Source organism: Sminthopsis crassicaudata, chromosome 3 (assembly GCF_048593235.1).
Source record: "Sminthopsis crassicaudata isolate SCR6 chromosome 3, ASM4859323v1, whole genome shotgun sequence".
In the NCBI taxonomy this organism is placed as follows: Eukaryota; Metazoa; Chordata; class Mammalia; order Dasyuromorphia; family Dasyuridae; genus Sminthopsis; species Sminthopsis crassicaudata.
The window spans coordinates 296,074,686-296,146,774 of NC_133619.1; positions in this window are offsets into that span (position 1 = coordinate 296,074,686).

A 72,089-nucleotide genomic window follows, 5' to 3' on the forward strand; every position below is an offset into this window, starting at 1 on the left:
CTCTGTTTTGTAAGCCAGGGAAGGCAAAATGTCCATTAAAGCAAGATTACATTTAGAGCCCACAGCATAATGACTGTGATTTTTTCCTTTTTTCTCAACTTAGAAAAGAAAATCAAAAATTACAATTATTTTTTCTTACTCTTATCTCTTAAAGAAACAAAAGATGCAGCTGCAGGTTGGCTTATCCACCCTGTCTTAAAGAAAACCAAGGTTTTTCAGATGCTATGTTTCTTTATGTATCATCTTACCTTGAGATGATGTTTAATACAGAACAGCTGCCTTTCTGTCCCTAGGCTGGAGAGATGCCCATGGGAGATTTGGCAAAATTACAGGACACCATATAATTCTCCTGGCTCAGTGATGCCACAAAGAGTGATTCACTAAAGCCCTGAAAAATTAGAAACTGTCAAACCAGATACATTAAGGAGTGACTCATTTAACTGAAGGATGTCAGGCTTTCATTGGATTCACTTACTTCTTCCAAAAGAATAGGGCTTGGGGAAATGTCTGAAACAGTATTAGGCTCTTTAAATTAGCCAATCAAGAAACAAAGATTTATCAATAGACAAGTATGTGCTAAAGCCCATGTGAGACACTAGAAATACATGGAGAAAATTATAAGATTTTGCCTCAAATACTTCCCATTCTATTGAACAGGTATGTTTTTTATGTAAAGTGCTTTTTTGTCAATCTGGGAAATTCTCAGCATAAATGAAGAAAATAAAGAATTATTCAAGGAATTATTCAGGAAACCCACTACACTTAAATACAATTTTAAAAGAAAAAAAATGTAAAGGTCATGGAATGCAGGTTAAGAATCCCTGTGTAGTAGGGCAGAGACAAGATGGCAGAGAGTAGACATGTTTTGTCTGAACTATTCTTGACTTAATTCAGATCAAGATCAGCCACTGAAGTGGCTTTGGAGTGCTATAACCCACAAATATTTGATGTGTAATAAATTTCTAGCAAAAGATATTTTTGGAGAAGTTCAGGAAAGGTCTGTTCTAATTTGGTGGGGGGGAGAGAAAGGAAAAGGAAAAGAAGGAGGCAATCTAGTGAAGGTGACACACAGGAACCCTGGGTAATATACTAGGAGGTTCTTAGCCAAAATACAGCGGTATTGGCTACTCTGTTCTGGTTCAGAACCCAGTGGATCAGTAGGCCAGCTGTGAGATATCCGACATGACTACAGAAGTAAATAGTGAGCCCCTGAACTCCAGAATAACTTGGGACATGACATATTCACATAGCATAGGAAAGACTTCAGCAAAACCTGCCCCAGAGTAGAATAAAGCTGCTATGGCCTGTAGAAGAAGCTTAGGACAATCTTACCTTTGCCCTATAAGAAGATTTTAACCTCTTAAAATGAACAAAAAAGCACAAAGAGCTCTCACCATAGATAGCTTTTATGGAGACACAATAGACCTCAAATCCTAAGAACACTAAAAGCAAATTGTCTCCAGATGAAGCCACAAATTATGATAAGATTGGTTTTCATATTTTGGAAGAATTACAAATTAGAATTAATTCCAAAATTTAAAAAGAGTTAGAAGAAAAGAAGGGCAAGGAAATGAGAACTTTCCAGAGAGAGTTTGGAAAAGGAAACCCTGAAATTATCTGAAGAAAACTCCTTACAAAATAGATTTAGTGAAATGGGAAAGAAAACCAACTCATTGAAAAAAAATAATTTGTGAAATGGAAAAATATCCAATGAACAAATAATTAATTTTAAAGTTCCATTGGCCTAATGCAAAAGTATATAAAAAAGCTAACAAAAGGAAAAGAGGAATAAGGGAAGGGTACAAGAAAGGGGAAGGGACTTAAAAGGAGGGGAGAGGGATACTAAAAAGAAAAGGCTGTGTGACACAAGTGGAGCCCATAAGTTTATTACTGGGAAAAGGGTTAAGGGGGGACAAGGGGAAAAATGCATAATCTGGGGATAATATGATGGCAGGAAATACAGAATTAGTAACTTTAACTGTAAATGTGAATGGGATGAGCTCTCCCATTAAGTGGAGGCAGATAGCAGATTGGATCAAAAGTCAGAACCCTACAATATGTTGCTTACAGGAAACACATTTAAAGCAGGGAGATACTTAAAGAGTAAAGGTAAAAGGCTGCAGCAGAATCTATTATGCTTCAAGTGAATTCAAAAAAGCAGGAGTAGTCATCCTTATCTCAGGTCAAGCAAGAGCAAAAATTGATCTAATTAAAAAAGATAAGGAAGGAAAATATATCTTGCTAAAGGGTAGCATAGACAATGAAACCATATCAGTACCAAACATATATGCACCAAGTGGTATAGCATCTAACTTCCTAAAGGAGAAGTTAAGAGAGTTGCAAGAAGATATAGACAGCAAAACTATAATAGTGGGAGATCTCAACCTTGCACTCTCAGAATTAGACAAATCAAACCACAAAACAAATAAGAAAGAAATTAAAGAGGTAAATAGAACATCAGAAAAATTAGGTATGATAGATCTTTGGAGAAAACTGAATGGTGATAGAAAGGAATATACTTTCTCCTCAGCAGTTCATGGAACCTATACAAAAATTGAACATATATTAGGACATAAAGATCTCAAAATTAAATGCAGGAAGGCAGAAATAGTAAATGCTATCTTCTCAGATCACAATGCAATAAAAACTACATTCAACAAGAACATAGGGATAAATAGACCAAAAAGTAATTGTAAATTAAATAATCTCATTTCAAAGAAAGATTGGGTGAAACACAAATTAAAGAAACAATTAATAATTTCATTCAAGATAATGACAACAATGAGACATCATACCAAAATTTGTGGGATGCAGCTAAAGTGGTAATAAAGGGAAATTTTATATCTTTAGAGGCTTACTCGAATAAAATAGAAAAAGAGAAAATCAATGAATTGAGAAAGAGAAAATCAATGAATTGGGCCTGCGATTTAAAAAGCTAGAAAAAGACCAAATTAAAAACCCCCAACCAAATACTAAACTTTAAATTCTAAAATTAAAAGGAGAAATCAATATGGAAAGTTAAAAAAAAACTACTGAATTAATAAATAAAACTAAGAGTTGGTTTTATGAAAAAGCCAATTACATTTGGTAAATCTGATCAGAAAAAGGAAAGAGGAAAATCAAAAAATGAAAAGGGGGATCTTTCTACCAATGAAGAAGAAATTAGAACAATAATAAGGAGTTACTTTGCCTAACTTTATGCCAATAAATTTGACAACTTAAGTGAAATGGATGACTACTTCCAGAAATATAGGGTTCCTGGATTAACAGAGGAGGAAAAAAATTGCTTAAATAGTCCCATTTCAGAAAAAGAAATAGAACAAGCTATTAATCAACTTCCCAAGAAAAAATCCCCAGGACCAGATGGATTTACATGTGAATTCTACCAAACATTTAAAAAACAATTAGCCCCAATGTTATACAAACTATTTTTTAAAATAAGGGATGAAGGAGTCATACCAAGCTCCTTTTATGACACAGACATGGTACTGATACCTAAACCAGGTAGGTTGAAAGCAGAGAAAGAAAACTATAGACCAATCTCTATAATGAATATTGATGCTAAAATCTTAAATAAGATATGAGCAAAAAGCCTTCAGAAAATTATCTCTAGGATAATACACTATGACCAAATAGGATTTATATCAGGAATACAGGGCTGGTTTAATATTTGGAAAACTATTAGTGTAATTGACAATATTAATAATCAAATTAACAAAAACATATGATCATCTCAATAGATGCAGAAAAAGCATTTGATAAAATACAGCATCCATTTCTACTAAAAACACTTGAGAGTATAGGAATAAATGGACTATTCTTTAAAATAGTCAGGAGTATATATTTATTTATTTATTTTTTTGTTTTTCATTTTTTTTTTATTTTATTTTATAATTATAACATTTTTTGACAGTCATATGCATGGGTAATTTTTTACAACATTATCCCTTGCACTTACTTCTATTCAGATTTTTTCCCGTCCTCCCCCAACCCCCTCCCCCAGATGGCAAGCAGTCTTATATATGTTAAATATATTGCAGTATATTCTAGATACAATATATGTGTGTAGAACCGAATTTTTTGTTGCACAGGAAGAATTGGATTCAGAAGGTAAAAATAACAGTTTACATTCATTTCCCAGTGTTCCTTTTCTGGATGTAGCTGGTTCTGTCCATCATTAATCAATTGGAATTGGATCAGCTCTTCTCTATGTTGAAGAAATCCACTTCCATCAGCATACATCCTCGTACAGTATCATTGTTGAAGTATATAATGATCTTCTGGTTCTGCTCGTTTCACTCAGCATCAGTTGATGTAAGTCTCTCCAAGCCTCTCTGTATTTCTCCTGTTGGTCATTTCTTATAGAACAATAATATTCCATAACTTTCATATACCATAGTTTACCCAAACATTCTCCAATTGATGGACATCCATTCATCTTCCAGCTTCTAGCCACTATGAAAAGGGCTGCCACAAACATTTTGGCACATACAGGACCCTTTCCCTTCTTTAGTAGTTCCTTGGGGTATAAGCCCAGTAGTAGTATGGCTGGGTCAAAGGGTATGCACATTTTGATAACTTTTGGGGCATAATTCCAGATTGCTCTCCAGAATGGTTGGATTCTTTCACAACTCCACAAACAATGCATCAGTGTCCCAGTTTTCCCACAGCCCCTCCAACATTCATCGTTATTTGTTCCTGTCATCTTAGCCAATCTGACAGGTGTGTAATGATACCTCAGAGTTGTCTTAATTTGCATTTCTCTGATCAACAGTGATTTGGAACACTCTTTCATATGAGTGGAAATAGTTTTAATTTCATCATCTGAAAATTGTCTGTTTATATCCTTTGACCATTTATCAATTGGAGAATGGTTTGATTTCTTATAAATTAAAGTCAATTCTCTGTATATTTTGGAGATGAGGCCTTTATCAGAACCTTTAACTGTAAAAATTTTTTCCCAATTTGTTACTTCCCTTCTAATCTTGTTTGCATTAGTTTTGTTTGTGCAGAAACTTTTTAATTTGGTGTAATCAAAATGTTCTATTTTGTGATCAATAATGGTCTCTAGTTCTCCCTTGGACACAAACTCCTTCCTCCTCCACAAGTCTGAGAGGTAAACCATCCCATGTTCCTCCAATTTATTTATGATTTCGTTCTTTATGCCTAAATCTTGGACCCATTTTGATCTAATCTTAGTATGTGGTGTTAAATGTGGGTCCATGCCTAGTTTCTGCCATACTAATTTCCAGTTTTCCCAGCAGTTTTTGTCAAATAATGAATTCTTATCCCAAAATTTGGGATCTTTGGGTTTGTCAAAGATTAGATTGCTATTTTTATTCACTATCTTGCTCTGTAAACCTAACCTATGCCACTGATCAACTAGTCTATTTCTTAGCCAATACCAAATGGTTTTGGTGACTGTTGCTTTATAATATAGCTTTAAATCAGGTACACTTAGACCACCTTCCTCTGACTTTTTTTTCATTAGTTCCCTTGCAATTCTCGACCTTTTATTCTTCCATATGAATTTTGTTGTTATTTTTTCTAGGTCATTAAAATAGTTTCTTGGGAATCTGATTGGTATAGCACTAAATAAATAGATTAGTTTGGGGAGTATTGTCATCTTTATTATATTCGCTCGGCCTATCCAAGAACATTGAATGTCTTTCCAATTATTTAAATCTGACTTTATTTTTGTGGCAAGTGTTTTGTAATTTTGCTCATATAATTCCTGACTCTCCTTTGGTAGATATATTCCCAAATATTTGATACTATCAACTGTTATTTTGAATGGAATTTCTCTTTGTATCTCTTGCTGTTGGATTGTGTTGGTAATGTATAAAAATCCTGAGGATTTATGTGGATTTATTTTGTATCCTGCGACTTTGCTAAAATTCTGAATTATTTCTAATAGCTTTTTAGCAGAGTCTTTGGGGTTCTCTAAGTATACCATCATGTCATCTGCGAAAAGTGACAATTTGATTTCTTCATTTCCTACTCTAATTCCTTGGATCTCTTTCTCGGCTCTTATTGCCAAGGCTAGAGTTTCTAGTACTATATTGAATAGTAATGGTGATAGTGGGCAACCTTGTTTCACTCCTGATCTTACAGGGAAAGGTTCTAGTTTATCACCATTACATATGATGTTTACTGAAGGTTTTAAATATATGCTCCTTATTAGTTTAAGGAATAGTCCATTTATTCCTATACTCTCAAGTGTTTTTAGTAGGAATGGATGTTGGATTTTATCAAATGCCTTTTCTGCATCTATTGAGATGATCATATGGTTTTTATTAATTTGATTATTAATATGGTCAATTATACTAATAGTTTTCCTAATATTAAACCAGCCCTGCATTCCTGGTATAAATCCCACTTGGTCATAGTGTATTATCCTGGGGATGATTTTCTGAAGTCTATTTGCTAATATCTTATTTAAGATTTTAGCATCAATATTCATTAAGGAAATTGGTCTGTAGTTTTCTTTCTCAGTTTTCGATCTACCTGGTTTAGGTATCAGTACCATGCCTGTGTCATAGAAGGAATTTGGTAGGACTCCTTCAATCCCTATTTTTTCAAATAGCTTACATAGCATTGGAGTTAGTTGTTCTTTAAATGTTTGGTAGAATTCACCTGTAAATCCATCTGGTCCTGGGGACTTTTTCTTAGGAAGTTGGTTAATAGCTTGGTCTATTTCTTTTTCTGAGATGGGACTATTTAGACTACTTACTTCTTCCTCTGTTAATCTGGGCAAGCTATATTTTTGAAGGTATTCTTCCATTTCATTTAAGTTATCGAATTTATCAGCATAAAGTTGAGCAAAGTAGCTCCTAACTATTGTTCTAATTTCCTCTTCATTAGTGGTGAGTTCACCCTTTTCATTTTCAAGACTATCAATTTGCTTTTTCTCTTTCCTTTTTTTAATCAGGTTTACTAAGGGTTTGTCTATTTTGTTGGTTTTTTCATAAAACCAACTCTTAGTTTTATTAATTAATTCAATAGTTTTTTTACTTTCAATTTTATTAATCTCACCTTTTATTTTTTGAATTTCAAGTTTTGTGTTTGTCTGGGGGATTTTAATTTGTTCCTTTTCTAGCAATTTTAGTTGTAAACCCAATTCGTTGGCCCTCTCTTTATCTATTTTATGCAAGTAGGCCTGTAGAGATATAAAACTTCCCCTTATTACTGCTTTGCCTGTATCCCACACATTTTGGTATGATGTCTCATTATTGTCATTTTCTTGGGTGAAGTTATTAATTATGTCTATGATTTGCTGTTTTACCCAATCATTCTTTAGTATAAGATTATTTAGTTTCCAATTATTTTTTGGTCTATTTTCCCCTGGCTTTTTATTAAATGTTATTTTGATTGCATTATGGTCTGAAAAGGATGCATTTACTATTTCTGCCTTACTGCATTTGATTTTGAGGTTTTTATGCCCTAGTATATGATCAATTTTTGTATAGGTTCCATGAACTGCTGAGAAGAAAGTATATTCCTTTCTGTCTCCATTTAGCTTTCGCCAAAGATCTATCATATCAAACTTTTCTAGTATTCTATTTACCTCTTTGACTTCTTTCTTATTTATTTTGTGGTTTGATTTATCTAATTCTGAGAGTGCAAGGTTGAGATCTCCCGCTATTATAGTTTTGCTATCTATTTCCTCTTGCAGCTCTCTTAATTTCTCTTTTAAGAATTTAGATGCTGCACCACTTGGTGCATACATGTTTAATATTGATACTGCTTCACTATTGATGCTTCCCTTTAGCAGGATATAATGCCCTTCCTTATCTCTTTTAATTAGATCAATTTTTGTTTTTGCTTGATCTGAGATGAGGATGGCTACTCCTGCTTTTTTGTTTTTGCCTGAAGCATAATAGATTCTGCTCCACCCTTTTACTTTTAGTTTGAATGTCTCACCCTGTTTCAGGTGTGTTACCTGTAAACAACATATAGTAGGATTCTGACTTTTAATCCAGTCTGCTAACTGCTTCCTCTTTATGAGGCAGTTTGCCCCATTCACATTTATGGTTAGAAGGACTAATTCTATATTGCTTGCCATCCTATTAATCCCTGCTTATGCTTTTCCCCTTTCCTTCCCTTTTGCCCTCCTATCCAGTATTAAACTGGTGAACACCACTTGCTTTTCACAGCCCTCCCTTTTTAGGATCCCTCCCCCACCTTAAAGATCCTCCCCTTATTTTACCCCTTTTCCTCGAAATTACTGTATTCCCTTCCCCTTAGCTTACTCCTTCCCTTTCACTTTTCAATGAAGTGGAAGAAGTTTCACCATAAATCGAATATGTCTATTGATACACGCTATGTTTATCTCCCTCCTTTCTTTCTCTCAGATATAATAGGTTACCTTTGCCTCTTCATGAGATGTAGTACCACCACTTTACACTTTTTTATAATATAATCTCCTTTCCACCTCTAGTTTCTAAGACAAATTGTACATATGTTCTTTACATATTTTTTTGACAGAAGTATAGTTCTCAAGATTTCTATTTACATTTTTAGAAATCTCTTGAGTTCTGTATTTGAAGATCAAACCTTTTATGTAGGTCTGGTTTTTTCATCAAAAATAGATGGAATTCATTTATTTCATTAAATGTCCATCTTCTTCCCTGGAAAACGATGCTCATTCTTGCTGGGTAAGTTATTCTTGGCTGCATAAAAAGTTCCTTAGCCTTTCGGAATATCATGTTCAAGGCCCTGCGTTCTTTTAATGTGGACGCTGCTAGATCTTGGGTTATCCTTATTGTGGATCCTCCATATCTGAATTGTTTTTTTTCTAGCAGCTTCTAATATCTTTTCCTTTGTCTGATGGTTCTTAAACTTGGCCACTATATTTCTTCGCGTTTTGATTTTAGGGTCCCTTTCAGTAGGTGATCGATGAATTTTTTCAATGTCTATTTTACCCTCTGTTTCCAAAACGTCTGGGCAGTTCTCTTTGATAATTTCCTCGAAAATGGTGTCCAAGCTCTTTTTTTCCTCCCATTTTTCAGGGAGTCCGATTATTCTCAAATTGTCTCTCCTGGATCTGTTTTCCAGGTCTGTTGTCTTTCTGGTAAGGTACTTGACAGTCTTTTCAATTGTTTCATTTCTCTGGTTTTGCTTGACTCCCTCTTGGTTTCTCCTTGAGTCATTCATTTCTACTTGTTCCAGTCTAATTTTCAATGATGTATTTTCTTCACTCACTTTTTTTATACCTCTTTGTAATTGTCCAATTGAGTTTTTATCTTCTATGGAATTTTTTTCCATTTTATCCATTTTATTTTTTAGAGAGCTGATTTCTTTTTCCAGCTCACTAATCCTGTTTTCCTTGGAGTTGTTTACCTTTTCCAGCTCACTAATCCTGTTTTCCTTGGAGTTGTTTACCTTTTCCAGCTCACTAATCTTGTTTCTCAATGATTTGATTTCTTTATCCACTCTGTCTTTGAATGCATGGGATGACTTCTCCAGGCTCTCTTGCCAAGCTTCCCTTTCCTTTTCCCATTTCTCTTCCAGCTCTCTTTTGAGAGCCTTTTTGATTTCCTCTATGAGGTTCTTTTGTATTGAGGAGCAGCTTATATCCCTCCCAGGGGATACATCTGGGGACAATCTGTTCCTAGTCTCCTCAGCATTTGAAGTCTGCTCCCTCTCCACACAGAAGCTGTCAATGGTTAGAGCCCTTTTGAATTTTTTGTTCATTTTGTCAAAGTAGGAATCAAAGAAAACAAACTGACAAGAGAAACAATTGGTCTGTTTTGCGGGCAATAGGGCTGGATGGTATTGATGGGCTTCCTCTACAGACTGGGGGTAGGGCAGCAGAGAGCCACTAACAGAACAGCAATGACTGTACTGAGTCTGCGCTCTGAGGCTCTGAGAACGCACCGAGTCAGTCCAGGTGGGGTTGGGGGTGGCCGGGCTCTGAGAGATGCTGGCTTTTTGGGCTTTTAATCTTCACCTCCGGTGTTTACACCCTCTCCACCGCTCCTGGCTTGCTGCCCACATGGAGCATCCACACTGGGGCAAAAGCCCCTTCACAGAAACGGCAGAGATCACACCCCTCCCCCTCCGGTCTGAGCTGTGTGAGCTGCCTGTCTTGCTCTGGCTGTCTGCCCTCAGTCTGCGCCCAGTCTGATTGACCCTCCCCCCGAGCAAACACACACCTTTTCTGGTGACTTTCAAGGATGTCTTCTCTTGGTGATAATTTGTGGATTTCTTTCTGGGTCAAGCATTAAGTCAGAGGCTTGTCATGAAGTAAGTTCTGAGAGAAAACAAGGAGCTCAAGCAGCTGTCTGCCTCCACGCCGCCATCTTGGCCGGAAGTCCAGGAGTATATATTTAAAACCATCAGTAAGCATCATATGTAATGGGGATAAACTGGAACCTTTCCAGGTAAGATCAGGAGTAAAACCAGGTTGCCCACTATCACCATTACTATTCAATATTGTATTAAAATGTTAGCCTCAGCAATAAGAGTGAGAAAAAGATTAAAGGAATAAGAGTAGGTAATGAGGAAATCAAATTATCACTCTTTGCAGATGATATGATGGTATACTTAGAGAACCCCAGAGACTCTGCTAAAAAGCTATTAGAAATAATTCAGAACTTTAGCAAAGTTGCTGGATACAAAATAAATCCACATAAATCCTCAGCATTTTTATACATCACCAACAAAATACAACAGTAAGAGATACGACGAGAAATTCCATTCAAAACAACTGTCAAGAATATGACCAAAGGAGAACTAGAGATCATTATTAATCACAAAATAGAAGATTTTGATTACATCGAATTAAAAGGCTTTTGTACAAATAAAACTAATGCAAACAAGATTAGAAGGGAAGTAACAAATTGGGAAAATATTTTTAGAGTTAAAGGTCCTGATAAAGGCCTCATTTCCAAAATATATAGAGAACACTCTAATTTATAAAAAATCAAACCATTCTCCAATTGATAAATGGTCAAAATATATGAACAGACAATTTTCAGATGATGAAAATTTAAAAAATCAAATTGTTACTATTAGAAGTGACAAGAGAGAACTTTCCACCAAGAAAGAGGAAATTAGAGGAATAATTAGGAGGTATTTTATTCAACTCTATGCCAATAAATCTGATAATCTAAGTGAAATAGATAAATACTTTACAAATAGATTGCTCAAATTAACAAAGGAGGAAATAAATTATTTAAATATTCCCATTTTAGCAAAAGAAAAACAAGTTATTAATTAACTCCTTAATAAAAAAATTTCCAAGGTCAGATGGATATGCCTGTGACTTCTACTAAACATTTAAAGAACAATTAATTCCAATACTATACAAATTATTTGGAAAAATTGTGGGGAAAAAAGGAGTTCTACCAAATTCCTTTTATGATACATACATAGTGCTGATAGCTATACCAGATGGGGTCATAACAGAGAAAGAAATTATAGGCCAATTTCCCTAATAAATATTGATGCAGAAATCTTAAATAAAATATTAGCAAAGAGATTACAGCAAATTATCCCCATCATAATACACCATGACCAAGTAGAATTTATACCAGGAATGTAGAGCTGGTTCTATATTAGTAAAACTATTAGCATATTTGACTATATCAATAACCAAACTAACAGAAGTCAGATGATTATCTCAATAGAAGCAGAAAGAGCATTTAACAAAATCCAAATTGCATTACTATTAAAAATACTAGAGAGTACAGGAATAGATGGAGTTTTCCTTTAAATATTCAGTAGCATCTATTTAAAACTATTAGCAAGCATCATGTGGAATGAGAAAAATTAGAACCATTCCCAATAAGATTGGGGTGATTGCCCACTGTTACCATTACTATTAAAAATTGTATTAGAAATGTTAGCTTTAGGAATGAAAGAAGAAAAATATTTAAAGGAATTAGAGTAGGTAATGAAGAAACCAAATTATCACTGTTTGCAGATGATATGGTATACTTAGAGAATCCTAGGGAATCAACTAAAAAAAAACTACTAGAAATAATTCACAACTTTAGCAAAGTTGCAGGATACAAAATAGATCTGCATAAATTATCACCATACCAACAAATTCCAACAGCAAGAAATATAAAGAGAAATTCCATCTAAAATAACTGTCAATAATATATAGTATTTGGGAGTCTTCTACCAAAGAAAAGTCAGGAACTATATGAACAAAAATTACAAAACATTTTCCACAGAAATAGTCAAATATAATCAATTGGGAAAATATCAAGTACTCTTAGGTTTGCTAAGCTAACAATAAAAATGACAATAATATCTAAATCAATCTACTTATTCAGTGCCATACCAAACTTACAAGAAATTATTTTATAGAGCTACAAAAATAATATCAAAGTTCATCTGAAAGAAAAAAAAAGTTTAAGAAATCCAAGGGAAAGAATGAAAAAAATGCAAATGAAGGTAGCCTAGCTATACCAGACCTAAAACTATATTATAAAGCAGTAGTCATCAAAACCATTTAGTACTGGCTAAGAAATAGAGGAGATAATCAATGGAATTGTTTAGGTTCACAAAAAACAATAGTCAATGACTATAGTAAACCACTGTTTGATAAAACTCCAGCTTCTGGGATAAAAACTCAGTATTTGACTAAAATTGCTGGGAAAAATAAAAATTAGTATGGAAGAAACTAGATATTGACCCACACCTAACATCTCACACCAACAAAAATAGAAATGGGTTCATGACTTAGACATAAAGAGAGATAGCATAAAAAAATTGGAAAAACAAAATGTGAAGGCCAGGCTAGCTCCCTGGAGGCCTAAGGGTCAGCCAAAGTCAGAATAAGCAAAAATCCTTCATCTTTAGGGGGAGGAGTGAAGGAGACAGACAAAACTGCCAGGAGTTTTGCCAAGGATCTAGAGTCCAGAATTTCCATACTTTTCTCTTCTCTGCCTGTGGCCAAGTGCCTTTGGATTGTCTCACTCCACCCTATAATCCCTCCTATGATTATCTGTATACACCAAAAGATGGAGCCAGCAAGGAATACTGAGAAGGGTCATTGTTCCAAACATTTGCTATTAGTTATTGTCCAATAGGTAATTAGCCCTAAGTATTTGGTTGTCTGATTTAAGCACACCTTTTAAGAGTTTCAGCCCTTTACAAAAAATATAGTCTACCTTTCAGATCTGTGGGGAAGGAAGGAATTTATGGCCAAAGAATAACAAGCACTCATTATGGAATGTAAAATGAATAATTTTATTTATATTAAGTTAAAAAATCTTGTACATACAAAACCAATCCAATCAAGGTTAAAAGGGAATTAATAAACTATGGGAAATTTTACATTCAAGGATTCTGATAAAGGCCTTATTTCTAAAATATATAGAGAATTGACTCAAATTTATAAGAATTTAAGCCATTTTGCACTTGTTGAATGGTCAAAGGATATGAACAGAGAATTTTCAGATGAAGAAATTAAAGCCAATTCTAGTGATATGAAAAAATGCTCTAAATCACTATTAATAACTGAAATGCAAACCAAAACAAACTACTCAGATTAGCTAAAATGACAGGAAATGTTGGAGGAGATGTGAGAGAACTGGGATGCTGATACATTGTTGATGGAGCTGTGAATTGATCTAACCATTCTGAAGAGCAATTTGGAACTGTGCCCAAAGGACTATAAAACTATGTGTACCCTTTACTCCTGCATTGTATCTACTGGCTCTGTATTCCAAAGAGATCATAAAGGAGGAAAAGGGATCCACACATGCAAAAATGTTTATAGCAGCCCTTTGTGAAGTGGCAAGGAATAGTTGAATAAGTTATGGTAGATGAATGTTTTGGAATATTATTGTTCCATAAGAAAAGATCAGCAGGATGGTTTTGGAGAGGACTGGAGAGACTTGCATGAGCTGATGCTGAGTGAAGTCAGTAGAATCAAGAGATCATTGTACATGGCAACAAGAAAATTATATGATGATCAATTCTGATGGACTTGGCTCTTTTCAACAGTAAAATGATTCAGGCCAGTTCTAATGGTCTTATGATAGAAAGAGCCATCTGCACCCAAAGAGAAGATTGTAAGGATTGTATGAATCACAACATAGTATTTTCACTTTTTTCCTTATTGTTTGCTTGCTTGCTTGTTGTTTGTTGTTTTTTCTTTCTCATTTTTTTACCTTTTTGATCTGATTTTTCTTGTGTAGCATGATAATTATGGAAATATATATATATATATATATATACATATATATATATATATATACATACATACAAAAGAGAATTACACATTTTAGCATATATTGGATTACTTGCTGTCTATGTGAGGGGGAAAGGGAAAGAAATGGAAAAATTTGGCACGCAAGTTTTTTCAAGGGTGAATATTGAAAATTATCTATTCATGTGTTTTGAAAACAAAAAAGCTTTAATAAAAAATAAAGAATAAAAGAATCTGACATAAGAAGATAATATATTTTCAAGATAAATATATAAAATTAATGATTGTTATTTGGGAAGGGAGGGGGAGTAGTAGCAATAACAGCATTTAGAAAGGTCATATATAGAAAGTAATATTTTAACTGAGTCAGAGACTACTAAAAAGAAAAAAAAAAAACAAACAAACTACTGAACAACAAAACAAAACAGATTATAACAAGCCATTTAAGAAGGTCATGTATTCTAATTTGTACAAAAGAATAGGGACCTGTGATAGAATATCATGTGTGAAAGAGAAGAGGCTCCATATGGCTAGATTAAAGATCGTGTAATGAGTCATATATAAAAATACTGAAAAGGTAGTTGGGAGTTAGGTTGACAAGGGCTTTAAATGCCAAACAAAAGAGCTTACATTTTCTTCTAAAGGCAGTAGGAAGCCCCTACAATTTATTGAGTAGGGAAAATAATATGCTTGGACCTGTATTTTAGAAAGTTCACCTTGGCAAGTACATGTATTTGGTAACTTTATGTTAATATACTTGACATGATTTCATAGTCCAATCTCTGCACTAAAATTATTTTAAAAGTTTAAGCATTTTTTTAAAGATATGGAGAATTACTTGTCACTCCAAATGCAACAGTTGGATTACATAGATATGAATTTGAAAGAAGGAACATCTATAATGTTTATCACTGTTTAACCATAGCCAAGTCTTTTAATCTTTTAGATAATCATGCCCTGTCAATGTCACTGTCAAAGGCATCATCAGATTCCAAGCCTGTGTATTACTCCTGACTACTAATCTCTCTCCTCTCCACATGACCACCCCTCATACTTTGCCAAAGTCTTCTGCCAAAGCCTTTATATTTCATCTTTTTTGTGTATCTTATATATGTGCCTTTTTCTCTCTTGACACTATCATTGCCCAATGCACCTCCTTCCACCTGCTTTGTTTTTAGTAATCTACTAGTTAATCTGCCTGTTCAAAATCTCTTTTTATTCTCTTCACTCTTCAGTTTCTAGTGAACAAAGTGATCTTCCTAAACAACAAAGTATGCCATATCACTCCTCATTCAATAAACTCTAGGATCAAATATAAAATCATCTATTAGATATTCAAAGTCTTGCATAACCTTGTCCCTTACTACTTTTCTATTTTTCTTATACCTTATTACACAAGACATTGTATCATCCGACTGTGAATTTTTGTGAGTTGTTCCTCATATCTCATCTTTTCCTTCCTCATATCCTCATTTTACCTTGTCTGCATTTTTTTTTTCAGGTCTCTGCTACAATCCCATCTTCTGAAGGAAAGATCTGAAAGTAGGTCAGAATATTCCAAACTTTCTAGATTTCCCCCACAAACAAACCAAAATTCTACCTCAGGATGAACTTAGACCTGTAAAAATTGAATAAGACTTGGAGCAGAATGGGAGTCCTTTTGGAATAACCTGAAGAAAGACTCAAAGACAAGTTTTAGCCCATGAAAAGTGTAAATACCTCCAGATTAGCTTTTCAGAAACAGCAAGCAGGGAAACAAGGGCTAGCTGGATTCCCCAGAAGCCTCATTCCATACCACCTTGGGGCTGTATAGGTCTGATCCTGAAAGACAGAGACCCTCTGTTGATAAAGAATGTCAAGCTTAGCTATGCTGCAAAGATGCTGCCCTGTGCAAGCACCCAGTGAGTGCAAAAGAAGTGGGGCAGGGAAAGTGTTGGCTGAGGGTACTTACAGGAGAGTGAAGTTCTAGCTTTAGGGTTCCAGTTGAGAGGGGGAATTGAAAGGAGGAAGGAGAAAGAACCCAACCATAGAAATTGGGGATTGGGGAAAATTGGAGTTCATCTTCAGGGGAGTACACTGAAGTAAAAAAAAAATACCTCCCCTACACCAAAGAGTAATGTAAAATGACTGCCTGCCTAGAAAGAATTTATAAAAGAAATCAAAAATGACTTCAAAAATCAAATGAGAGGGACTGAGGAAAAAACTTTTTTTTTTCTTTAAAAAGAACAATCTAAATCTAAGAAGAACAAAAAAGATTATGACAGAATGTGAGCCCAGTAGAAAAGGGGATCCAGAGTCTTTTAGAAGAAAATTACTCTTAGAATTAGGCAAGGAGAAGAAAGTAAAGTTATGAGATCAAGAAATAATGAAACAAAATATAAAGAATGCAAAAAAAAAGAAGAGAATGTGAAACATGAGAAAAAACAAAGATCTGGAAAACATATGAAAAAATAAAACATAAGAATAATTGGATTACCTGGAAGCTATAACCAAAAAATAAAATTTAAGATGATAATACAAGATATAATTTAAAAATTGTTCTAAAATGATAGAACAACAAACAGGGGAAAGCAGAAATAGAAAAAAAAATCCACCAAAGACCACTTCAAGGATATTCCATGAGGAAAATTTACAGAGATATCAGTGCTAAATTCCAAAGTTCTTAAAACGAGAAAATTTCGCAAGGAACAAAAATCAAATATGGTTTAACTAAAATAAGAATTATACAGGATTTATGAGTAGTCACAATAAAAGACCACAGGTTCTGGAATATTATATATTGACAATTAAAAAACTAGGGATGCAGCTAAGTCTATTATATCCAGTAAAATTCAGTGTGTTACAAATGAAAAGATATATATTTAATAAACTCTTACATTTTCAGGATTTTGTCTCAAACAAACCTAAAATTAATAGAAAATATAACATATAAGCACCAGCATCAAAGACTAGTTTTAGGGGATCAATAAGGACAAAGTCTATTTTATATGTGGAAATATAAGTCATAAATCTAAGATTGACATTAGTAATTGGGTTGTTCAAAAGAAAGATTGGGGTAAAACTTAGTATGATGTAACTCTACAAAGCACAACCATGTAGGAAAAGGTAAAAAGAGTAATTATATTATGCAAATGAGGTGCAATAGCAAGAACCAACACAGAGGAATTAGATGGGGGAGGAGGATTGGTAATTCTGAAAACCTACTTACAAGGGAAATGGATTAAGGAGGAAAGCATATATGTATGCATACATATATGCTTTCCTCCTTAATATATATATATATATATATATATACACACATATACTTGTATCTATATACATACACAGCTACTTGTATCTATGTACATTTGTGTATATGTATGTATGTATGTATGCATGTACAGCATTTTCTAAATCTTAAAGAAATAAAGAGGGAGGAAATAACATGGGGGACATAGAAGAGCAAACCCCAGGGCCTTTGGGCTTTTCCTAATTTCCTGATCAGGGAACATTATTCTGTGCTTTTTGCTGGGAGGGAGGAAAGGGAAATCTTTCCTGTGTCTTGTTGTTGACTCAGTTGAATGGATCACTGAAGATTTGATTGTCCTGGACTTCTAGGAAATATCAGGAGTCTCATATGTTAAATCTACATTGTTCTAAGAACCTAGGATTAGCATAGTCAACTCCAGGTATTTATTTTTCTAGTCTTCTATCAGCACTCAACTCCACAGCAGTACTCCTACTCCTAGATGCTGCTATGTGCTATAAGATGTCATTGCCTAGAGGGGATGAGTAAAGAAAACTCCCCTCTTCTGCTTTGCTCTCTTTTATGAGTTAAAATGAAAAAAATTATGTAACTTTAGCCAAAACTTTTCCTCAACTCTCCCTACCAAGGTCAATCCATTATTTTTAAATATTGAGACTGTTACCATCAGAAGCAAATCATTGACTTTGATAGAACTAACCAAAGTATCAAGGACCTTACTTAGCTATAATGATTTATCCCAGATTCTGAAAGGGTATACTATTACCTTTCATTTTCCATGATACTGTTTACATACTATAAATATGACCTTTCAATTTCTTGAAAATTTGATCTTGATTTTGGGTCCACTGATAAACCCTGTTCCTTATATCTCAATAAGAAATTGACATAAAATATTCTGCAAATCTAAAGTGCTATAGCATGTTAGTTTTTGCTGTTACTCATAATAACATAAAAGAAATAAATAAGAAATCTCATGGCCTTTATAAAAACTCTAAGGATGAAAATAATAATAGTATCCATTAGAATGTAATCTCTCAAGGGTATTGAATGCTTTTCTTCTTTGATTCCCTGGATTCTAGGACAATATTTTGAATGTGATAGGTACTTGGTACATTCTTGTAGAGTGAATAAATTATTACAGCTTTGTGCTGCTTCTTCATAATTTTACATAATTCCTGAATTCTCAAAGGCTATAATAATGACAAGTTTTCACAAGTTCTAACCATATAGAGAGTATAGACTCAAGTATAGAATATTTTATTCACCACTAGATGATTTTTTTCCTCACTAATTAAGCTAGAAGCTTTAGACTTATAGAGAAGCTAGAGATAATTTACTCCTATAAAAGATGAGAAAAGTGAAACCCAGGAAAAAAGACACTAGCCTGCCCAAGTCACACAAGTAAGCAAATAAGAGAGCCAAGTCTAGAACTTAGGTCCTCTTTGTAGATACAGTACACAATCAAACTGAGACCTGTTAAAGACATAAAGCATAAAATGTCCAAGTTTTTCCACTGCATCTAGGGTTACTTGACCTGTTCTATATCTGATCACTAGATTCAGATTGCACTGGAGGAAAAATGAGTCAGGAGACCTTTCACAGTCTTCCCTCACTTAAATGCAACTCACTTAAATGACACTTAAATTACCTCTTTGATGTCATACTCCTCTTGAAGAAAGGACAAACAACAGTCTCTCATTGTATAGTCTTCTTGTTGCTGTGTATAATGATCTCCTGATTCTGCTCATTTCACTCGAATCTGTTCATGTAAGTCTCTCCAGGTCTCTCTGAAATCATCCTGCTGGTCATTTCTTACAGAACAATAATATGAGTTGAGCTGCACCACCTTCCTTCCTTCTTAATCCTCCCTCTCAATCACCCTCCTTCACTCTCTCCTTTTCTTTTCTCCTTCCTTCCTTCTTCCTTCCTTCCCTTTATCCCTCTCTACTTCCCTCCTTTCCCTTCCTTTCTTCCTCCCTTCCTCCCTCCCTTCCTTCCATCCTTCCTTCATTTCTTCCTTCCTTCCTTCAATCCTTCCCTCTTTCCTTCCTTTCCTCTTTCCTTCCTTCCCTCCCTCAGTCTACATAAGAGTATCATTCTCTTGCCATCAGATCTTCTTAAAATTATATATGTGTTTGATTGCTAAACCCTCCCAACATTTCTTTAATTTTATTTAAATTTATTTCTTACAGATCATGCCTTAAAACCAAATGACTCTGACTCTCATTGATTGGCTAACAATAAGTCCCAGGCCAATCCAAATTTGATTTTGGTTTGGTATCTGATTGTCTCAATTTATTTATTCATTTTTTAAATTAGATAAAAGAGGCCATTTTTTTGCCTTAATTCTTTTCTATGCTTAATCATTGAAGGGGCTGTTGCCTCAGTCAAACTGAGAAGTATTAAAAACCTTAATCTAAAAAAGACAAAGATCTCCTCCTGCATATAGGGCCATCTCCAGTTGTACTGATCTAAATCTGACCACTGGACCCAGATGGTTCTGGAAGAGAAATGGAAGCAGGTAACCTTGTACAGCTCCTCCTCACTTTAATCCAAATCACTTGCATGTCATGGCATCACTTCCCTGATGTCATGGTCCACTTTGAGAAGGAAGGACAAAAACAACAGCTGCAAGAACACTTTCTACCATCCCAAAACAATCATTAAAATTGTTTACCAAGGGCATGAATAGAGCTACTCTTTTGGAATTCAAACCAGTGAACTCACAGTATCCTAAAGTATTAAAGGATAGATCTAACTTCTAAAACTCTAATTCAATGAATTGTTAGTGTTCAAACCAACGTTACTGATCTTCTTGGGTTCACACAGGCTTTTCATTTACTTCAAATGCTCCATTGTCTACATCTCTAAATTAAGTACAAATCCATAATGAAAGGGGACTCGGCACCAGTAAGAAATATTGTCAAGCAGCAATTAGTTGTGAGTACAGACACTTATCTTACTATCTAACACTTTTCCCTTGATATTCCATTGTCTAACCAATGAATAACCCCTCTTTCAGGTCACTGGAGGCATGATCAATAATAGGTTAGAACTTGAGCTTACAATTTTATATATAGCCTAGAGGGTAAAGTATTAAATCTTAAATCAGGAAACCTTGGAAGATTTGGGTATAAAGTCAATGTCTAAATATTGTGGACAAGCCTCATTTCTTCTCTGAATCTTAATTTCTTCTCTTTCAAATTAAGGGCAATAATGTTTTAAGTACTTATCTCCAAAGCCTTGTCATGAAACACATATGATATAAAGTATGGAAAAAAATTTTCAACACTTAAATTTCTATATAATTATCACTCATGGAATTTTAGAATGTGAACTCCCTGACCATACTATTTAGTTTGTCCCTGATAGAATGTCTTTCTTACACATAGTAGGTATTTAATAAAACTGGGATTTTAATAACTTATTCAAATAAGTTATTATGACATAGTTATATTAAGTGCTTCTACTTATTGTGAGAAATTATTACTAATAAAGTTTTGTTGAATTGAATAAGAGGAAAGGGATGAGAGATGGGGAGATGAAAATAATCTGTGGGGTGAATGAATGAATAAAAAGTATTTATTAAAAACTTATCATGTGACAGATAACTTGCTAAGTGCTGAGGATACAAATTAAAAACAAAGACAATTCCTGCCCTCAAAGAGTTTTCATTTTAATGATGGAAACAGTATACAAAGGAAAATGGTGGTCAGACAGGGTCACATTGGTTTAGAAAATTGCAAGGTATGATAAATGGCCCGAAGTAGAAATGAATTGAGAGACTCCACTCATAAACAAGGACAGGACTGATTTAATCATGGTTTATGATTGCAAAACAAGAGAGAGGGAAGGGAACTGGAGTTTTGAAAATGCAAAATTTTTCAATGACATTGCTACATTAGGCAACTTTTTTTTTCACCATAACTAGAATTTCAATTTGGTTTGATTTCTTATGCAGAAAACTGAACCACTTCACAATAATTCAAAAGGTTCAATCCTTCCTATACCTAAATCCACAAGAAAATGTCAGTTTTATTTTGTTTTATGGTAAAACACCATATTTATCATATAGTTTCTGGCGTGAGGGCATTGTGAATGGAGGAAGGCAGAGCCTAAACACCCATTTCATCACTCATCTCTATTCTCACTCTACCCCCCCAGATCCATTCCCTTTCTCCAGAACCCAGAGGTCAGGAGTTGTGGCCTTACCAATTGGTTCAGCAATCTGGGGCATAGTCAAAGAAACATCCTGAGGCAGATATAATTTCTACTTGTTATACTATTTATATATTTCTTAATCACTTTATATGTATATATATATATGTATACACACATATACATATGTATATATATATATACATATATATATATATATATATATATATGTATAACTGTGATACCATTTTATTACATTTTTAATGTATCTTTGATGAAATGTTTCCCTGACTCTGATTTCCCTATAGTTCTAGGATTTTTGTTGCTTTATTTTACATATCTTAGAACATTCAGGAACCTATATGTTCCTTTACAGTAGAATTGACTATAGTTGGTAAAAAGAGGAATAGAGAGAAGGAAGGAAAATGAAATACTTTGTGAACTTTCCTGAAATAGTGAGCAAAGAGCCTCTGTTGAACGACAGCAGAATATAGCCTCAGAAAAAGTACTTCCAGGGTAGGAGAAGCCAAAATGACAGAGTAAATACAGGAATTCCTCCAACTTCTCCCCCAAACAACTCCAAATTCCTTTAAATAATGATTCTAAACAAATTTTTCAGCATCAGAATACCCCCAAAAAGTGGAGAATTTTTCCAGTCAGCAGGAAAGATCTATGACACAAGGGTTGGAGGCTAGTGTGCAATCCTGGTATAGATCATTCTAGTGCAGCCCCTGGACCCAGATCGATTTCCGAATCAGCAGCAGTCTAAAGGCTTCTAGACCTCTCAGCTCTGGACAAACCAGGGACAACTGGAAAAGTCAGTAGGGAACATCTGTGGCAATGTGATGGGAGTCCAGTGTCTAGTCCAGTGCAGGCCACACAGCCACTGCCACAATCCCAAGGCAAAGCATAAGTGAAACAGGACTCTGTTGATTTAGCACACTTACAGCTACATTGGGACAGGATACTCTTAACAACTCCTGGGCAGTAATGAAATTCCTTGAAGGATTTTTGAAAATACCTGCACAAACCCTGAAGCTTGGGACAGTGGCATCAGAGTCCTACTTAACAAAGAATTAAAAACAGAGTAATAGGCTAGGAAAATGAGCAGACAACAGAAAAATTTCCTGACCATTGAAAATTATGGTGACAAGGAAGATCAAAACACATTTAGAAGATGACAACAAAGTCAAAGTTCCTACATCCAAAGCTGAAAAAAAAATTGGGCTTGAGCCATAGAAGAACTCAAAAGGGACTTTGGAAACCAAATAAAAGAGATAGAGGAAATTGAGAGTGATGCAAAAAGAAATGCAAAAAACTAATGAGGAGAAGAATGATTTAAAAAAAGCAAAATTGGACAATTGAGAAAGGAGGTACAAAAGCTCATTGAGGAAAATAATTCCTTAAAAAGTATAATTGAGCAAATGGAAGCTAATGACTTTATGAGAAATCAAGATACAATAAAGCAAAACCAAAACAAAAAAAAAAAAAAAAGAAAGAAAGAAAGAAAGAAAGAAAGAAAGAAAGAAAGAAAGAAAGAAAGAAAGAAAGAAAGAAAGAAAGAAAAAAGAAAAGAAAAGAAAAAGAAAATATAGAGAAAAAATGTGAAATATCTCATTGGAAAAACAACTGACCTGGAAAATAGATTCAGAAGAGATAATTTAAAAATTATTGCTGTAACTGAAAGTCATGATCAAAAAAAGATTTGGATATCATTTTTCAAAAAAAAAATCATCAAGGAAAATTGTCCTGATACTCTGGAACAAGAGGGTAAAATAGAAATTGAAAGAACCTACGGATTACGTCTTGAAAAAGATCCTGAAATGAAAACTCCCAGGAATGTTGTTAAGTCCAGGGTAGCTCCCTAGAGGCCTCAGGATCAGCCAGAGTCAGGATAAGTAAAAGTCCTTGGTCTTTAGGAGGAGAAGTGAAACAAGCAGACAAACTGTCATGAGGCTTGCCAATGATGTATCCGCAATTCTTGAGTCCAAAGTCACCAACCTCTCTCCTCCTCCTCCTGCCATAAAGTGAGTCTGGCCTCTCTCACCCCACCCTCTAATCCTTGACTACTATTATCTTAACACCAAACATTGAGCAAGCAGCAACTGTGAGAAAAGCCATTTATCCAAACATATGATAATAGAGTCATTGTCTCATATCAAATAGGTAATTAGCCTTAAGTGCTCAGTTGTCTGATTCAAATACACCTATTCAGAGTTTCAGCCCCTCTACAGAATGTTACAGCCAAATTCCAGAATTCACAGATCAAGGAGTAAATATTGCAAGCATCCAGAAAGAAACAAATTAAGTATAGTGTAGTCAAGGTCAGGATTATGAAACACTTACCAGCTTCTATATTTCAGGACCATAAGGCTTGTAATATGATATTCCTGAAAGCAAGGGAGTAGAATTGCCACCAAAAATCACCCTACCCAGCAAAACTGAGTATAATTCTTCAGAAGAAAAGGTGACAATTCAATGAAATATAGGATTTTCAAATATTTATGATGAAAATACCAGAGTTGAAGGGAAGATATGATTTTCAAGTATAGGACATGAGAAAAGCATAAGGAAGTTATCAGGAAAGGAAACTGAGAAATGAAGGATTTAATGAAGTTTATCTGTTTACATTCCTACATGGGAGGATGATACATCTAACTCATCAGAACTTGCTCATTATTATACTGTAGCAGTTAGGAGGAGTATATATAGACAGAGGACAGAGGTGTGAGTTGACTAGGAAGGCATAATATTCTTTTTTAATGAAGAAATTAAGGGGTGAGAGATAAATTTACTAGGAATAGGGGAAAGGGAGAAATGGAATGGTGCAAATTATCTGCCATAAAAAGAGGTAAGAAAAAGCTTTTTCAGTGGAGTGGAAGAGTAGAAAGAGAGCAGAAATGAATAAAATTACACTCATCAGACTTGGCTCAAAGAGGAATAACACACATATTCAATAGGGATCTGGAAATCAATCTCTCCTGCAGGAAAGTAGGAGAGGAATGAAATATGGGAAGGAGGTGAGGGTGATAAAAGACAGGGCATATTGAAGGAAGGAATGGTCAGTAACAAAACAATTTTGAGGGAGTACAGGGCAAAAGAAGAGAATAAATGAGGAAATAAAGTAAGCAATAGTAGAATTTTGAAGCAAATTTCTCTGATAAGGCCTTATTTCTCAAACATAGAGGGAACTCACTCAAATTTATAAAAAAAAAATAAGAGCCATCCCGATTGATAAATGATCAAAAGATAAGATCCATACCCAAAAGGCTATAAATTCATGCCTATCCTTTGACCTAACAACATCACTATTTGGCATGAATACCAAGAGGTTTGAATTTTTTTAAAAGGGAAAGTACTTATATGTACAAAAATATTCATAGCACTCTCTTCTCAGGGTAAAAAAAAAAAAAAAAGGAAACTGAAGCTATGTCTATCATTGGGGAATGGCTCAATAGGCTCAATAAACTGTGGTGTGTGTTTATAATGGAATATTATGGTTCTATGGGAAATGATAAGTAGGATACTCTCAGGAAGAAAAAAAAATCTGGAAAGTTCTCCATTAACTCAAGCAAAGTGAATTAGGCTTTGTACAAAGTAATAGCAATGTTCTAGGATGACCAGCTATAAATGACTTTGCTATTCTCAGTACTACAATCATCCATCACTACTCTGAAAGATTTATGGTGAAAAATCCTATGCTTACCCAGAGAAAGAACTAATTGTATCTGAATACAAACTGAAGAATTCTCTCTACCTTTCCCTTTCCCTCTCCCTCTCAATCCCTTTCCCTTTAATACTCTCCTTTTCCCTCTCCTTCTTGATGTTTCCCTCTTCCTCCCCCTTTCCTTCTCACTCTCTCTCTCTCCCTCTCTTTCTGTCTCCTTCTCCCCCTCCCTTTTCTTCTCCTTTTATCTTTCCCTTTTCTTCTCTCCCTTTCCCTCTCCCTCCTTTTCCCAGTCCTCCTCCCCTCCCTCCTCCTTCCCCTCCCTTTCTTCTCTCTCTCCCTCCCCCCTCCTCTCTCTCTCTTTCCCTCTTCCTCTTCCTCCCCCTCTCCCTCTTCCTTTTTTCTTCCTTTCCCTCTTCATCTCGTTCTTTCTCTCCCTCCCCATTTGTCTCTTTTTTCCCTCTCCCTCTTCCTTTATCTCCCTCTCTCTCTCACTCTCTTTCCCCTCTTTCTCTGTCTCCCTCTCTCTATCCCAACTCCAGTCCCCCTTCTCTCTTTCCCCTTAATTCTGTTTGAGTTTTCATTAGGGTAGACAATCTATAGTTATTTTACACAACTAGGCGTTTATGGAAATGTTTTGTATAACTTACAAGTAGTTTCCTAATTATGGCAGGGGATAAGAGAGAATCTAGAACTCAAAAATTTTAGAAACAAATGTAAAAAAATTGGTTTGAATGTAATTGAAGAAAATGTTAAATAAATAAAATTACATTTTAAAAATCCAGGAGAGAGAACTCTAATACTTCTTTGAATTCTCTGCCCTATTATATATACTCAACTATGGTGACTGTTTATTAACAATGCTATTTATAGTTTAGGGCCTGGTAAATGTTGGATCCATTTTATTCTTACTGAATTCTAAAGTGATCATTTCTTTGTGGATTCAATTTTATTTTTACACCATCAAACCCATACATTCATAGTAATTATATCAACCTTGATGTAAAGAGAAAGAAGGCACACTGTTATATTTTATCTGAATATTCAAGATTCAAAATTTATGGGCGGAGCCAAGATGGCGGAGAAGAAACACACGACTCAGTGAACGTCCTCACTCCCTCACAACCAATTAGATAAATTAAGTCTCAGAATTAGCTCAGGACTGATAGATACCACAAGGACTGGAAGCACGACTTACCAGCTGAAGAGAATCTGGAGTTTCAACAGGAAAGGTCAGTTCTCAGGGGAGGAATAAGAGAGACCAGCACAGACGGTGGGGTAGGGGCACACTGCGCCCATTGCGCTGGGAAGGGCTCTGGGATCAGAGAAGCCACTGAGGTAAAGGAATCTGGCACAGGCTGTTAGCTCTTCTCTGCTAATTATTTAGCACTTCAGAAGAGAAAGCCAAAATATTTTAAAACTCAGATTAGATTTCCCCCCCCCTCCCCCCCCACCCTGGGGGTGACTCAGCAGAACTCTTGGCACCAGGGGGTGTGGCCTCAGCTACCACCTGAGAATAGTTAAGAGATTGACAAGTGGGTGGATACGGCCCAAGGCAACACACACTGCCTAGCTTAGCTGGAGGGAGTGGAACTCAGCTCCAGGAAGTCCCAGAGAAGCGGAACCTTTGAACTAGGGACCGCGGTTTCTGGCAGACACTTCCAGTTTGAGCACAGGGGCTTCTCACATCACCTGCTGCAGACATCCACGCCCCACCCGGACACATAGGCTGGGCTTCCTGCTGCCTTTACTATTCAACGCCCTCAAAGCACAGTAGTGCTAATCACCTCTGAGGCACTTCCAGGGAGGGGGTGGGAAACTCTCTCCCAGAGCTCTCTCTTAGCTCAGGCGCAGGGGCCGCTGCATCCATCCAGTCTGGGAGGAAGCTGGTAAAGAAGTAAATAATTTCCTACCCCAGGGAAAGACCCCAAAACATTTTTTTAAGTATGAGCAAAAAAGCTAGAAAAACTATAGATTCATTCTATACAGAGAAAGAGCGGGTATCCAACCCCGAGGAAATTGACAGCAGAGAATCAGCAGACAACAACCTAAAGGGGAACGATTCCTTCCCCCCATCACATAACTCTCTCCTAGAAGAAGCTCTTAAAAAATTGAGGGAGATCGAAGAAAAATGGGGAAAGGAAAGGGAAGTTATGATAGAGAATAAGAACGTCCTGAAATTGGAGTTGGAAAAAATAAAGAATTCACAGGAGATGCAGGGAAACAAAATTAGTGAATTAGAAAAGGTTAAAAAAACACAGGAAAGTAGGATTTCTGAATTGGAAAAGATAAAAAAGTCTCAAGAAAATAGAATTTCTGAATTGGAAAAAGAAAATAATTCTCAAAAAAAAAAATTAGGGAAATGGAAAAAAATTCAATAGAGCAAAATAATTCATTTAAAAACGAAATTGGGCATTTACAAAAAGAACTAAAAACTGTGAAAGAAGAAAATAACTCCTTAAAAGTCAGGATGGAACAAATAGAAATGAATGATTCACAGAGAACCCAAGAATCAGTCAAACAAAACAAAAAAAATGAGAAGCTGGAGAACAACGTCAAATACTTACTGGGAAAATCTATAGACCTGGAAAATAGATCTAGGAGAGATAATCTGCGGATTATTGTACTTCCAGAAAACTATGACCAAAAAAAGAGCCTAGATTCTATTTTACAGGAAATTATCAAAGAGAACTGTCCAGAGATAATAGAAACAGAAGGGAAAGTAGATGTGGAAAGAATTCATCGAACTCCTTCTGAAATAGACCCTAAAAAAAGAACACCACGGAATATTGTGGCTAAGCTGCAGAATTACCACACTAAGGAGAAAATCCTGCAAGCAGCTAGAAAAAAACAATTTAAATACCAAGGTACCACAATAAGGGTCACCCAAGATCTGGCTGCCTCCACATTAAAAGATAGAAGGGCCTGGAACCTGATATTCCGAAAGGCAAAAGATCAAGGACTGCAACCAAGAATGAACTACCCAGCTAAGTTTAGCATCTTTTTCCATGGAAGAAGATGGTCATTCAATGAAACAGAGGAATTCTATATGTTTCTAAGAAAAAAACCAGACTTAAACAAAAAATTTGATCTACATCCACAAGACTGAAGAGAAACAGAAAAAGGTACACAGAACCCTTGAGAACTGTAACTCTGTTGTGGGTATATAAAAAATACTCAAGGATAATTTGATTTTACTGATATAAAAGAAAAAAAGGGGGATGTAGTAAAGGGAAGGAGGTCGGTTCAGAAAAAGGGGAAGGAGTGATAAAAAGAGGGAAACTACATCCCAGGAAGAGACATAGAAAATACACCATATCTGAGGGAACTTAGTGAGGGGGAGAATCATTGTGTGAATCTTACTCTCATCAGAAGAGGCTCAAAGAGTAAATAATTAACATATTTGTTGTTCAGAGAATTTTCTCTCACCTCATTAAAAGGGGGGAGAGGAAAAGAGAAAAGGAAAAGGAGAATAAGTGAAGGGACTTGGAGGGAGGGGGGAGGGATCCTAAAAAAAAAAAAAAAAAAAAAAGAGGGAGGGTTGCGTGTCACAAGGGGGGGTCTGTAAATTAAATATCTGGGAGGGGGATCAGGGGGGTCAAGGGAAAAAGCATAATCTGGGGATAATACGATGGCAGGAAATACAGAATTAGTAATTTTAACTGTAAATGTAAATGGGATGAACCATCCCATCAAACGGAGACAGATAGCAGATTGGATCAAAAAGCAGAACCCTACAATATGTTGCCTACAGGAAACACACTTAAAGCAGGGAGATACATACAGAGTAAAGGTAAAAGGTTGGAACAGAGCCTATTATGCTTCAGGTAAAGCCAAAAAAGCAGGGGTAGCTATCCTTATCTCAGATCAAGCAAAAGCAGAAGTAGATCTCGTTAAAAAAGATAAGGAAGGAAACTATATCCTGCTGAAAGGTAGCATAAATAATGAAGCCATATCAATACTAAACATATATGCACCAAGTGGTATAGCATCTAACTTTCTAAAGGAAAAGTTAAGAGAACTGCAAGAAGAAATAGACAGTAAAACTATAATAGTGGGAGATCTCAACCTTGCACTCTCAGATTTAGACAAATCAAACCACAAAACAAACAAGAAAGAAATTTAAAAAGTAAATAGAACATTAGAAAAACTAGGTATGATAGACCTTTGGAGAAAACTGAATGGCAATAGGAAGGAATATACTTTCTTCTCAGCAGTTCATGGATCCTATACAAAAATTGACCATATATTAGGACATAAAGATCTCAAAATTAAATGTAGGAAGGCAGAAATAATAAATGCCTTCTTCTCAGATCACAATGCAATAAAAGCTACATTCAGTAAAAAGTTAGGGGTAAATAGACCAAAAAGTAATTGGAAACTGAATAATCTCATCTTAAAGAATGACTGGGTGAAAGAGCAAATTATAGAAACAATTAACAATTTCACCCAAGATAATGATAATGATGAGACATCATATCAAAATCTTTGGGATGCAGCTAAAGCAGTAATAAGGGGAAATTTTATATCTTTAGAGGCTTATAGTAGTATAAAAGAGAAGCTACAGAAAAAAAATCTACTGAGATTCAGATATGTGGTATCAAACAAGTCATAAGAATTATATCTCATTTTCAACAACAAAAAAAAAAAAAACCTAAAACAATAACAAATAAGTAAGCAACAATTAATTAAACTAATTACTTGTGGAATTCCAGAGAGCTCAGTTTCCAGAGATATGAATGGGGAATATCCTAAGGGTCATCAAATGCTACCTTTTTGAGATTGTGTCTCCTTCGTTGGAAGTGTAGTCATAAATTGCTGATGACCTAATTCCACAATTAGTTGACTTGGAAGCTTTGACCTGAACCATTTTAAACTTTGGGCAGCTTATCCGTCTTTAGTCTTGTTAATGACATTTTCTGTCCCCTTCCTAGATGATTGCTACATTGTGCTCAAATTTAGTATGGATACTTAACTTATTTCAGCCCTACTACAGCTCTGAATTTTTGAGCTCAAGAGTCCCACCAGCCTCCATTGCAACAGTGATTGTGGTGATGTTCCACCACATCTGGAAGCAGGTATTCGTATATATTAAAATCCCATTTGCCAGGATTTAATGGAACAACTGCAGATATATTAGAATATAAAGGCAATTCAAATCCAAAATCTGTTGCTCGGACTGCCTTGGTCACCCATCACAGCTTTAGCTGGCACAAAATTGATAATAGAGCTCAGAAAGGGCCAAAGTTAGAGTCCATATTTTACAGGAAATGCTTTATGCCAAGTTTACAGAATTTATAGTTATATTTATCTAAGATCATGTAGTATAAAATGTTCACATATCTAATAAGAACTAAATAATGTTAGCAGTGAATTGTGTCCAGGAGAGACTTGTTCATAACTGCCTCTGAAATTTATTGGGCCTTTGATAATGGACAAGTCCTTAAATACAATTCAACAAACATTTAAGAACCCACAATGTGCTGAGATACAGATGGCCTTGAAACTAATTTTGAGATCTGGATTCAAGTCCAGTCTCTGATAAAGTGCTGTATATTTACTGGCAAATAACCTAACACCTCAGTGTCAAGTCTAAGATTTGTTCTATATTGGTGGAGGAAGTTTCTATATCTAAAGTTCTAGAGATGTATATAATCATAAATCTAGGTAGCCAACTTCTTCCTCTACTATGCCTCCTACCTCAAAGAGAATATGACGTATTACAATAGGAATTTTTTTTTTTTTGGTTGTTTTTGTTTTTGTTTTCTTTTTTTTTTTTCTCTTCTGGAGATTCCCTACTTTAAAAGGAGGATAATATCTGCAACACCTACTTCACGGTGTAGTTGTGAGAATAAAATGTGATAATGCATAAATGATAACAACTTGTGTTATTATTAGCATCTTTGTTATGCTAGAGAATCTCTCCCACACATTCTTGCTAGAAATCAACTGACACATAAAGACAGGCAGGGAAACTCCAGAAAATCTTTGTTACCAATATAATTTGCTGTCATTTTTGCTGACATTTATCAAAGTCTTTTAATAACATCTATCATCTTCCACTGATTCTTGTAACATTAGGCTAAGCATCTGCCTGCAGCAAATATGTTCAGTAGTCATTCAAACATGGATTCCAAGTAAAGCCTTAAAAACAGAAATAATCTAATCAGGAATAATTTTTTTTTCAGTTTCTTAGGTTGATTCACTGCATTTTTGTAGGCATAGGGAAAATCTTAATTTGCCAAGAATTCTGAGTAAATCATGGTTTATTTTTAATAATTTATTTTTTTATTATAATTATTGTTATGTTATATACATATATAATATAATAAATATAATAATAATAATAAGTATGCATGCTTTTGCTTATATTTCTAGCATTTAACATAGGACCTAGAATATAGTTGGAGCTTAATAAATGTTAATTGGTCTACTGTCTCCTGATTCCTAGTTTTGTATTCTTTCCATTCTACTATATCATACTTTTCTCTTCATCAAAAAAAAACACAAAAAACTAATTTTGTTACATGAAAAGAGAATCAATGTTGTCCCATAAATTTAGTACCCTTTAAAAGTTAGCACTCTTGCCCATTTAACCTAAAAGCAAGAAAATTGGATTACTGTGCTTCAAATACTAAGAGAATTCTAATCAATAAGCATCAGAGCCGAGAAAGAGTTTTCAAATCTCAAAGCTCACTCATCTCCTAACTTCTAGTGCTTATCCCCAAATCCTATTCGATATTTAAAATAATTACATGGTGCTTATTGAGTCTTCCTAGTATAATATAGGCATTGTGGCACTACTTGAAATAGAAGTGCAAAAGGGAAATGAAAATGGAAAGATATTTTAATTAAATTTAGACATATGTTCCCCCCAAAAAATTTGTACCTTTCAAAAACAACAAAGAATAGAATCCATACAAGCTGGTATGTCATGATGGAGAAGGATCTGGCCTTATGGTTAAAAAGATAGATATTCAAATCTCACTTGTGACATGCTGCATGTGTAATCATAAGTAAATCACTTAATATCTCAGTGCCCCAAACAATTTCCTAAATTACTGATCAGTTACCTGGGTTAAGTGACTAATCAATGCAAACACTTCCTCACTAGAAAAGATATCTACCTGAAATAAGTTAGTCAGTGCCTGAATCAGTCAATAAACAGTTATTATGCTCCTAACATGTGCTAGGCATATTAAAATCATTAGTCAGATGTCAGAAATACACACCCACACATACACACATGTATATTGCAATAGCTATTTCTAATCATAATCTCACTATTATTTTCTCAAGGGTGATAGAAGTCTATGGGCCAATGTCGCCTGATTTTTTGCAGATGAATATAGTAGAACTTTTAAAATTATTATTATAAATGTAAAACATTTAATATGTATGTGATTGCCTGTCATCTAGGGGAAGGAGTAGAGGGAGGGAGGGGAAAATTTGGGAAAATGAAGACAAGGGATAATGTTGTTAAAAAAATAACTCATGCATATGCACTGTCAAAAATTATAAAATTAATTTTAAAAATATTGTTATAACCCATAGTGTAGGAAAATCCAAAAATGAATTAGATTGGAAGAAAAAAATATTCTGCATATAGGATTTATGTCTTCAAGTCTCCTTCTCAACCAGCTTCACTGCTTTGGACTTCTTTATCATGACCTAGAGACTCTTCATTTTACCTTTGTCCTGAAATTCACAGCTCATCAGTGCGCTTTGTCACTAGGACTCCTCTCTCTAATTGCAGAGCAAAGAGTTCCTTCTAGAATTTCCATTTAAAAAGAATGGCTAGGAAATAAATCCAAGCAAATCATCAGCATTTCTATATATTAGTAACTAAGCCCATCATCAGGAGAAAGAAAGAGAAATTCCAGAAAAAAATAACTATAGACAAAATAAAATATTTGGGTTCCTACCTGCCAAGACAAACTCAAGAACTATATGAACACAATCACAAAACACTTCTCACACAAATAAAATCAGATCTAAACAATTGGAAAAATATCAATTGCTCATGGGTATAATAAAAATGACAATTCTACCTAAATTGATCAACTTGTTCAGTGCCATACCAAATCAAACTGCTTTGTATTATATTATATTGTATAGAGCTACAAAAAAATAATGAAATCATCTGGAATAAAGAAGGTCAGGAATATCAATTGTAATTTGCAGTAATTTTGCTGACATTTGTCAAAGTCTTTTAACAACATCTGTCATCTTCCACTGATTCTTATAACATTAGGCTAAGCATCTGCCTGCATGTTCAGTAGTCACTCTAACATGAATTCCAAGTAAAGCCTTAAAAGCAGAAGTAATCTAATCAGGAATAATTATGTATAGATAATTAGTGAAAAAATAGAAAGGATAGTGGCGTAAAACTATATTATAAAGCAGCAATCATCGAAACCATTTGGTACTGGCTAAGAAATAGAGTTGTGGATCAGTGGAGTAAATTAGATACCCATGGCACAATAATCAATGCCTATAGTAATTTAGTATTTGGTAAACCCCCAAACTCCAGGTTCTGGAATAAGAACTCATAATTTGACAAAATTGCTGGGAAACCTGGAAAATAATATGTCAGAAACTCAGAATATAAGAACATCTCACCTCCATACCAAAATAAGGTAAAAATGGGTAGCTGATATGGTCATAAAGGATGATACCATAAACAAATTAGGAGAACAAGGAATAATGTACCTTACAAGATCTTTGGAAAAGGGAAATTTTGACCAAAGGACAACTAGAGAACATTATGAAAGTCAAAATGGACAACTTTGATTATATCTAATTAAAAAAGACAAAATGAAAACAAGATTAAAAGGGAAGTACAAAGCTGAGGGAAGATCTTTATGGACAGTGTTTCTAATAAAGGTCTCACTTCTATAATGTATAAAGAACAGTGTAAAATTTATAAGAATACAAGTCATTCCCCAATTGATAAATGATAAGGATATGAATAGACAATTTTCAGATGACAAAATTAAAGCTATCTAAAATCATATGAAAAAAGTTCTAAATCACTATTGATTAGAAAAATGCAAATTAAAACCAATCCTGACCACCTCAAAACCTTTCAGATTAGCTAAGATGAAAGGAAAAGATGATAAAGGCTGAAGGGGAAAATTGGGACACTAATGCATTGTTGGTGGAGTTGTGAAATGATCTAACCATTCTGGAGAACAATCTGGAACTATGCTCAAAGGGCTATCAAACTGTGCATACCCGGATCCAGCAGTGTCATTACTGGATCTGTATCCCAAGGAAATCATAAAGGAGGGAAAAGGACCCACATGTGCAGAAACATTTGTAGCAGCTCTTTCTGTGGTAGCAAATATTGGAAAATAAGTAGATGCCCATTATTTGGGGAATGGATGAATAATCCATGGCATATGAAGGTGAAGAAAAATTATCATTCTAAAAAATGAACAAGCTGATTTAGAAAAGCCTGGAAAGATTTACACAAACTGATGTTGAAAAAAAACAAGAAAAACCAGGAACATTTTGTAGACAGGAATAGCAAGAATGGACAGTGATCAACTATGAAAGACTTGGTTCTTCTCAGTAGTTAAATGATCCAAAGCAATTTAAATAGACTTTGGACAGAAAATTCCATCTTCATCCAAAAAAAGAACTATGGAGATTGAATGGAAACCAACACAGCATGTGTTCACTTCTTTTTTCTGTTTTTTTTTTCTCTTCTATGTTTTCTCCCTTTTGTTCTTATTTTTCTCTTCCAACATGACTCATAAAGCAATGTTTATTAAAATAAATATTTTTACAAAAGAAAGATAGGGCATCCAGTTCTTTTTTAACTGGCTATATTTTTTTCATATTTCATTGGGTTATAAACACCTTGAGAATAGGCACTTCCTTATATTTTTGTATTTGAATTTGCAGTTCTTAGCACAGTACTATATTTGCATTTTCAGTTCTTAGCAGAGTGTTAGGCATATAATAGTTGGTATATAATGCTACTTCTTTTTCTGATTTGTTGATTAATTTAATGATTGACATATGTATACAAATGCTAAAAGAAGAGGTGGGAGAGAAGATGAGAAGATAAATTAGAAATAATTAGGAAAGGAAAGACACTTGAATTGAGAAGGGTTAGAAAAGGCTTCCTTTAGAAGATGAAATTTGAGGTACTTGAATGAAGCCAAAAAATCCAGACAGTAATCTTAGTTTATACTTGCATGTTGATTAGATGCATGATTTGGGGCAGAAAGTATAACCTTTCTCTAAACTCAGAAAGATAGATGAACTACAGATTTAAGGTTCCTTCCTTTTAAACTTTCTGGATTCTAAGTTATATAAAGAGACTCAAAACATTCTCAGGAAGTGATAGAAAGGATTTCCCCAGGAGTAAGAAGGTTGAAATAAAAAGTAAATTGTCAAATGTTTGTAACAGTCCCTTTTGTCGTGTCAATAACCTGAAAACTGAATGGATGTCCATCAACTGGAAAATGGCTGAATAAATTTAGTATATGAATGATATGAAATATTATTGTTCTGTAAGAAATTATCAACAGGATGATTTCAGAGAGCCCTGGAGAAAATACATGAACTGATACTAAGTGAATGAACAGAACCAGGAGATCATTATACATAGTAACAACAAGACTATACAATGATTAATTCTGGTGGACATGGCTCTCTTCAACAATGAGATGATTCAAACCAGTTCCAATTGTTCATTGATGAAGAGAACCATCTACACCCAGAGAGAGAGGTCTCTGGGAACTGAGTGTGGAACACAACATAGCACTTTAACTCTCTCTGTTTTCTTTCTCAGTTGTTGTTTTTTTCCTTCTTGATTCGATTTTTCTTGTGCAGAAAGATAACTGGATAAATATGTATACATATATTGGATTTAATATGTATTTAACATACTACCTGCCATCTAGAGGAGAGTGTGGGGGAAGGAGGAAAACGTTTGGAACAGACGGTTTTTGCAAGGGTCAATGTTGAATGTTGAAAAATTACTCATGCATAGCATCTTGGGAGAAATTCTCAAGGAAAACTGCACTGATATCTTTGAACCAGAAGGCCAAATGTACACTGAAAAAAAAAATCCACTGATTATCTCAGGACAAAGATTCCCCCCCCAAAAAAATCAAAGAATCATTATAGCCAAAATTCAGAATTATCAGTTCAAGAAAAATCCACTTCAAGTATTCTTAAAAAAACAATTCAAATACTGGGAGGGCACAATCAGAATATCAAAGGACTTAGAAACTAGAACATTAAAAGATCAGAGGTCATGGAAAATGATATTCTGTAACTCAAAGGAGCTAGTATTAAAAGCAAAAATCACATACATAGAAAAATTAAGCATAATCAATCAAGGGAATAATAGTTCTTCAAAGATTTCAAGGTTTTTTATGAGGAGAAGAAAAGAATTAAATTAAAAAGTTGATCTCTAATGTCAAGACCCAAGAAAAGCATAAACGGTAAAAAGAGAAAAGAGCACATAAGTTATTCAATAGAGTTAAACTGTTTACATTCCTACATAGAAAAATGATATTTGTAATTCTTAACAATTTTATTACTAATTATATATCTAGAAGGAATGTTCATAGATAAAGAGTATGCATATAATGTGAATTTGAGAAGCGACACAAAATAATAAAGAGATTAGAAAGATGAGTACATTGAGTGTAGAAGGAGGAGTGGTAGAATAGGGCAAATCATTTTTCATGAAAAGGCATAAAAGGCCTAATACAGTGGTGGAAAAGCTTGGAAGGGAGATAATGAGAATCACTTGAACCTTATCAGTAATTTCTCAAAAAGAATAATATAATCTATCAGTTGAATATAAAAAGCAATCTTAGCCCAATAGGAAAGAAGAGAGGAAGAAATTAAGTAAAGGTCAGAACAGATCAGGGAACAGATAGACAGAAACAAAACAAAGTGAGGAGGGAAAGAATGAAAAAAGAGAGGATAATCAAGAAGAAAAACAGGATGAAGAGAAATTCACCTTTACAAATCATAATTGTGCATATAATTGGGATGAATTTTCCCATAAAATGGATAGAATAATGGATCAAAAACCATCATCCTACAACATGCTGTTTAAAAGAAACATAATTGAAACAGAGAAATACATGCATAGAGTAAAGGTACATGGCAGGAGCAGAATAGATTTGTGTTTCAGATTAAGTAAAAAGAAAAACAGGGTAGATCAGAAAAGTAGAAAGTAAAAGAAAAAAATAAACCTGATTAAAAAAGATAAGGAAGGAAATACATCTTCCTAAAAAGGAATATTGTTTTACTGTACCATAAAAAAATGAAGCATTATCAACACTAAACAAACTGAACTAAATGGTATAGTATCAAAATTCTTCAGGGAGAAGTTGTGTGTTGCAGGAAGAAATAGAAAGCAAAACTACTCTAGTGGGGATTTCCATTAGGGAACTCAATAAATCCAATAAAAATAAATAAGAAAAAAACTAAGAAGGTAAATAAAATGTTGGAAAAGCTAGATATCATAGACTGGAGAAAACGGGAGAGGAACAGAAGTTCCTAGTTCATTTTGTTCATCACCAAGCATTATCTGTAATGGAATAAAGTAAAAACCTTCCTAGTAAGATCAAGGATTAAGCAAAGATGCCCATTATCTACACTATTGTAAATTACAGTAGTAAAAATGTTAGCTATAGCAAGAAGAGAAGAAAATAAAAGCAAGGAATTACAATAGGCAATGAAAAAGCAAAATTTCTCTTTGCAGATGATGGACATACTTAGAATAACTTAAATCAACTAAAAGACTATACTTGAAATAGCTAAAAGCTTTAGCAGAATTGTAGGATATAAGATAAACCCAAATAAACTATTAATGTTTTTGATATTATGAACAAAGCTGAGTAACCAGAGATTAAAAAAAAAAGAAACACAATTTGAAATACCTGAAGACAATTAAAGGAACAGAAGGCTTGAAATATTAATTCCAGAGAGCAATGGATCTAGGATTAGAACCAAAAATTATCAACCCAGCACAACTGAGTATAATTTTTCAGGGGGAAAAGTAGACATTCAAGGAAGTAGAAGATTTTCAAGCATTCATGATGAAAAGACCAGAGCTGAATGGAAAATTTGATTTTCAAATATTGGGTTCAGGAGAAGCATAAGGACATAATCATAAAAATTAAATGATCAGGGACTTAATAAGATTTATCTGCTTGCATTTCTACATGGGTATTTGTAAATCATCAGAACTTTTTAATTAGGAGCAGCTAAATGGTACCCTGGATAGAGCACTGGTTTTAGAGTCAGGAGGATTTGAATTGAAATATGGCCTCAGACTTCATAGCTATGTAATATTTGACAAGTCATATAATCCTAATTGCCTCATTAAAAAAGTAAAGAAAAATAACTTTGTCATTATTATAGCGGTTGGAAGGAGTATATATAAATAGAGGGCACAGGTATGAGTAGAATACAAAGTTTTGCATAAGCTTCTAAAATTTATGAAATTAAGGAGTGAGAGAAGAATATACTGTGAGAAATAGAAAGAGAAAAGTGGAATGGTAAAAATTATCTACCATAAAAAAGAGGCAAGAAAAAAGTTTTTACAATAGGGTGGGGAAGAGGATGAGGAGAGGATAAAATTAGCATCAGAATTGGCTCAAGGAGAAAATAATATACATTCAATATAGATATAGAAATCTATCTTACCTTTCAGGAAAGGAGTGGAATGCGGTATAGGAAAGGGGAAGAGTGATAAAAGAGAGGGCATAATTCAGTAGTAAAACAGTTTTGAGGATGAACGGGGAAAAAAAGAAAGAGAATAGAATAAATAGGGGTTTATAATTAGCAATACTACTAGTAAAGAAAATTTTGAAGCAAGTTTTTTTTGATAAGGCCTTATTTCTCAAAAAAAAAAAAAAAAAAAAAAAGAGGAACTGAGTCAAATTTATAAAAAATAAGACCCATCCCAAATGACACATGATCAAAAGATATGATCTATTCCCAAAAGGCTATAAATTCATGCACATCTTTTGACCTAACAATACAACTTCTAGGTATGAATACCAAAGGAGAGTTAAGGAAAAAAACAAACAAACAAGAAAAGTATCTATATGTACAAAAATATTTGCAGCAGCTCTGTTTCCAGGTTAAAAAGTTGAAAGTAGAGGGGATGCTCATTAATGGGGGAATAATTGAATAAATTATGTTATATGATTGTCATAGGGTATTATTGTTCCATGGGAAATGGTGAGTAGGATGCTCTCAGAAAAAAAAAAAAAAGCCTGGGAAATCCCCCATGAACTTAAGCAAAATGAAAAGTGATAGCAATGTTCTGAGATGACCAGCTATTATTGGCAGTACAATGATCTGTGACTACTCTAAAAGACTTATGATGAAAAATCTTAACCATACAAAGAGAAGCATATTCTCTCTATATATTCTCTCTCTCTCTCTCTCTCTCTCTCTCTCTCTCTCTCTCTCTCTTTCTCTCTCTCCACTTTATTTTTCTTGAGGTTTTTTGGAGATTTGTTTTCTTTCACAATATGAATTTTATGTTTTGCATAAACTTCACATGTGATTTCTTAATGGTGGCTGGAGATGGGGAAAAGGTAAACAATCTGAAATTCAAAGATTTTTTTAATGGAAAAAAATTGTCTTAAATGTAACTAAGCAAAATATTTAATAAATGCACAAAAGTAAAACAACTCTATAAAATATAAAACATTTGGTTTACCTGCCAAGGTAAATCCAGGAAGTTCATGAATATAATAAAATAATACTTTCACACAAATAAAGTCAGAAATAAAGAATTGGAAAAATATAATTGACAAAGACATTGTAATACAAATGAAAATTCTGCTTAAATTAATTTACTTATTTAGTGTCATACCAATAAATACTAAAAAGTTTTTGACGAAGCTAGAAAAAAAATTCATCTGAGAGAACAAATGGTCAAAAATATCAGGATAATTAGTGAAAAAAAATGAAGGGAGGTAGCCTAGCAAAACCAGATTTCAAACTATATTATAAAGCAATTATCATTAAAACTTTCTGGTATTAGGTAAGAAATAAAGTGGTAGACCAGCAAAATAGAATAGGTACACAAGGAATATTATTCAGTGAACATAATAACCTAGTATTTGAAAACCAAATGACCCTAGCTTTTGGGATAAGAATTCACTGTTTAACCAAAACTGATTGAAAAATTGAAAAATTATAGGACACAGACTAGAAGTAAACTGGCACCTCATACTGTATACTAAGATAAGGTTAAAATGAGTTCATGATTTAGACATAAAGGGTGATACTAAAAGGAAATTAAAAGAGCAAAGCAATTATAAATGTTGGGGAGAATGTGGGAAAATTTGGACAATAATACATTCTTGGTAGCATTGAGATTCAACTATTCTGAAGACCATTTTAAAATTATACCCAAAGGACAACCAAACTGTGCATACCTTTTTATCCAACAATAGCACTACTAGATCTGTTTCTTGGAAAAGAGGATAAAGACCTACAGGCATAAAAATATTTGTTTCAGCATTATTTGTGGTAGCAAAATATTGAAAATAGAAGGGATATCTATCAATTGGGGAATGGCTGAACAAACTGTAATATATAAATGTAATGTTATACAATAAGAAATGATGAACAGGCAAATTTCAAAAAACCCTCAAAAGCCTCTTATGATTGATGTAAAGTGAAATAAGCAGAACCAGGAAAACATTGTAAACAATATAATCAACACTGTGAGATCAGCTATGATTGAATTAGTTCTTCTCAGTATCACAAGTAAAAAGTACAAGTGAAAGAAAATGCTATCTGTATCCATAAAGAACTTTTGGTCTCTGAATAAAGATCAAAGCACATTTTTTCATTTACTTTATTCTTTTTAGTAGTTTTCCTCCTTTTAAATATGTTTCTCCTTTCACCACTATGCCTAATAGGAAAATACAGTTTACATGACAGCACATATATAAACTATATAAAATTGCCTACTATATTTGGAAAATGGGAAAAAAGATAAGGAGAGAAAAATCTGAAACTCAAAATCTTGTAAAATGAATGTTACAAATTGCCTTGACATATAATTTGGGGAAATACTATTTTAAAAAAAGTCATGCTACAGAAAAGCATTCCCAGGATAATATATCCTGATCAAGTAGGATATATAACAGGAATGCAGGGCTGGTTCAATATTAGGAAAACTATTAGTATAATTGATCATATTAATAATCAGATTAACAAAAAAACATATGATCATCTCAATAGATGCAGAAAAAGCATTTGAGAAAATTCAACATCCATTCCTATTAAAAACAATTGAGAGTATAGGAATAAATGGACTTTTCCTTAAAATAATCAGAAACATCTATTGAAAACCATTAGTAAGCATCATATGTAATGGAGATAAACTGGAACCATTAAAATTAAGGTCAGGAGTGAAATAAGGTTGCCCACTATCATTATTACTATTTAATGTTGTATTAGAAATGCTAGCTTTGTCAATAACAGTTGAGAAAGAGATTAAAGGAATTCGAATAGGTAATGAGGAAACCAAATTATCACTTTTTCCTGATGATATGATGATATACTTAGAGAACCCCAGAGATTCTACTAAAAAGCTATTAGAAATAATCCACACCTTTAGCAAAGTTGCAGGATACAAAATAAACTCACATAAGTCATCATCATTCTTATATATCACTAACAAAATCCAACAGTTAGAGTTACAAAGAGAAATTCCATTTAAAGTAACTACTGATAGTATAAAATATTTAGGAATCTATCTGCCAAGGGAAAATCAGGAACTATATGAGCAAAACTACAAAACACTTTCCACGCAAATAAAGTCAGATCTAACCAATTGGAAAAATATTAAATGCTCTTGGATAGGGTGAGCAAATATAATAAAGATGACAATAATACTTAAACTAATCTATTTATTTAGTGTTATGCCAATCAGACTCCAAAAAAAAAAAAAACTGTTTTAATGATCTAGAAAAAATAACAACAAAGTTAATATGGAAAAATGAAAGGTAAAGAATTTCAAGGTAATTAATGACAAAATAAAAAAAGCAAATGAAGGTGGCCTATCTGTACCAGATCTAAAATTATATTATAAAGCAGCAGTTACCAAAATCATTTGGTATTGGCTAAGAAATAGAATAGTTGATCAGTGGAATAGCTTAGGTTCAAAGGACAAAATAGTCAATAACTTTAAAAATCTAGTGTTTTGACAAACCCAAAGACCCCAGCTTTTGGGATAAGAACTCATTGTTTGACAAAAATTGCTGGGAAAATTGGAAATTAGTATGGCAGAAACTAGGCATTGACCCACACTTAACATTGCACACCAAGATAAGGTCAAAATGGGTTCATGATCTAGGCATAAATGAGCAGAATAAATCTAGGCAGAATGAGATTATAAATAAATTGGGAGAACATAGGATAGTTTACCTCTCATACCTGTGGAGGAGGAAGAAATTTATGACCAAAGAAGAACTAGAAATCATTATGATCACAAAATAGAAAATTTTGATAATATCAAATTAAAAAGGTTTTGGTACAAACAAAACTAATGCAGACAAGAATTGAAGGGAAGCAATAAATTGGGAAATCATTTCTACAGTCAAAGGTTCTGATAAACACCTCATTTCCAAATTATATAGAGAATTGACTCTAATTTATAAGAAATCAAACCATTCTCCAATTGATAAATGGTCAAAGGATATGAACAGACAATTCTCAGATGAAGAAATTGAAATTATTTCTAACCATTTGAAAAGATGCTTCAAGTCATTATTAATCAGAGAAATGCAAATTAAGACAATTCTGACATACCAGTACATACATGTCAGATTGGCTAGAATGACAGGGAAAGATAATGCAGAATGTTAGAGGGGATGTCAGAAAACTGGGACAGTGATTCATTTTTGGTGGAATTGTGAATATATTCAGCCATTCTGGAGAATGATTTGGAACTATGTTCAAAAAGTTATCAAATTGTCCATACCCTTTGATCCAGCAGTTGTAGTAGGCTTATATACCAAAGAGATTTTAAAGAAGGGAAAGGGACTTGTATGTGCAAGAATGTTTGTGGCAGCCCTCTCTGTAGTGTCCAGAAACTGGAAACTGAATGGATACCCATCACTTGGAGAATGGCTGAATAAATTGTGGTAAATGAATATTATGGAATATTATTGTTCTGTAAGAAATGAACAGCAGGATGATTTCAGAAAGGCCTAGAGAGACTTACATGAACTGATGCTGAGTGAAATGAGCAGGTCCAGGAGATCATTATATACTTAACAACAATACTATATGAGGATCAATTCAGATGGATGTGAGTCTCTTCAACAATGTGATGAACCAAATGCATTCCAATAGAGAAGTAATGAATTGCATCAGCTACACCCAGCGAAAGAATTCTGGGAGATGACTATGAACCACTGCATAGAATTCCCAATCCCTCTATTTTTGTCCATCTGCATTTTTAATTTCCTTCACAGATTAATTGTACACTATTTCAAAGTCCTATTGTTTTTGTACAGCAAAATAACTGCATGGACATGTATATATATTTTGTATTTAACTAATACTTTAGCATATTTAATATGTATTAGTCAACCTGCTACCTGGGGGAGAAGGGGAGGGGAAAGAGGGGAAAAGTTGGAACAAAAGGTTTTGCAATAGTCAATGCTGAAAAACTACCCGTGCATATATCTTCTAAATAAAAAGCTATTATTAAAAAATAGAAAAAAAGTGAATATAGCACATGTTGATTTAAAAAAAAAGAAGCCATGGCAGGCTCTTTAGTAATATAAAAAAACAACCATACATAGATGCTTAATAAATATTTGTTGGCTGACTGATTCAATCTGTTTTTGTTACTGAGTGAGTGAAGCAATAAGGGAAGGATAAAAAAAAAATTATAGGGTGGAAAGTCTCTCTGTTGATGCAAATCTGGTGCCTGATTAAATGAATAAAATTCATTATTTTAGAGTTGCATGAACTTCTTAGTTTAAAGTTTAATGACCTGCCTGTAGTCACACAGTATGTGTAAAAGACAAAAATCATGTTTTCCTGCCATAAAAAATATCTACTATGTCATGATATCTCTTCTGAATAAACATGGGTGAGAATAAATGGACAAAAGCACAGGAATTATAATTCAGATGCTTCACTTTTCTTGTACTATAAGAGATAGGGTAAAATTTAGGGCATGCAACCATGCAAGAAATCATCAATTACCAAAAAATATTAATTAAAAAGCACTCCAAAAAAACCCAAAAAACAACAACAACAAAAAAAAAAAAACCTCATAAGGAGAGTGACTCCAATGAAGAGATATCAGATAGTAGAAAAGGACAGATTTCCTCACTAGTTTCTGTATTTTGGCTCTAAATTAAGATAGAATCAGTGACACTCAGAGTTTCTTTTTTTTTTTTTTTATTCATTTTTCCAAATTATCCGCTCCCTCCCTCCACTCCCTCCCCCCGATGGCAAGTAATCCCATACATGTTACATGTGTTACAATATAACCTAGATATAATATATGTGTGTAAATACCATTTTCTTGTTGCACATTAATTATTAGCTTCCGAAGGTATAAGTAACCTGGGTAGATAGACAGTAGTGCTAACAATTTACATTTGCTTCCCAGTGTTCCTTCTCTGGGTGTAGTTATTTCTGTCCATCATTGATCAACTGGAAATGAGTTGGATCTTCTTTATGTTGATGATTTCCACTTCCATTAGAATACATCCTCATACAGTATTGTTGTTGAAGTGTATAGTGATCTTCTGGTTCTGCTCATTTCACTCAGAAACAGTTGATTTAAGTCTCTCCAAGCCTCTCTGTATTCCTCCTTCTGGTCATTTCTTACAGAGCAATAATATTCCATAACCTTCATATACCATAATTTACCCAACCATTCTCCAATTGATGGACATCCATTCAACTTCCAGTTTCTAGCTACAACAAAAAGAGCTGCCACAAACATTTTGGCACATACAGGTCCCTTTCCACTCTTTAGTATTTCTTTGGGATATAATCCCAATAACAGCAATGCTGGGTCAAAGGGTATGCACTGTTTGACAACTTTTTGGGCATAGTTCCAAATTGCTCTCCAGAATGGCTGGATTCTTTCACAACTCCACCAACAATGTATCAGTGTCCCAGTTTTCCCACATCCCCTCCAACATTCATCATTATTTGTTCCTGTCATCTTAGCCAATCTGACAGGTGTGTAGTGGTATCTCAGAGTTGTCTTAATTTGCATTTCTCTGATCAGTAGTGATTTGGAACACTCTTTCATATGGACACTCAGAGTTTCTAAGAGATTTCTATATTTCTTTTCCCTTGAAGCTCTCTGGAGCTTTCATTTAGAATCCAGATTTCTGAGAAATGAAATGCAGATATCACAGTCTGTACTTCCACAATAAATATTTATTAAGCCTCTTGCATACATGGTACCATGATATAATGCTTCAAAAGAACCACAGATCTCACACCTATCTTGCCCTTGAAAATCTTTCAATTGTATTGTTAGAGTCCTCTTTCTAAAAGCTGATGCAGATGAGGGAAAGGAAGGGGTTTTCTTATATTTTATTCTGAAATTTCACCTATTCTGCTCCCTATCTCTAAAGATTTCAGTCATTTAACCATTTTGGCTTACTTTTGACCTGAGGCTAAAGTCAAAGTTATCATCTGAAGAAAGGAGAAAAAAAATCTAAAATATTACTATAAAGGAATTAATAATAGAAACAGTCCTGTCAAAGACAAGGACATCAGGAGTTCAGAGTGCAAACTCTACAGGTTAGAGTCAATGAGAGAGCTTCCCTGAGAAAGTTAGCATAGAATTATAAAATTACAGATTATTGGAGCTGGAATATAAAATCAATGAAAAAACATTTTTCAAGTTCTTATTGTATCCGAAGATCATCTAGACCCACATTTTATAGATGGAGAAACTGAGGGTCAAAAAGGGTTAATTCTTTTCAAATGCTCATTTATGCAAGACAATATCAGAGCCCAGAGCTCTATTTATTATAACATACTGTATTCTCCTGTTTGGGAATAATATTAATTAGAAAGTAAAGGATTTCTGGTACTGAACTCATGGGTATTCCTTATTCTTATCTAAACTTCTCAATATCACTTCTCTGAATTTATTTATACTCCAAAGTTATTTTTAACTCCATGGATCTGTGTTTACAAAGACAAAAATCTTGGAGTATAAATGTCAACTGAAATTATTTTCTCCAAATTAACCAGTGTTCTTAATGGTTATGTCTATAGAACTTTTTTTGATTTCTCTGTAGCATCTGAGTGTTGTCTCTGCCATTAGAAAATAAATTACTTAGCATCAGCCCTGAAGTCAGGAGGACCAAAGTTCAAATTTGGTTTCTGACACTTAATACTTCCTGGCTGTGTGAACCTGGGAAAGTCACTTAACTCCAATTGCCTCAGCAAATATATAAATAAAATAAAATAAAAAAATTAAATAAAAATAAATTTCTTGAGGGCAGGAGCTCTTTATTTTTGTTTTTTCAATTAAGTTCCCAATACTTTGCTCAGCATCTGGGATGAAGCCAAAGGTTTAATGTTCATTGCTTGGTTGCCTAAAACTTTGGGAACAGTAAGCGTCAGAAGTGGTATGTAAATCCAAGTCCTCTAGAATGAGTGCTCTTTCCACTGTACTGCACTAGTTCACTGGAAGAAAAAAAAAAAAAAAAAAAAAAAACAACACTCAATATTTCCTATTCAAGTACTAGGTAAGCCCAAACTGAGTTGGCTTCCAAAAATAGACAGGATATAACAGGTTCATGGTTGTATGAAACCTCAATGTTTTATATGTGATTACAAAATCTATAATATCACTCAAAATGAGATGCACAGAAGACATTCAATTGGCAAGAATGGAGAGAGCTAAGTATGTATGATTTTGTAAATTTTATTTTATTCAAGAAGATTAGTTTTTTTTTTTTACTTCAGGCTAGGCACTCTATTCACTATAACATCTCTCTGTCCATTAGAAGGTTAATAAACTGCATTATAGTTTCTGATCTTCATTGTTAAGAAAATTTTCTACACTAATGAAATCACATATCTTGTTAAAAACAACAGCAATAACAAAAACGTTTACACAACTCATTATTAGCAATGTCTCATCATGATTTTAAAGTCACTGTGGAAGCATGATGATGTTATCTCTTCTCCCTCTTTCATAAATATAAATGAATAAATAAATATTTCTAGTCTAAAAGCCTTTCCAGACCAATTGAAAAAAAGCACACCCTATAAACATTTAAACAAACTTCCAGAAAAGTAAGGTTATATATGGAGAATGGGCATATCATCCATAATAGATTCCTCCTTTAATGGTCAGAAGAAAAGGAAGAACACTTTTGATTAATTTATTCTAATATTTCAAGCACACTTTAGATCAATCAGAAAATATCTTGGAGGTAATAGTTACAGAAATAATTCTGTAGAATAAATATATGTTTAAGTCACTGCTATTCCAAAACTGTTAACTAAGTTCTGAAGGTCTGATTAATCTTAACTGGAAACTTTTACACTGTTTGGAAATACTAGAATTTTAAAAAGTTTTATTGATGTGTTCTTTTCTTCATATTAGAGTTCATTTATTTTATACAGATTATTCCCACTTCATGAGCAGAACAAAAGTGGAGGAAGGCATAAATACATTTCTTAAGTTAATGCTATGTGTCAGGCACACCACTATGTGTGCTGAGGGCTTTATAAGTATTATCTAATTTGAAGTTCAAAATGGTTCTGGGAGGTAGGTGCTATTGTCATTCTGAGAAAACTGAAACAAAATCAATTGACTTGCCACCTGCCCAACCAAGTACTCTATCTATTATACCATCAGCTACATCTAAAATGAACAAACAAACAAAACATGAAAACCGATTTCTATTAAAAGTTTTAAAAAGACAATTTGCAAGAAATAAATCAATTATTGGAAACTATATGTCTAGACTTCTAATAATTTGATGAAAGGGATAAAGGTTTAAAATGTATTTAAGTTATTAGAATAAATAATAGATACTTAAATAACACAACCTTCTCTTAAAATGTTCCCTTCAGAAAAAAAAAAAAAAATAAGGAATGTAATTGTCCATAAAGAAACTCCCAAAGAGGGGATGCACTCAGATGGATCCATGAGTGCTTTATAGGAAAGTTTTAAAGATATATTAATTCTATGATTATAGAAATTTCTACTACCATCACTTCCCCAAAATACTATAAAAGTGGAAGCAAACACTCCTTATTTTAAGGAAAATATACTGAAGATTTAGATAGAAATTAAGCAGGAATCTGATCACTCCCTATCGTAGATCCTATCTTAGATCAACACCAGATAAAGTCTTTGAATTGGTTTTAGGGTGACAGAATGCACAAATATTTGGAGTATTCCAGCATAAAATATTTTGGAGGAAGTTCAAGAAAGATCTGTTTCAATCAGTTTCAGGAGGAAGGACAGCTAAGCCCAGCTACAGTGCAGGGACCCAAAGTGGTGTGACATCCATGTCTCAGGGAATCTCTTAACCAATATATAAAGCGTTGGCTACTTTATTCTGGTTTCAAGCCATTGAATCAACAGACTAGATGTGAGACATCCAATGCAACTACAAAAGGCAAAGAATGAGCCTCTGAAACCCAGAATAACTCAGGACGTGGTCATGCCCACCCAGCATCAGAAAGAAGCTAGAATTCAAGTCATTCTCCAGTAAATAAATGGTCAAAAGATATGAAGAGTTTCCAGATGAAGAAATTAAAACCATTTCGAGGTCACAAGAAAGGGTGTTCTAAATCACTGTTGATCTGAGAAATGCAAATTAAGAACAATGAGATACCACTACAATCCTCTCAGAAAGGCTAAGATGTTAGGAATAGATAATGATGAATGTTGGAGAGGATGTGGGAAAACTGGGACACTAATATATTGTTGGTGCAGTTGTGAACTAATTTGGCTATTCTGGAAAGATATTATGTCCAAAGGGCTATTTTACCCTTTGATCCAGGAATGCTTCTACTGGGTTTGTATCCCAAAGAGATCATAAAGGAGAGAAAGGAACTCGCATGTGCAAAAATGTTTGTGGCATTTCTTTATGTAGTGGCAAGAAACTGGAAATTGAATGGATATCCATCAGTTATAGAATGGCTGAATAAGTTATGGTATATTAAGTTATGGAATATTATTACTCTAAAAAACTTATCAACAGGATGATTTCAGAGAGACCTGAAGACACTTACATGAACTGATGCTAAGTGAAATGAACAGAACCAGGAGATAATTATATATGGCAACACAAGATTATATAATGATCAATTCTGATGGATGTGGCTCTTTTCAATTATGAAATGATTCAAGCCAGTTCTAATGGTCTTATGATGAACAGAGTTATCTGTAGACAGAGAAAGGACTATGAGAAATGAGTGTTATGTATTTTCACTATTTTTGTTGTTGTTTGCTTGCGTTTTGTTTTCTTTCTCATTTTTTCCCTTTTTGATTTGATTTTTCTTGTGCTACCTGATATTTGTGGAAATAAGTATAGAAGAATTATACATATATTGGATTATTTGCCATCTAGAGAAGGAGGTGAGAGGGAGGGGAAAAAAGAAAAAATATGTCTAATTTTAAACAAATTATGGTATATGAATAGGATTTAATATAAACTATAATTAAATGTAATTAAACATGATAAAAATGAGAGTTTTAGAGAAGCCTGGAAAGAAAGGTATGAATCAATGTACAGTGAAGTGGAGTTAAAACAATATTCAACCTATTCAATAACAACTTTATAAAAAAAAAGCTTTGACAAAATATAGTTATATTTCTTTAAATAAAATATATATAACAAAAATATTGACCACCAGTTCACAATAATCTCCAAATGAGAGCATGATTCAGTTATGAAAAAGTCACATGAATCAATTAGAGGAAGAAGGAAGTGGGTACTTTTTATAAGTGTGACTAGAAAAAATTATGACAAAAATAGGGATATAGAGGATCACAGCATATAAAATTGAGCATTTTTATTATATGCAACTGAAAAGCTGCTGCACAAATAATCACAATGCAGTTAGACTTAGAGTGAAATGATTAAGAAAAAAATATTTGTATCAAGTTTATTTCGCCTCAGTCTCATGTCTAAGTGAAATGGAGAATTGAAGCAAATTTAAAAATACAAGCCATTCTTTGATAGAAAAATAATTATCAAAGTATATGAAGAAGAAGCTCTTGAAGAAATGCACACTATCAATAATCCTATTTTTTCAAAAATGCCCAGATTAATTATAAAAGAATTGCAAATTAAAATAACTTTAATGTTCTACTTTGCACCCAACATATCAATGTGACTGAGAGGAAAAGTAACATTTTCTGGTTGAAATGTAGAAGACAGATACACTAATTTATTATTTCTGTAGCTATGAATTAATCTAGCTATTCTTGAAATCATTTTGGAAGTATATCTCAAAGCCACTAAAATGTGTATGATCTTTTCCCCAACAATATCACTTTTAGGAATATGTCTCAAAGAGATAAAAACAAAGAGGGAAAGGAACCATATGTACACACAAGAAAAAAAATTAATTCACCTTTATTATAGAAATAGAAAAGTGACTATTTTATTGGGGAGTGGCTAAATAAATTATGTCATATGAATATAATGGAATATTATTAGGTGGTAAAGAATGATGAAAGGGATAGCTTTAGAGAAATATAAGATGTAGAGGAAAGGGAACAGTTCCAGAATTCTTTCTATAATGACTACAATGCCTTAAGGAAAAAAAACTTTGAAAGAATTAGACTTCTGTTGTAAAGGCATTCCATGACTCCTAAAGAGCAATAATGAAATGTGTTTGTGACTTCTTGATAGAAAAGTTGCATGATAGAGGTGGAGATACAAATTTTCAGACATGATCAGTGTTTTAAAATGTTGGTTTGTGCTAAAGAGGAAAATTTTAGAAGAGGGAACAATAGAATTGAAAGCACAGAAGAGGTGGGTTATACAGCAGCTAAGTGGTACAATAAATAAGGCTTGAGATACTTATTAATTGTGTGACCATGAGCAAGTCATTTACCCCATTAGTCTCAGGTTCATCATATGTAAAACGAATTGGAAAAAGAAATGGCAAGTCACTCCAGTATCTTTGCCAAGAAATCCAATGAACATTGTCCATGGGGTCACATGGATGTGAATAGGATTGACCAAAAATAAGAGATGTTTTAGTGATAGAAATACCTTTTTAAAAAAAGAAGAAAAGGAAGAGGAGGAACAAAAAGCATAAGTAAAACATATTTTTTGATTCATGGAAGAGGATTAAAGGAAGTTCAAAGAGAGACAATTTGAGAATAATCGGACTCCCTGAAAAATGTGAGAAAAAAAAAAGAGATTAGGCACCATTTTCGAGGAAATTATCAAAGAAATTATCCAGACATTCTGGAAACAGAGGGTAAAATAGACATTGAAAAAATTCATCGATCACCTACTGAAAGGGACCCTAAAATCAAAACGCCAAGAAATATAGTGGCCAAGTTCAAGAATCATCAGACAAAGGAAAAGATATTGGAAGCTGCTAGAAAAAAGCAATTCAGATATGGAGGATCCACAATAAGGATAACCCAGGATCTAGCAGCATCCACACTAAAAGAACGCAGGGCCTGGAACATGATATTCCTAAAGGCTAAGGAACTTGGTATGCAGCCAAGAATAACTTACCCAGCAAGAATGAGCATCGTTTTCCAGGGAAGAAGATGGACATTTAATGAAATAAATGAATTCCATCTATTTTTGATGAAAAAAACCAGACCTACATAAAAGGTTTGATCTTCAAATACAGAACTCAAGAGATTTTTAAAAAGGTAAAAAGAAATCTTGAGGACTATACTTCTGCTATAAATATGTAAAGAACATATGTAAAATTTGTCTGAGAAACTAGAGGTGGAAAGGAAATTATATCATAAAAAAGTGTAAAGTGGTGGTACCACATCTCATGAAGAGGCAAAGGTAACCTATTATATCTGAGAGAAAGAAAAGAGGGACATGAGCATAGTGTGTATCAATACACATATTTGATTTATGGTGAAACTTCTTCCACTTCATTGAAAAGTGAAAGGGAAGGAGTAAGCTAAGGGGAAGGGAATACAGAAATTTCGAGGAAAAGGGGTAAAATAAGGGGAGGATCTTTAATGTGGGGGAGGGATCCTGTTAGGATTACTAGGTGAGAACTGAGGTTGTCTGGATAGTGACAAGGTGAGAATTCAGGTTGGACAATTACAAGGTGAGAACTCAGGTTGACTTGATGGAAGGAGTAGGCTCATTGGCTGAGGTGGTTCTTCCCAGAAGCCCTTGCATTATCCCACGCCCATTCTCTGGGAGAATAAAAGAGAGGACTCCCAGAGATAAAAAAAAGACTCTGCATTGCATCAGGCTTGACGGGGCTCTCTGCAGGAAGGGAAGTCACTTCTAAGGACAAGAGTTAACAGCAACTGCCTGGAGACAACGGTTCACTACAGGAAGAAGAATCTGTCTGAAAGATTTGAGTAGACACCGCAGATCTCTTCCCAGAGAGTGATCCGGCAGCTTCTGGAGACAACAGCATGCTACAATTGGCGCCCAACGTGGGGCAAGGACTTTTGCTTATCCTGACAAGAGGAGCTAGACCAGACCTTCGCAATTTGGTGCCCGAACAGGGACAGACACGGTCCTGATTCCAGTGGAAAAGCTTCCGATCTAGATCTCAGTCTCTCTTACCCAGAACTGTGAGTAACGAGGAAACTTTGTTAAAGATTAAGTGAGCATGCTAATAGATAAATAAGGAACTTAACTTGTTAAGGGCTAAAACAGGAATCTCTTATAGCTGAAATGGGGCAGATGTTAGCTATATTCAATCCCTGGACCTCAGCCGACTCATCCCCAGCCCCAGAAGCTACCTCAGCTCCACCCCCATTCAGGAGTGGTACTATAGAGAGTATAATCAACATAATTGAGGAGCAGAGTTTACTTGTAACCTGGGTACAGATTGCTAAACTCTTGGCTGCATTAAGACGCACATCCCCTTGGTTCTTAGAGGAAGAAAAGATAGATGTAGATAAATGGAAGCTAGTGGGATATGAAATGAAAGAATTTCAAGCAAAAAATGGGCCTCGTTCAATTTCTGCACAAGTATTTTATACCTACAACATAGTTCAATTAGCCTTAAACTATCAAGCAAGTTGTAGGAGAAGGAAAAGTTCTAAAAATGAACAGAGGAGGAAGTGTGAGGAAAAAAGGAAAGATCAAGATCTTTCCCTAGAGCAAGAGGATTTAAATGAGGAATTATGGTATGATTCTCTTGAAGAAGCTTCAACCCTGCCTAGAGAACAGATTATTGACAGGCCCACATCAACCCCACCTTCAGAGATGGAGGAAGAAAGAGGGGAAGAGGCAGAAACACAAACAGAATTGCCTGTGAAGAAGCCTAAGCCTATGACAAGATTAGAAAAAGCATTGGTTAAAGCTAAGAGAGAAGGACAGGATATAAGTGATTTTATACATGCATATCCTGTGATTGAAGAGATTGACTCTGTAGGTAAAAAAAGGAGAAGATATGCACCTTTAGATTTGAATAAAATTAAGGATTTGAAAAAAGGTTGTACCCTTTATGGGGCTACATCAGCTTATGTCAAAATGTTACTAGATGGTTTGTCTTATGAAGTCCTAACCCCGAATGATTGGAAATCCATAGCAAGGACATGTCTGGAACCTGGAGAAATTTTATTATGGCTTGCGGAATTTCATGAATTATGTAAAATTCAAGTCAGATGCAATTTGGAAATAGGAGTTAACACACAATTCACTTTTGAGCACTTAGCTGGTGAAGGTCAATATGGAGAGAATTCGGAACAGATTAATTATACCATGACAATATATGAACAAATTGCTAAGGCTGCAATAAAAGCTTGGGGTGTCCTTCCTGGACAGAAAGATCGTGGAGAGGCTTTCACTAAAATACAGCAAGGTCCCAATGAACCTTTTGCAGATTTTGTGGGACGTTTGCAAACTGCTGTCAAAAGAACTATTGGAGAAAATTCAGCTACAGAAATAATGACCAGACATCTGGCTAAGGAAAATGCCAATGAGATTTGCAAAAGAATTATATGGGGATTAGACAAAGATGCTCCTTTAGAGGAGGTCATAAGACGCTGTGCTACAGTGGGAACAAATGCTTTTTACACCCGGACAATGATGAATGTGGAAAGACAGGGTCCCTCCTGGCAAGGGCCTTCTAGAGAAACTCGGCGATGTTTTCAATGTGGAAAAATTGGGCATCTAAGAGCTCAGTGTAGATATGGAGATACAGTGAGAAGACAGGGTGAGAGAAGACCTAAAACTCCATGGCCAAAATGTCACAAGGGCCTCCACTGGACCTCCGAATGTAGATTGACACAGGGAAATGACAGGTGGGGCCCAGCTTCAGCCCCCCAAGTGGGGCATGATGGCAGCCGAGGTTACATCCAGAGAATTTTAAGACACGATCAATCAGCCAAAAGGCAATCAGATGGAAGAAAGGGATTGAAATTAGGAAAAATAGAGTTGTGTGCAGTAGAGACTACCGAGATACTCCCTGGAGAAGTGAAATCTGTTCCTGTTGAGCCTAGATCCTTTGCCTCCAGGCACAGTAGGCTTGACCATTTCACCTTCTGAGAGTGCCTACAAAACAGTGTCCATCCATACACTGATGTGGGAGACTGGAGAACGTGTATCTAATATCCCAGTCACTAACACAGGCAGACAACGTGTGATTTATCAACCAGGAGAAGTAGTAGCATCAGGCTTATTGTTACGGACCCCTAATAAGCAACCTAGTGATAGTCGCCTAGATTTTGACTCCAATGAACAAAATCCAGGAATATATTGGACAGCAGCTGTGACAGCTGACCGACCTATGCTTACTATTTATATAAACGGAATACCATTTGAAGGATTGGTAGACACGGGTGCAGATCGTACAGTTATTAGAGGTGCCAATTGGCCCGGTCACTGGCCAAAGATTAAAGCAGACACCTATATGTCTGGGGTGGGAGGATCAATAGCAGCAGAGGTTAGTGCTAGGCCTTTGAGATGGGTATTTGAAGGAGAAACAGGAGCTTTTACTCCTTTTGTGGTTGAAAAAATCCCCATCAATCTGTGGGGAAGAGACATTTTACAGCAGATAGGATTACAAATAAGCACTTCGGCTTTTTAGGCAGGGCTGCTGTTGAAGGCCTACCTGCACTTTCACCAGTTCCTATTCAGTGGAAGACTGATTCACCAGTGTGGGTAGAACAGTGGCCCTTAAGAAGTGATAAAATTCAGGCCTTATTAGACATAGTGCAAGAACAACTTGACCAAGGACACTTGCGGCCTTCTCTAAGTCCTTGGAATTCCCCAGTATTTGTGGTGAAAAAGAAATCTGGAAAATGGAGGATGATAACTGATCTAAGAAGAGTAAATGAACAGATGGAAACTATGGGAACTCTTCAGCCTGGACTTCCATCTCCTACTCAGTTGCCAAGAGAATGGCCTCTATGGGTTATAGACATTAAGGATTGTTTCTATTCTATTCCTCTAGATAAGGAGGATATGAAAAGATTTGCTTTTTCAGTGCCTAGTGTTAATTTGGCTGAGCCTTATAAAAGATATGAATGGACAGTTTTGCCACAGGGAATGAAAAACAGCCCTACTATGTGCCAAATGTATGTTGCAGCTGCTCTTGCTCCAGTAAGAAAAGCCTTTCCAAAAGTAATATTGTTACATTATATGGATGATATTTTGGGATGTGCACCTGAGGAACAAATGTTAGAGGCATGTCTACAAAGGACCATGGAAACATTAAAGTACTACAAACTGCATATAGCTACAGAAAAAATTCAAAGACATGCTCCTTTTCAATATTTAGGATATGAAGTATATCCTAAGACACTCACAGTACAAAAGCTTTCTTTAAGAACAGAGAAGTTGAACACCTTAAATGACTTTCAAAAATTAATAGGAGATATCCAATGGATGCGTCCAGTGTTAGGCTTAACTACCAATCAACTACAACCTCTATATGACATTTTAAGGGGAGACAGTGCTTTAAATTCACCACGCCAGCTTACAAAAGAAGCACAAGAGGCTTTGAGAGAAGTTGAACTGGCTTTATCCAATGTGGTTGAAAGAGTCACTCAAAAACCCTTGGAAATATCAGTTTTTGCTACAAAAGAGGCACCCACAGCAGTCCTTCATCAAGGAGACAGAGTGATTGAGTGGGTGAACCTCCCAGCACAACCAGAACAAAGCCTTACACCTTACCCAGTGCTTGTGGCTAGGATTTTATTAAAGGCTATTAAGAGAGTAACACAATTATCTGGGATAAGTCCTGAAAAAATATACACATTCTATACTAACGCACAGATTAATGTATGCTGTGAGACCATCCCAGAATGGCAAATTTTATTGGCCACCGCTCCAAATTTTGCACATGGATCTCCATTAAAGATTACCCGGCTACTACATAATTGGCGATGGATTTTTGAAGAAAAGGTTTCTAAGGTTCCTCTTAAAGGACCAACAATCTTTACAGATGCCTCCAAAGAAAATATTTGTGCCATATACTCTCATGATTTAACCATAAAGAGAGTAATCAGGACTCCTTTTCAATCTACTCAACAGAATGAATTATTTGCTATCATGCTAGCTCTCACTTATTACCCAGGAGATGTAAATATAATTACTGATTCAGCCTATTCAGTAGGTGTAGTACAAAGAATTGCCACAGCCCAAATAAAATTTGCAGCCTCCAATATTTATCAGCTCTTTAAGGAACTTCAAGAGCAAGTGAGAAAACATCCAGGCAAGATTTATATCTTGCATGTCCACTCACATAGTGGACTTCCAGGTCCCATTTTTGATGGAAATTCAAAGGCAGATAGCCTTCTAACCATGTTAGCCAGTAGTCCTTTATTTCAGGAAGCACAAGAATCTCATTCTAAATATCATCAGGCTGCTCGAGCTTTACGTTTGCAATTTGGAATCACAAGAGAGGAAGCTAGGAGCATAGTAAAAAGCTGTACAGCTTGTCTTCCTTTCCATGCTCCTACACTCCCTCCAGGGAAGAATCCTCGTGGTTTGAGACCCAATGAAATCTGGCAAATGGATGTGACCCATTATAAATCTTTTGGTCGTCTATCTTTTATTCATGTCGTGGTAGACACCTTTTCAGGATTCACATTTGCAATGCCAGCAGCAAAAGAGACAGCCCGAGTGGTCACTGAATTCCTTATACAAGCTTTTGCAATTATGGGTGTGCCACAAGCAATAAAAACAGACAATGGACCTGCATATACGTCCAAACATTTTACACACTTTTGTGCACAGTATAAGATTTTACATACCACGGGCATACATACCCTTTAATCCTCAAGGGCAGGCAATAGTAGAGAGAAGAAACAGAGATATTAAGACACTCCTCCAAAAACAAAAGAAAGGGGGAGCCACAGGTAGCCCTAGGGAACTTCTAAATTTAGTTCTCTATACCATTAATTTTCTAATTTTTGACAAAGATGCACTGGCTCCGGCAGACAGGTTTTATAACCCACCAGAAGGGCAGTGTCCAGTGAGAGCATCTCCACTGTCCTTAGATAATTGCCAGGTGATGTGGAGAGATCCAGAAAGTGGTGAATGGAAGGGACCAGATAGCTTAACTGCCTGGGGGAGAGGGTTTGCTTGTATTTCTTCAGCAGGAGAAGGAATCAGATGGGTGCCAACGAGTCATATTCGCCTTTTCCATCAGAGAGAGACAGAAAAAGAGAAAAACCTCAAAATAAAGGAGAAGATCTAAGAAACATCTTACACCGAAAGAGCATGGCTAATAAAAAGACTGTTAAAGAACTTTAAAAACCAGCAGGAATCATTGGACTTCCTCACACAAGATGAGACTAATGGACAATGGACTTAAGGACATTTATAAATTTTCAATTTATGATTATTTGATTATGTTATTTGTCATATACTTCTAGCATGTATTATGTTACTATGTTACTATGTGCTTATGTAATTTATGTAATTATGTGTAATACTTCCCATATTGATGGATTTATGTTTCAAGATCATGACTGTCCTATGTTCTAAATCAAAAGAAAGGGGGAGATGTTAGGATTACTAGGTGAGAACTGAGGTTGTCTGGATAGTGACAAGGTGAGAATTCAGGTTGGACAATTACAAGGTGAGAACTCAGGTTGACTTGATGGAAGGAGTAGGCTCATTGGCTGAGGTGGTTCTTCCCAGAAGCCCTTGCATTATCCCACGCCCATTCTCTGGGAGAATAAAAGAGAGGACTCCCAGAGATAAAAAAAAGACTCTGCATTGCATCAGGCTTGACGGGGCTCTCTGCAGGAAGGGAAGTCACTTCTAAGGACAAGAGTTAACAGCAACTGCCTGGAGACAACGGTTCACTACAGGAAGAAGAATCTGTCTGAAAGATTTGAGTAGACACCGCAGATCTCTTCCCAGAGAGCGATCCAGCAGCTTCTAGAGACAACAGCACGCTACAGGATCCTAAAAAGGGAGGGCTGTGAAAAGCAAGTGGTGTTCACCAGTTTAATATTGGGTAGGGGGGTAAGAGGGAAGGAAAGGGGAAAAGCATAAGCAGGGGTTAATAGGATGGCAAGCAATATAGAATTAGTTCTTCTAACCATAAATGTGAATGGGGCAAACTGACTCATAAAGAGGAAGCAGTTAGCAGACTGGATTAAAAGTCAGAATCCTACTATATGTTGTTTACAGGAAACACACCTGAAACAGGGTGAGACATTCAAACTAAAAGTAAAAGGGTGGAGCAGAATCTATTATGCTTCAGGCAAAACCAAAAAAGCAGGAGTAGCCATCCTCATCTCAGATCAAGCAAAAACAAAAGTTGATCTAATTAAAAGAGATAAGGAAGGGCATTATATCCTGCTAAAGGGCAGCATCAATAATGAAGCAGTATCAATATTAAACATATATGCACCAAGTGGTGCAGCATCTAAATTCTTAAAAGAGAAATTAAGAGAGCTGCAAGAGGAAATAGATAGCAAAACTATCATAGTGGGAGATCTCAACCTTGCACTCTCAGAATTAGATAAATCAAACCATAAAATAAATAAGAAAGAAGTCAAAGAGGTAAATAGAATACTAGAAAAGTTTGATATGATAGATCTTTGACGAAAGCTAAATGGAGACAGAAAGGAATATACTTTCTTCTCAGCAGTTCATGGAACCTATACAAAAACTGATCATATACTAGGGCATAAAAACCTCAAAATCAAATGCAGTAAGGCAGAAATAGTAAATGCATCCTTTTCAGACCATAATGCAATCAAAATTACATTTAATAAAAAGCCAGGGGAAAATAGACCAAAAAATAATTGGAAACTAAATAATCTTATACTAAAGAATGATTGGGTTAAACAGCAAATCATAGACATAATTAATAACTTCACCCAAGAAAATGACAATAATGAGACATCATACCAAAATGTGTGGGATACAGCCAAAGCAGTAATAAGGGGAAGTTTTATATCTCTACAGGACTACTTGCATAAAATAGCGAAAGAGAGGGCCAATGAATTGGGCTTACAACTAAAATTTCTAGAAAAGGAACAAATTAAAAACCCCCAGACAAACATAAAACTTGAAATTCAAAAAATAAAAGGTGAGATTAATAAAATTGAAAGTAAAAAAAACTATTGAATTAATTAATAAAACAAAGAGTTGGTTCTATGAAAAAACCAACAAAATAGACAAACCCTTAGTAAACCTGATTAAAAAAAGGAAAGAGAAAAAGCAAATTGTTAATCTTGAAAAAGAAAAGGGTGAACTCACCACTAATGAAGAGGAAATTAGACCAATAGTTAGGAGCTACTTTGCTCAACTTTATGTCGATAAATTCGATAACATAAATGAAATGGAAGAATACCTTCAAAAATATAGCTTGCTCAGATTAACAGAGGAAGAAGTAAGTAGTCTAAATAGTCCCATCACAGAAAAAGAAATAGACCAAGCTATTAACCAACTTCCTAAGAAAAAGTCCCCAGGACCAGATGGATTTACATGTGAATTCTACCAAACATTTAAAGAACAACTAACTCCAATGCTATGTAAACTATTTGAAAAAATAGGGATTGAAGGAGTCCTACCAAATTCCTTCTATGACACAGACATGGTACTGATAGATCAAAAACTGAGAAAGAAAACTATAGATCAATTTCCTTAATGAATATTGATGCTAAAATCTTAAATAAGATATTAGCAAATAGACTTCAGAAAATCATCCCCAGGATAATACACTATGACCAAGTGGGATTTATACCAGAAATGCAGGGCTGGTTTAATATTAGGAAAACTATTAGTATAATTGACCATATTAATAATCAAATTAATAAAAACCATATGATCATCTCAATAGATGCAGAAAAAGCATTTGATAAAATCCAACATCCATTCCTACTAAAAACGCATGAGAGTATAGGAATAAATGGACTATTCCTTAAAATAACAAGGAGCATATATTTAAAACCTTCAGTAAACATCATATGTAATGGCGATAAACTAGAACCTTTCCCTATAAGATCAGGAGTGAAACAAGGTTACCCACTATCACCATTACTTTTCAATATAGTACTAGAAACTCTAGCCTCGGCAATAAGAGCCGAGAAAGAGATTCAAGGAATTAGAGTAGGAAATGAGGAAATCAAATTATCACTTTTTGCAGATGACATGATGGTATACTTAGAGAACCCCAAAGACTCTGCTAAAAAGCTATTAGAAATAATTCAGAATTTTAGCAAAGTGGCAGGATACAAAATAAATCCACATAAATCCTCAGCATTTTTATACATTACCAACACAATCCAACAGCAAGAGATACAAAGAGAAATTCCATTCAAAATAACGGTGGATAGTATAAATATTTGGGAATATATCTACCAAAGAATAGTCAGGAATTATATGAGCAAAATTACAAAACACTTGCCACAAAAATAAAGTCAGATTTAAATAATTGGAAAGACATTCAGTGCTCTTGGATAGGCCGAGCGAATATAATTAAGATGACAATACTCCCTAAACTAATCTATTTATTTAGTGCTATACCAATCAGACTTCCAAGAAACTATTTTAATAACCTAGAAAAAATAACAACAGAATTCATATGGAACAACAAAAGGTGGAGAATTTCAAGGGAAGTAATGAAAAAAAAATTAAGTGAAGGTGGTCTAGCTGTACCTGATTTAGAACTATATTATAAAGCAACAGTCACCAAAACCATTTGGTATTGGCTAAGAAATAGACTAGTTGATCAGTGGCATAGGTTAGGTTCACAGGGCAAGATAGTGAATAAAAATAGCAATTTAGTGTTTGACAAACCCAAAGATCCCAAATTTTGGGATAAGTATTCAGTATTTGACAAAAACTGCTGGGAAAACTGGAAATTAGTATGGCCGAAACTAGGCATGGACCCATATTTAACACCACATACTAAGATTAGATCAAAATGGGTCCAAGATTTAGGCATAAAGAACGAAATCATAAATAAATTGGAGGAACATGGGATGGTTTACCTCTCAGACTTGTGGAGGAGGAAGGAGTTTGTGTCCAAGGGAGAACTAAAGAGCATTATTGATCACAAAATAGAACATTTTGATTACACCAAATTAAAAAAGTTTCTGCACAAACAAAACTAATGCAAACAAGATTAGAAGGGAAGTAACAAATTGGGAAAACATTTTTACAGTTAAAGGTTCTGATAAAGGCCTCATTTCCAAAATATACAGAGAATTGACTTTAATTTATAAGAAATCAAGCCATTCTCCAATTGATAAATGGTCAAAGGATATGAACAGACAATTTTCAGATGATGAAATTAAAACTATTTCCACTCATATGAAAGAGTGTTCCAAATCACTATTGATCAGAGAAATGCAAATTAAGACAACTCTGAGATATCATTACACAACTGTCAGATTGGCTAAGATGACAGGAAAAAATAACGAATGTTGGAGTGGCTGTGGGAAAACTGGGACACTGATGCATTGTTGGTGGAGTTGTTAAAGAATCCAACCATTCTGGAGAGCAATCTGGAATTATGCTCAAAAAGTTATCAAAATGTGCATACCCTTTGACCCAGCCATATTACTACTGGGCTTATATCCCAAGAAAATACTAAAGAAGGTAAAGGGACCTGTATGTGCCACAATGTTTGTGGCAGCCCTTTTCATAGTGGCTAGAAGCTGGAAGATGAATGGATGTCCATCAATTGGAGAATGGTTGGGTAAATTATGGTATATGAAGGTTATGGAATATTATTGTTCTGTAAGAAATGACCAACAGGAGAAATGCAGAGAGGCTTGGAGAGACTTACATCAACTGATGCTGAATGAAACGAGCAGAACCAGAAGATCATTATACAGTTCAACAATGATACTGTACGAGGATGTATGCTGATGGAAGTGGATATCTTCAACATAGAGAAAAGCTAATCCAATTCCAATTGATTAATGATGGACAGAATCAGCTACATCCAGAAAAGGAACAATGGGAAATATATGTAAACTGTTATTTTTACCTTCTGAATCCAATTCTTCCTGTGCAACAAGAAATTCGGTTCTACACACATATATTGTATCTAGAATATACTGTAATATATTTAACATGTATAAGACTGCCTGCCATCTGGGGGAGGGGGTTGGGGGAGGAAGGGAAAAAATCTGAACAGAAGTAAGTGCAAGGGATAATGTTGTAAAAAATTACCCATGCATATGTACTGTCAAAAAAAAAAACAACTTATAATTATAAAACAAAATAAAAATTAAATTAAAAAAAGAAGAGATTATACCTTTGCTCATTCAAAAAATGTCACTACCATTTTTTCAGACTTGAAACTCCCTCCTCTTTCAACAATAATCTTTAAAAAATCATTCTCTTGAGATTTGGGACTTCAAGCCAAGATGGCAGAGAGGACACACATATCTATCTAAGATCCTTCTTGCTCTCAGAATAATTTTTTCATGACAAGGCCTCAGAATTAGTGCTTCACTGAGAAAACAACCCTCGAATACATTACCAACAGAAGATATCCTCGAAATTCACCAGAAAAGATCTGTTTTTATTCATGGGCAGGGATAGTTAAAGCAGGCACAGACTGAAGGCAGGCAGTGAGAGTACAAAAGTCAGCTCACTCTGAGCAGACTTGAATGGAGTGGGGTGTGATCTCAGCTTTTTCTGCAGGGAGAACTTAACAGTGTGGTTACTCTGCCCTGCAAGCCAATAAATCAACAGAGAAGCTATAAAAACAAGGGGTAAAGACTATAATCCCCAAAAGCTAGGATCTCTCTGGAAGTGCCCACATGCACCCCACAACAAGAGTGACTAAGCATGCTCTCAGAGTCTCAGAGTGCAAATGCAGCCCACTCATTGCTGTCCAGCTTATGCCTCACTGTTAACCTCCTGCAGCCTGTAAAAGAAGCTCAGTAATGCCATCCATTAACTGCTTGTTCTATTATTTTTTTCTGAAATGGGACTATTTAAGCAATATACTTCCTCTCTGGGCAGTTTATATTTTTGGAGGTAGTCATCCATTTCACATAGGTTATCAAATTTATTGGCATAAAGTTGAGCAAAATAACATTTTTCCACTAATTTCCTCTTCATTGGTGGAAAGTTCCTCCTTTTCAGTTTTAAGACTAACAATTTGATTTTCCTCTTTCCTTTTTCTGATCAGATTTACCAAAGGTTTATCTATTTTATTGGTTTTTTCATAAAACCAACTCAGTTTTATTTATTAATTCAATAGGTTTTTAATTTCAATATTATTAATTTCTCCTTCTAATTTTATAATTTCAAGTTTAGTATTTAGTTGGGGGTTTTTAATTTGGTCTTTTTCTAGCTTGTTAAGTTGCAGGCCCAATTCATTGACCTTTTCTTTCTCTATTTTATTCAACTAAGTCTCTAAAGATAAAAAATTTCCCCTTATTACTGCTTTAGCTGCATCCCACAACTTTTGGTATGATGTCTCATCATTGTCATTATCTTGAAGGAAATTATTTGTCTATAATTTGCTGTTTCACTCAATCATTCTTTAAGATGAGATTATTTAGTTTCCAATTACTTTTTGGTCTATTTACCCTAACTTCTTGTTGAATGTAGTTTTTATTGCATTGTGATCGAGAAGATATCATTTACTATTTCCGCCTTCCTACATTTAATTTTGAGATCTTTATGTTCTAATATAAGGTCAATTTTTGTATAGGTTCCATGAACTGCTGATAAGAAAGTATGCTCCTTTCTATCACCATTCAGTTTTCTTCAAAGATCTATCATACTTAATTTTTCTAATATTCTATTTACCTCTTTAATTTCTTTCTTATTTGTTTTGTGGTTTGATTTATCTAATTCAGAGAGTGCAAGTTTGATATCTCCCACTATTATAGTTTTGCTGGCTATTTCTTCTTGCAACTCTCTTAACTTTTCTTTTAGGAAGTTAGATGTTATAACACTTGGTGCATATATGTTTAGGAATGATATGGCTTCATTGTCTATGCTACCTTTTAGCAAGATATACTTTCCTTCCTTATCTTTTTTAATTAGATCAATTTTTGCTTTTGCTTGACCTGAGATAAGGATGGCTACTCCTGCTTTTTTGAATTCACTTGAAGCATAATAGATTCTGCTCCAGCCTTTTACCTTTACTCTGTAAGTATCTCCCTGCTTTAAATTTGATTCCTGTAAGCAACATATTGTAGGGTTCTGACTTTTGATCCAGTCTGCTATCTGCCTCCACTTAATTGGATAGTTCATCCCATTCACATTTACACTTAAAGTTACTAATTCTGTATTTCCTGCCATCATATTATTCCCAGATTCTGCTTTTTTACCCTTTGTCCCCCCTTAACCCTTTTCCCAGTAATAAACTTATGGACCCCACTTGTGTCACGCAGCCCTCCCTTTTTTTAAATTCCTCTCACCTTTTTTAAAATCCCTTCCCTTTTCTTGTACCCTTCCCTTATTACTCTTTTCCCTTTCCATTTTCCTCTACCCCCCCTTTTAATGAGGTGAGAGAGAATTCTCTGAAAAACTAATATGTCAATTATTTACTCATTGACCCAACTCTGATGAGAGTAAAATTCACACAATGTTCCTCCCCCTCTCTAAATTCCCTCAGATATGATAAGTTTCCTTTGCCTCTTCATGGGATGTAGTTTCCCTCTTTTTCTCTTCCCTTTTCCCATTTTCTGACACTATCCCCTTTCCATTTCTACTTCCCTTTTTATGTTATATCAGTAAAATCAAATTATACATGTGTACTTTCTATACATCCACAACAGAAATACAGTTCTCAAGAGTTCCTTTTACCTTTTTCTGATTCTCTTGAGTCTTGTGGTTGGAGATCATTTTTTTTTCTTTTTTGTTTAGATATGGTTTTTTTCTTAGAAACAAATGGAATTCCTCTGTTTCATTAAATGTCCATCTTCTTTCATGGAAGAAAATGCTAAACATAGCTGGGTAGCTACATTCCAAGTTCTTTTGCCTTTCGGAATATCAGATTTCAGGCCTTCGATCCTTTAATGTGGAGGCAGCCAGATCTTTAGTGACCCTTATTGTGGCACCTCGATATTTGAATTGTTTTTTCCTGGCTGCTTGCAATATTTTTTCCTTAGTCTGATAGTTCTGCAGCTTGGCCACAGTATTCCGTGGAGTTTATTTTTAGGGTCTTTTTCAGAAGGTATTTGCTGAATTCTTTCAATGACTATTTTACCTTTTGGGTCTATTACCTCTGGGCAGTTCTCTTTGATGATTTCCTGTAAAATAGAATCTAAGCTCTTTTTTTCATCATAATTTTCGGGAAGTCCAATAATCCTCAGATTATTTCTCCTAAATCTATTTTCCAGTTCTTTTGATTTTCACAGTAAATATTTGACATTATTCTCCAGCTTTTCATTTTTTTTTTTTTTTTTTTTTTTTTTTTTGGTTTTGCTTGACTGGTTCTTGATGTCTCAATGAATCATTCATTTCTATTTGTTTAGTCATGATTTTTAATAAGTTATTTTCTTCATTTGCTTTTTTTACTTCTTTTTGTATATGTCCAATTGAGTTTTTAAATGCATTATTTTGCTCTATGGAATTTTTTTTCCCATTTCATTATTTTTTTAGTGAGTTAGTTTCTTTTTCCAATTCACAAATCCTACTTTCTTGGGAATTCTTTATCTTTTCCAATTCACAGATCCTACTTTCTTGTGATTTTTTAACTTTTCTAATTCACAAATTTTTTTTCCCTGAACTTCCTGTGAATTTTTTATCTTTTCCAATTTAAATTTCAGGATGTTGTTATTCTCTAACATAGCTTCTCTTTCCTTTGCTTATTTTTCTTCTAACTCTCTTTTGAGGTATTTAATAGTCTCTTCTTGGAGAAAGTTATGTTATGGGATTAGTCTCCTTCGGGTTGGAAACTTGCTCTTTTTCTGTATAGAAGCTGTCAATCATTCTCTACATTTTTTTATTCATTTTTTAAAAACCTTATGGGTTCTGTCTTAAGGGTGAGGAGGTTACCAGCTTCCTCTGCAGAATAGAGATAGTGTGGATGGCAGCTGTCTTGTGAAGGGGCTACAAAGGTAAGATGGTGCTCTGGGAGAGAGTTTCCCTTTCCCCCCACCAAAAGTGATTCAGAGCTGGTTAGTGCGGCTGGACTGTGGGAGTGTCCAGTGAGGAACCTCTGCTGTGTGGTCTAGTGGCTGCCTTAAGGCTAGAGGCTAAACAGTGCAAGTGTCACGACCCTAGGCGAAAGCCCCCTGTGGGGCTGTGGGTATTAGCAGCTGACCAGCAAATAGCCCCGGCACACAGACTGGAAATGTCTCTGTCCTGGGAAGCACAATCTGTATAGCAGTTTCACTGCTGTGGAAGTTCCACTGCCTCAGGCCGAGCCCCCCACTGTGCAGATTACAGGCTGCCCTGAGCTGTGTCTCACTGCCTTGCAGATTCTTAACTACCCCAAGGAAAAGCCTCAGACAGCAGAAGGCAGCTGCACAGTTGTGCTGTGATCTATGCTGAGTCAGTTCCAGCTTGGGGTAGCTATAGGCAGTTTCTGGCGGCTTTTATTTTGTTTTTTTTATAGTGGCTTGATTTCTCTGCTGATCTGTTGTTATGCAAGCAGAGTAAAGCAATCAACCTATGCCAGGGTCCTCTGTCTCACTAGCTTTTCTAACCCCAAAGGCCTCCCCAGCCCAATCTGCACAATGTGCTAGCCTTTAGTTTATCACTGTCTGTGCTGGTCTTTTTCTCCACTCCTCAGGACCCACCAATAGTATTCCATAATTCCATAGCATTCATATGCCATAATTTATTCAGCCATTCAACTGATGGGCATTCACTCAGTTTCCATTTCCTTGCCACTACAATGAGGGCTGCCACAAACATTTATATACATGCCGGTCCCTTTTCCTCCTTTAAGATCTCTTTGGGATATAATTCCAGTAGAAACACTGCTTAATGAAAGGGTATAAACAAGTTATAACTTTTTGAGCATAATTCCAAACTGCTTTCCAGAATGGTTGGATCCATTCACAGTTCCACCAGCAATGTAAGTGTCCCAGTTTTTCCACATCCCCTCCAAAGGTTGTCATTATCTTTTCCATTCATCTCTGTCAATCTAATAGGTGTGGTGCTGAGTAGCCTTGGCCAAATTCCATGAGATTCTAGCATTTTGCGGCTCACTATTTACCTTGTGTGTTTGTGTTGGATGTTTTATAACTTCTCTGCTGATCTAATTGTTTGCAACCAAGGCAGAGTGGCCAACACCACCATAGATTCCTAAAGATTGCTCCCCATAGATTCTCTGCCATGTGCAATCTGCACCACCCTCAGAGTCTGCATCTCCCTGGGACTCTGCAATGTCTGTGCTGGCATTTATATTCAATTTCTTGTGGGTAGATTCATCTCTCCCATTTCTAATTGAAATCAGATTTTTCTGGTGATCTTCAGAATTTTCTTCTGCTGATAATTTGTTGAATTCCCAATATCTATGGGTTCTGCTGCTCCAGAGCTAATTGAGAAGGTGGATTTTGTTAATTAGTCTGAGGGTTGTAGGAGAAGGTCAGAAAGAAACATGTGTTGTCTGCCATCTTGCCTCGCATTTATGTGTTTTTTTTTCTATTACTTTTTTAAACTTATACCTTTTTCTTTACCAGATATATGCATAGGTAATTTTTCAGCATTGACAATTGCAAAAAATTTTTGTTCCAACTTTTCTCCTTCTCGCCACCCCTTTCCCCAGATGGCAGGCTGACCAATAAATGTTAAATATGTTAAAGTATATGTTAAGTACAATATATGTATAATGTCCAAACTATGCCTGTGAAGGAAATCAAAAATGTAGGCAAACAAAAATAGAGGGATTAGGAATTCTATGTAGAGGTTCATACTCATCTTCCAGAGTTCTTTCACTGAGTGTAGCTGGTTCAGTTCATTACTACTCTACTGGATCTGATTTGGTTCATCTCAATGTTGAAGAGGGCCACGTCCATCAGAATTGATCATCATACAGTATTGTTGTTGAAGTATATAATGATCTTATGATCCTGCTCATTTCACTTACTGCATCAGTTCATATAAGTCTCCATGGTCCTTTCTGAAATCATCCTGCTGGTCATTTCTTACAGAACAATAATATTCCATAATATTCATATGCCACAATTTATTCAGCTATTCTTAAATTGATGGACAGCCACTTAGTTTCCACTTTCTGGCCAATACAAAGAGGGGTGCCACAAACATTCTTGCACATACAAGTCCCTTTCCCTTCTTTAAAATCTCTGCTGATCAAAGGATATGTACAGTTTCATAATTTTTTGAGTATAGTTCCAAATTGCTCTCCAGAATGGCTGAGGTATTCCCAATTCCACCAACAATGTATCAGTGTCCCAGTTTTCTCACATCCCCTCCAACATTCCACAATATCTTTCCCTGTCATTCTAGCCAATCTGAAAGGTGTCTAATGGTATCTCAGAGTTGTCTTAATTTTCATTTATCTGATTAATAATCACTTGGATCATAGAAATAGTTTCAATTTCTTCATCGCAGAATTATCTTTTGATATCTTTGACCATTTATCAATTTGAGAATGGTTTGATTTCTTATAAATTAGAGTCAATTCTTTATATATTTTGGAAATGAGATCTTTATCAGATCCTTTGAGTGTAAAAATGTTTTCCCAGTTTATTGCTTCCCTTCTAATCTTGTCTGCATTAGTTTTGTTTGCACAAAAACTTTTCAATTTGATATAATCAAATTTTTTTTTTCTATTTTAAGATCAATAATGACCTCTAGTTCTTTTTTGGTGATAAATTCCATCTTCTTCCACAGGTCTGACAGGTAAACTATCCTATGTTCTTCTAATTTATTTATAATCTGATTCTTTATACTTAGGTCATGAACACATTTTGACGCGATCTTGGTGTACAATGTTAAGTGTAGGTCAATGCCTAGTTTCTGCCATACAAATTTCCAATTTTCCCAGCAATTTTTTGTCAAACAGTGAGTTCTTATCCCAAAAGCTAGGCTCTTTGGGTTTGTCAAAAACTAGATTATTAAAGTTATTGATTGCTTTGTCCATTAAACCTAAACTATTCCACCAATCACCTTGTCTATTTCTTAACCAATACCAAATGGTTTTGGTAACTGCTGTTTTATAATATAATTTTAGATCGGTACAGATAGGCCACCTTCATTTGATTTTTTTTCCCCATTAATTCCCTTGAAATTCTTGACCTTTTGTTTTTCCATATGCATTTTGTTGTTATTTTTTCTAGGTCATTAAAATAGTTTTATGGTAGTCTGATTGGTATAGCACTAAATAAATAGATTGATTTAGGTAGTATTATCATCTTTATTATATTTGCTCACCCTATACAAGAGCATTTAATATTTTTCCAATTGATTAGATCTGACTTTATTTTATGGGAAGTGTTTTGTAGTTTTGTTAGTATATTTTCTGATTTCCCCTTGGCAAATAAATTCCTAAATATTTTATACTATCAGTAGTTACTTTAAATGGAATTTCTCTTTGTAACTCTAACTGTTGGATTTTGTTAGTGATATATAAAAATGATGATGACTTATGTGCATTTATTTTGTAACCTGAAACTTTGCTAAAGGTGTGGATTATTTGTAAAAGCTTTTTAGTAGAATCTCTGGGGTTCTCTAAGTATACCATTATATCATCAGCAAAGGGTGATATTTGGTTTCCTTATTAGCTACTCTAAATCCTTTAATTTCTTTCTCAACGCTTATTCCCAAAGCTAGCATTTCAAATACAATATAGAGTAGTACTGGTGATAATGTACAACTTTGTTGCACTCCTGATCTTATTGGGAATGGTTCCAGTTTATCCTCATTACATATGATGCTTACTGATGGTTTAAAATAGATGCTACTGATTATTTTGAGGAAAAGTCCATTTATTCGTATACTCTCAAGTGTTTTTAATAGACATGGATGTTGAATTTTATCAAATGTCATTTCTGTATCTATTGAGATGATCATATGGTTTTTGTTAATTTGTTTATTAATATGGTAATTATACTAATAGTTTTCCTAATATTGTACTGGCCCTCCATTCCTGGTATAAATCCTACTTGGTCATGATGTATTATCTTGGGCATTATTTTCTGTAGTATTTTTGCTAATATCTTATTTAAGATTTTAGTATCAATATTCTTCATGGAGTTTGGTCTATAATTTTCTTTATCTGTTTTCAACCTAACTGTTTTAGGTATCAGTATAATGTTGGTGTCATAAAAGGAATTTGGCAGGACTTCTTCCTTCCCTATTTTTTCAAATAGTTTATATAGCATTGGGGATAATTGTTCTTTAAATGTTTGGTAGAATTCACATGTGAATCCATCTGGTTATGGGGATTTTTTCCTATTGAGTTGATGAAGAGTTTGTTCTGGGTCTTTTTCTGAAATGGGAGTTTTAAGCAATTTACTTCCTCCTCTGTTAATCTTGGCAGCCTATATTTTTGGAGGTAGTCATCCATTGCACTTAAGTTATAAAATTTATTGGCATAAAGTTGAGCAAAGTAACTCCTTATTATTGCTGTAATTTCATCTTCATAGGTGGAAAGTTCCCCCTTTTCAGTTTTAAGACTAACAATTTGATTTTCCTCTTTCTTTTTTCTAATCAGATTTACCAAAAGTTTATCTATTTTAGTGGTTTTTGCATAAAGCCAACTCTTAGTTTTATTTATTAATTCCAGTTTTTAAAAATTTTATTTATAAATTTTTGACAGTATATATGCATGAGTAATTTTTAATAACATTATCCCTTGTATTCATTTTTCCAAATTTTACCCTCCGTCCCTCTACTACCTCCCCTTGATGACAGGCAATCCCATACATTTTACATGTGTTACAATAAAAACTAGATACAATATATGTGTGTAAATACCATTTTCATGTTCTTAATACATAAATATTAGATTCCAAAGGTATAAGTAACCTGGGTAGATAGACAATAGTGCTAACAATTTACATTCACTTCCCAGTGTTCCTTCTCTTGGTGTAGTTGTTTCTGTCCATCATTGATCAACTGGAAGTGAGTTGGATTTTCTTTATGTTGAGGATATCCACTTCCATCAGAATACATCCTCATACAGTATTATTGTTGAAGTATATAATGATCCCCTAGTTCTGTTTGTTTCACACAGCATCAGTTGATGTAAGTCTCTCCAAGCCTCTCAATTCCTCCTGTTGGTCATTTCTTACAGAACACTAATATTGCATAACATTCATATAC